The sequence below is a fragment of the Armigeres subalbatus genome, chromosome 3 (genome assembly GCF_024139115.2).
Source record: "Armigeres subalbatus isolate Guangzhou_Male chromosome 3, GZ_Asu_2, whole genome shotgun sequence".
In the NCBI taxonomy this organism is placed as follows: Eukaryota; Metazoa; Arthropoda; class Insecta; order Diptera; family Culicidae; genus Armigeres; species Armigeres subalbatus.
In genome coordinates, this window is record NC_085141.1 from 145,113,596 (window position 1) to 145,185,684 (window position 72,089).

A 72,089-nucleotide genomic window follows, 5' to 3' on the forward strand; every position below is an offset into this window, starting at 1 on the left:
ATTGCAACAACCATTTTTGTCTGACTTGTGCTGCTCGGGTTGTTACCGCGGCTGGAGACATCATGAAAGCCTTGGTTGATTCGGTAGACCATTTGATTCAAGCTCCAGAACAATTTGGAGACCTTACAACATCTCATATGCCTGGATTTGAGACGCAAGTGAAAGAAAAGTACTCGGAGGGCGTAATTTGATTGATACCGCGGCTGGGGACATGATGAAAGCCTTGGTTGATTTGGCAGAACATTTGATTCAAACTCAAGGGCAATTTGGAGATCTTAGAACAACTCATATGCGTGGATTAGAGACGCGAGCGAAGATTTGAAAAATGTATTAGAGGATACCACTTTCCCTTCGATGGGACTCGAACCTACAACCCTCAGTTTTCTAGACTGGTACTTTAACCAACTAAGCTTCGAAGGACCTCCGTTGGCCTTTTCGCAACTTAGTGACTTCTGAATGAGCCCGAGATTCCCAAATTGAACGCATAGTCAAATTACTCACAATCCATTTGTCAAGCTAACCCTTCCATATGTGAACGTCTACTACATTAGAGGAGCGTGAGTATTTAGAATGTCTGGCGGCCACACACATTCTTCTTCAGCCTTCTATTGAGTTTAAATGTAAATATTTCTCATAGAAATCTTCGGTCAAACACGTCGGAGTAGGATAATTTCACCGTTGGGGATTGTCTCAACTCTGAGTAAACTGCGATCAAGACGGGACCTGAATGGGAAGATAGACTTCCGTTCAACTATCTGAAACATTTTTCGGACAAAACTAACAATTACTCTTCAAGCCAGTACGATGCGGTCAATAAATTTTATTATTTCTTCTACTTCTACATTTACAATATATGAGAAACATCTCTTAAGCATATTAAACCAATGGTCCATTTCAATGCATTTTTCTTATTGCTATAAAAACGTGATGAAATAAAAAAAATGTTTAGTACTTTCAGGATAACTTAAATTAAAAGACATAATCAGAAGAATCAGTTTTACGTAAATTCAAAAATATCATCCCAAAAAAATCTAGCAAATCAATCCATATTACGACTGAAGAAACATTTTGAATCATATATTTTACGTTCTGAAATGTAGATTCAATGGCAAAAATGGATTTCATACTAGTGAGCATGGGAATATGTATACATTTTTAGCACACGCTAACATCTGGGACACAAACCAAAGATAAGAAAAAAATGTTCTGTCTGTTGAAGGCACGTGCGATGTTTCCTACAATTTATAGATTGATAGATTTGCATGCATTTTGAATTCTATTTGAGTGTTAGGTTTTTGATTAATCTAACGCTTTTATCTTAAAATTATAATTTCATTTCGTTATCATTTCGCATGAAAATGCCTTCTACGGAGAGAACACTTGAGAAGTTAGTACAATTACATATAAATAAGCAAGGAACATAAGTGAGAAAATTTCCGCACAGAGCAGTTATAACAAAATGTCAGTTACATTACTCATAGTTTGTTCGAATCTATGATTTGTAAGGAATTTTGCTCTGTACGATAATTGTTATCCACGATCCTCTACATGAAAAAATACTTTTTACATTATTTATATGACATATAAAGTGTGTTCTATAAAATTAGTAACAGTGTAATGCTATTACCGTTCCGTTTTAAACTGTTTATGCTATCGTTAATATTAGCACAAATATTTATATACCTTTTTGCTAAAAAGTCACTTGATATTCCATACGGTTATGTTACTACAACAACTCTCTACAGATCATCATCTTCATCCCAATCTCCAAGCAGAGAACTAACGACTTCTTTCGATTTGGCTTTGTCTTCCCCGTCCTCTTTAGATGCATCTTCGTCGGCGGTATCTGATTTAGGTTCAGTTGATTCTGCTTTTTCTTTGCCATCCTGTGTTTCCTCTTGGCCTTCTTGGCTTTTATCCGCATCACTTTCGTCTTTGACCGAAGTTTCCGCTTCACTTTCGGCCGCTGCCAGTATCACTACTTGCGTTTCGCTTGCACTCATGCTGCTGTCTATGCTGTCAGCAGTATTATCGGCAGCCGCGGACGTCTCCATGGGCGTCTGTTCCTCGTCCTTTTGTTGCTTCTTTTCTTCACTTTCCGCTGGTTTCTTCTCGCCAACAACTTTTTCCAGTTTCTTCTCCAGGTCAGCATCGGAATCCGTTTCGGTTAGCTTGGTCTCACTGTTCCAATCGTCCAACAGTTGGTTAATTTCTTTCTCGCTGGGCTTCTCGGTTTCCGTTGATTCGACAGAAGGTTCCTCTTTGCTAGCTGCCTCCTTTGTGACGCTTTCTGCAGATGAGCTCTTAGTAATTTTTGTTGGCAGCGATGTAACGCTTTCCGATTTTTTCGTTTCTTTCGGTTCCGCAGCAGTCGGTTGTTCTTCCGTATCTTCTGACCAATCGCCTTCTAACTCGGATATTAGCTTTTGTTTCTCTCGTTCTTTAGCCGCCTTCTGCTCCTCTTCGTCTTCCTCCTGTTTCGAATCATCGGCATCGGCTGACTCGCTTAAATCTGCTTCGGGTTGGCTAATTTCGGCATCAGTCTCCATCTGTTCGACATCCTTTTCCGAGGGTTGTGTCGATGCTTGTGAAGTTTCGTCTTCATGCTCGACTGTCTTCGATGGCTCAACAGCTTCTGGAGCTTCTTCGTGATGTTCCACTTGTTCACTGGAAACGCTTCCGACTACTGTAGTGGCCACTGGTGCTGTAGTAGTGATTGTATTGTGTGTGCCATGCTCCTGTTCCGCTTGGGTGTACATGACAACAATATTCTGGTCCTGGCCAACCGAAGGATTGATTAACTGTGTTCCATCTTCCAGCTGGATTCCCGCTCCGCTGATGAAATTTTCATCATTCAGCACCATCACCACGTTGCCACCTAAAATTAAAAAAAAAATCCATCAAATATTGCTCATAATGGTTTATTTAATATAGAAGGATTTGTAGAGTAATAAAAATAGGGAATTCGGATACGATCTTACATATTCGAAGCATCAACTATCATATTAAATGAAACGATATAAGCATAAAAATATATCCGAAGAAGTGCAACAAAGAACTATGTGGATGAAGCCGGTGCGATGTAGCCAATGCTGCGAAAATATGGACAACATATGCTGCATACTTATAGGCGTTCCTAAATTGGAATATGATCGAAGGGAACAAATAGATGCATGTCATAAGATGTAAATCATTTTATAGCAAACTATGAAGACTTCCAAATGTGTTATACTACACATTTCATATTAGTACATAATACGATTTTGAAGAAGTTTTACAAATATATAAAAATATCGAAATATAATATTCTCAACATTATGGAAAACAAAGTAAGGGGAAGATTATGTTTTCTTCTGACTCCCCCCTTTTACGAAATTTCGTGACAAAATTCAGCTATTTAAAGGGTGATTTTTAATCTTTATATCAAGTTCATTATGAACTTTCGTAGAAAATGTGTGTGTTATATACCAATCGACTCAGCTCGAAGAGCTGAGCAAATGTCTGTCTGTCCGTGCGTATGTATGTGTGTATGTGTGTGTGTGTATGTGTGTGTGTATGTGTGTGCACAAAAGCTAAAAAAAACATTAGACAACTTTTCATATAGTAATTCTTAACCGATTTTCTCGCAACAAGTTTCATTCGACAGGGGAGCCTAGTAGATCACTTTTGAATTTTAAAGCGATCGACCGTTGCATTTGAAAGTTATAAAGAAAATGGTACATCGAACCATATCAACGCCATATAAGGTTGGTGTCTTGGCTAAATGCGAGAAAGGCATTATCACCTGAGACGAGACCTGCAAAGACGGCTTCTTTTTCCTTGTTTTGACACTTGTTCTTCTTTTCATCATAGTTGATCATCGATTCTTAACTGTTTCCTTGAGTGTTTCACCTAAATCCCGGGTAGAATCTTCTGAGCGCAATAAAGGTGTTTGCAATTTACGGATTTATAATCTTATTTTTAAAGAGATTTTCCTATCGGGAATAAAACACGTATTCATAACTGTGCAATATTAAGCTGTCCGGCTATTCTAGAATACTTTTCAAAGTGAAAAAGTACTCGTAAAACAAAATCATTCGGAATACTTTTTGAGGGATACCAATACTTTCACACAAAAAGGTGCTGGTTGCATCTGACAATTCGTGACAGCGCTTGCTGGTTGCAGATGAAGTTACATTTTTTCCTCTTTGCAAGTCCCGTCCCAGCATCTGACAATTCGTGACAGCGCTTGCTGGTTGCAGATGAAGTTACATTTTTTCCTCTTTGCAAGTCCCGTCCCAGGTCTCAGCTAAAGGCTATATGATCGCCCCAAAAACTAACTTTTTATAGAAGGCCCGGAGACCCATAGAGTTATATACCGATCGAATCAGCTCAACGAATTGAGGTGATGTCTGTGTTTCTTTTTTTTTTCTTCCTAAGCAATGGAGGGGGAATCTGCTCAACAGACATCCTGGTGGTCCAGGAAGTGCGGGGTTAGCGATCACCTCCAACAGCAAACGAGGGAGGCAGAACTACACCCCCGACCCGCTAAACCGTTTCCATTGCCGCCAAGCCCATAGTCCCTTCGGTACAACCAGAAAGTAATGCTTCAAAGGGGGGCCAGTGCATAACGCACCCTCGAGGTTAGCTGCGTGTCCTTGCAGCACCAAACATCGTAAATCGCTTTTTTAGAAGAACACCATGGTATCGTGCCAGCGCGTTGCCGGCTTTCCAGATGGCCTTACCACGCCCTATGTCCTCGGAAGGTGGGAAGACTTCGCGCCTGCTTCCCTCTGCACGACTGGTATCAAGAATGATGATACCGCGTGCACCCAAATTGACCTTTCTGCGATAGGGCCTATTCGCCAGCACACAGAGGGACTTGCCGACGCGGTGCCTACGCCTGCCCCAGCCTTGACGAGGACCCCTTTCCGTCCTCCGGTTCCGGTTGACCGACGCCGCGAAAGCGACGATACCATGTTGTTCTTCGCGCGGCCACTTGTTCGATAAAAGGATCGAGTTCGACCACAGAGCATGACCAGAGCATGAAGCCGACTCCGATCCCTTGGACCACCTCTTATTTGCGCCTGAATTAGCCATCCTTGAGTCCACGCGCCACCTTCTGTGTAGCTCCGAGACGATTTGGGCGATAGCCGATAAAACGGCGTTCCAGCCAACTTCATCTTTGCACATCCTCCGAACTAAGTTGTTCGGGGTAGTGTCCAGACCACATGTGGCAAGCATGTGGTCACGCATTGCGCGAAAACGTGAGCACACTGTTCACAGCTTTGCCGGATCAAATCAAACAATTGTGAGGGTTCGTGCTGCATTGTGCCTTATGTCCCTCCAATCCGCAGCGTCGGCAGAGATTGCTTCTGTCAGGGCCTTTGCAGTCCCATTGATTGTGCCCCGGTTCCAGGCACTTGAAGCAAACTTCGGGTTGCTCGTATATGCGCATAGGGCATACCGACCATCCCACCTTGACGCTCCCTAACTTGACTACCTTGGAGGCGTCCGCTGCAGATAGCCGAACCCATGCTACTTGCGTCCCTGCCGGACCTTTCCGTAGCCGAACGGCTGCGGTGGGCGTCTCCACTTCACACTGTCGACGCAGTGCCGTGACGAGCTCTTCGACTTCGGTGATCTCGTCCAGGTCTTTAACCCTTAGATTCACCTCCGTCGTGAGTGCCCTCACCTTGACCGTCTCGCCTAGGACTTCCTCCGCCAACTTCTTGTAGGCGGCGCCCTTTTGCGAGACGCCCCGCTTCAGCTCGAGGATCATCTCGCCCATCCGGGTACGTCTTATTCGATGTACGTCGGCGCCGAGTTCACCGAGCTTGACGTCACTCCTCATCGCCTTCAAGACGTCCGAGTACTTAGCCTCGTCCGTTTTGATGACTAGGGCATCACCCCTGGAGCGATTGGCGCCTACCCTAGACTTCTTGCTACCCTCATTCGCCTGGGCCTTCTTTTCGGCCCTTGACGTCTTCGGTTTCGTTTTGTTCTTGACCAGGGTCCAGGAGGCGTCATCCCCCTCTATTTCCCTGGTCTGGGGCGGCTGAGAGCTCTCAGCCTGCCGTAACCCCTTACCACCGTTTTTCTTGGGTGGACGGACCTTTCCAGGTCCTTCCTCCCCCGGTTTCCGAGGTACCTGGCCGGGGTTCAGCATCCCAGCCCCACTACCCTTGTTCGTGGTGGTGCCTTTCTCGCGCATTAAAAAAAACGAACAGTGGGTAATGTCTGTGACATAACCACTAAGTGGACGTAGGACTTGACTTGACCATGCCTTTAAGATACATAATATGCCCAAATTTATCACATCAACTATTTTGGATAAATAATCGGCGTTGCATACCATTCCTTGGCAAAATCTTCTCATCAAACCGAAACAGAAATCAAATCTACCTCGAACAAGAATCATCAAAAAAATTCAGGAAGTATCTGTCCGGTCACGGAATATTTGCCTCGACAGTGGATACAATAGAGGTAATAAACTATAGAGGACGCTTGTCGCTGTCGTCACTGGCGAAACATCTTTTGCTGACGAGGATAGGGCACTAAATGTCAACAAAGGAAAAATCAGAACGTTTTGACAACATGTTTGGGGACGATAACAACGATAACCGAAATCGTCCTCTATAGTTTATTACCTTCTGTGACAGAATGATCCATTTGAAGTGCTCTGGCTCAAACCCAAAGCTGAATAAAAACCTTGTAAACGTGCTTCTGACCAGTCCGAACCTATTTTGGATGCGTGACGAATGTGTGAAATTGATGAAGTGTGCTCGGTTCAAAACCACCGTCTTGTCGTTTGGAGACGCGATCAATTCGATCACTCAAAGTCAGGAGTTGGCCCACGCGGAACTTAGAAAGGAGATAGGGAAGCAAGGTGAGCTAATTGCTCGTTTATCACGAGGAATCGTCCACTCAACTCCTATTCATCCTGGGTCTGGAGGGCGCCTGCGCCAACCACCGCTGAAACGACCTCGTACAGATGGACTGCTACCATCCAAACCACTCGCTGTCGGTACCAAGGTAGTGACTAATAATGACATTGTGACTGAGATCATTACAGTACCTGAGCCCGCAGCGATGTTCTGGCTGTACCTCTCCCGTATTCACCCGAGCGTCAAACCGGAGTCTATTGAGAAACTGGTGAAGGACTGCATCCAGTGTGAAGATTCGGTCAAAGTGGTCCCGCTGGTGAAAAAAGGAATTGACATTAAAAGTATGAGCTTCATATCTTTTAAAGTTGGGATTGATCCCAAGTTCCGTGAAGTCGCACTTAATGCGAATACTTGGCCTATGGGTCTTCTATTTCGAGAATTCGAGGATATCAGCTCAAAAAACATGTGGAAGCCGCTGCTAAATACTCCAACCGTCACGGTTTCTCCTGTTGGCGGAATCTTCCCGTTGTCGACACCTACCTCTGCTCCGGAACCAATGAGCTAAATTCGGCAGCCACGATACACGTGACCTTTCCACCAGGACGCACCGACAAAAGCATTTTGGGAGTCCTCAGTTCCTCTTACTCAGTCGCGCCTACTGCAGCCAGCGTTCACCATAGTCGTCCTGGCCCTGAGTTTAGAGGCGGATTAGGGGACTCCCAACTTGTTATTCAAGGCAAGTACATCTCTTATCGACATTCATCGCCTGATGCCGATTCAAATTTCAGCATCATCGATCAACTCTCAACCTCTGCTGGTTGGTCGCCTACAATTACTTCAAACTTCCGATTCGTGCCAAGCCAAATTTCTGTTATCTCTGCTAACATCCATTCGGAATTGAGTCCGAGTTTCATCGAACGAACAGGATCGCCGCAATTACAAGAATCAATAACCATTTCTCCACCGCAACGTCAAGTCTCTGCTATGCATTCATCTAGTTCTCATCCGGGACGCACTTTTGACACCAGCTGTGAGGAAGCCTCTATTCCACTCAACGCAGTCGAGCCATTCCTGCCAGCGACCAGCAGCCGTCCCGGCCCTGCGTGTGAGTTGGGAGACGAGGTCTTCCGGACACCAACTTTCGGCAAGTATGATCAGCCTTCATCTCAGTCTCCGTATGAAAGTTTCCCGATTTCCAGCGAATCCACCCGAATGTCGTGCCTACAAGCATCACACAGTACTTCCAGACCTCATCATCAAGCCGCTGCAACCCAGTCGTCAAATCGTTCACCGGGACGCACAATCGATACTAGCAGCCAGCAGCCGTCCCGGTCCTGCGTCTGAGTTGGGAGACGGGGTCTTCCGAAATCCTATAACCGGCAAGTACAATCAGTTACCAGTATCTTCTGTACCTGAAAGCATTCCGATTTCCAGTATTGCTACACCATCTCCACGCCAGTTCAACTCCATGTTACCGGATGTTTCAAGTGATAGGCGTGCGGTTCAAGAAACTTCGAATGTATTGATATACTACCAGAACGTGGGCGGGATCAATAGTTCTCTTGCCGATTATCATTTGGCCATTAGCGATGGCTGCTACGACGTCTATGCCTTCACTGAAACCTGGCTCAACAATAATACCACCGTAAATCAACTCTTCGACGAATCATACTGCGTTTATCGGCAAGATAGGTCATCTTCTAACAGTAACAAAAGCACTGGAGGGGGTGTTCTGTTAGCCGTTCGCTCCTGCTTCAAATCTTGCTTAGTGAGTCCTCCTGGAAACTCGTCGGTTGAGCAATTGTGGGTCGCTGTAACTACTGCTGATGCCGCTCTCTTCATCTGCGTTCTTTACATCCCTCCCGATCGAATCAATGATGCGGAGTTGATCGACAGTCACCTCGCTTCGCTTAACTGGGTGGTCTCGCAATTAGGACCAAGGGACAAAATGATTATCCTCGGTGACTTCAACTTGAGCACAATCAATTGGCAGCGCCATAAATCGGGATTTCTCTTCCCGATTGCATCGAGATCCCTGATCGGCCAGACGTCTCGTTTGCTGCTTGACGCGTACAGCACAGCTGGACTGAACCAGATGAATGATGTGGAAAATGAAAACAACCGAATACTTGACCTGCTTTTCATCAGCAACGAACTCCACGGGAGCTGTTCGGTTATGCAGGCCCCATCACCGCTCGTCAAGATTGTCAGACATCATCCTCCCGTCCAGATGCAACTCAAGATAAAACCGCTCCATAACTTCCACGAGCCGTCTGAAAGCATTTCATATGACTTTTACAAGGCCAATTTTAACGGGATGAATGCCTTTCTTGCTCAAGTTGACTGGGATACGGCTCTTCGAGATTCTGACGTCAACCTAGCTGCTTCGACCATGTCAAACATACTACTTTACGCCATCGACCAGTTTGTTCCCGTGAGATCCACACCAGAACCGGTCAAACCAGCCTGGTCTAACGCTCATCTGAAAAGAGTCAAACGCGCGGCCCTCAGACAACACTGCAAGTATCGTACGGACTCTACAAAAGCTAGCTATATCAAGGCCAACTCCGAATATCAGCAACTCAACGATCACCTCTATAACGCCTTTCAAAATCGTTTGCAAAGTCGTCTCAGGAATAATCCCAAAAGCTTTTGGCGGTACGTCAACGAACAACGGAAGGAATCTGGATTGCCCTCAACGATGACTGACGGTTCATCTGAAGCCCAAACTACCAACGACATTGCTAATTTGTTCCGTAGTCAATTCAGTAGTGTATTTACTAATGAGTATCTCGACCCGCAAGATGTAGTTATTGCCACTAGGAATGTTCCCAGTCTTCCTGCCGCTAGACAGCCATTGGTCATCACAAACGATTCAATAATAGCTGCCAGTAAGAAGTTGAAATCCTCCACGGGATGCGGCCCAGACGGTATCCCATCGGTTGTTATTAAACGTTGCGCAGAGTCGCTTGTCAGACTACTTACTGCAGTATTCAACCTCTCGCTGACTTCCGGGGTGTTTCCGGTGTGCTGGAAGCAGTCATATGTATTTCCAGTTTTCAAAAAGGGCTGCAAGAGGACCGTATCAAACTACCGCTGCGCTGTGCGCCGTTTCCAAGCTATTTGAGTTGATTGTTCTTGGCGAATTGACTTCAAGCTACGCCCATTACATTTCAAACGACCAACACGGGTTTATGCCCAAACGTTCAACGACCACTAACCTAGCGTGCTTCACTTCCTTTGTAATAAGACAAATAGAGAATGGCCATCAGGTGGATGCAATCTATACAGATCTTTCTGCTGCATTCGACAAAATGAATCACCAGATTGCCGTAGCAAAATTTGACAAATTAGGCATAAATAACGCTCTGCTCAGCTGGCTTCAATCCTATTTATCAGGTCGCAGTATGGCGGTGAAAATTGGAGACCACATTTCCTCACCGTTTGTAGTCCGATCCGGCGTTCCACAGGGTAGTCATCTTGGACCGTTTCTGTTTCTGCTTTATATGAATGACGTCAACTTTATTTTGAAATGTCTAAAGTTATCGTACGCCGACGACTTGAAACTGTATTATTGTATAAAGCAAACTCAAGACGTAATGTTTCTGCAACAACAGTTTGAATCCTTTGGTGCCGCATCAACTGAATGACGCTCAATGTCGCTAAATGCTTTGTCATATCTTTTGGACGCAAAAACTCTCTTCTCCAGCATGAATACGCTTTGACAGATAAACAGCTTCAACTAGAATCGACAGTCAAAGACCTGGGTGTTTTGGTCGATACGAAAATGACATTCAAGGACCACGTAGCATATATTGTTTCGAAGGCATTTTCGTAGCTGGGTTTCCTTTTCCGATTTGCTAAGAAATTGCGGGATGTGTACTGCCTAAAATCATTGTTTTGCGCCACTGTTCAACCAATATTAGAATATTCCTCGGTCGTCTGGTCCCCGTATTATCAGAACGAAATTCAGCGCATCGAAACTATCCAACGCAAATTTGTCCGCTTTGCTCTACGACATTTGAGATGGAGAGATCCAGTCAACCTTCCCAGCTATAGTAACCGTTGCATGCTCATCAATCTCGATTCGCTTGAGGCAAGACGTAATGTGGCTAAAGCTTGCTTCATCGGTGACCTTTTACAAGCAGACATCGACTGCCAAATGCTTCTTAGCATGCTGGACATCAACACACGACGCCGTAACCTCCGAACGCACTCGTTCTTCAATCTTCCTGCATCCAGAACTAACTATGGGCTACACGAGCCCATACGAAGCATGTCTCGCCTATTCAATAGATGTTATTCTGTGTTTAATTTTAATGTGTCACGAGAAACTAATAAGTGCAATTTCAGACGTGTTTTATGTTAATCTTGACAATACTAATGTATTTAGTTTTAAGTAAACGGTCATTGGGGTGACCATTTCACCTGTTGACAATAAATAACAATACAATTACCTCTATTGTGGATACCTTCCCACTGAAGGACTGCCTGAAATAATCCACAAGTTGGCTCAGCAGGGGATGTAGACTGTATCTCAGCCCTTCCACTGGAAGGCCTCCTAATCCGTGCGATAGCGACTGAAGGAGAACATTATTTTTAACTCTTAGGGTCAATTTCTTCATCTGCGCTTAACTCTTAAGCGTTGCTTACCCATACGATTAAACCTAGTTTAGTGTCTAAGCGAGGGTGAAGAAATCGACCCTTAGAGCCTTGAAAAAGGCTGTTTGCTCCGGCTAAGTTCGAGAAGGGCTTCTTCTTTTTTACGCTTGTTGCTCGCTGCTGGCGTCTATTTCCTAACGGGACTTTTCCGGAACACCCGTCTTTTAAGTGCTTCCGCAGAAATTTGTTCAAACATTGAAATCTTATTTTAAAAGGTGTTTCTGAAAAAACCACAATTATTTCAGGAGCACTTTTTGCGAAACTTTTTTGAAATTCACGTTGCGATTTCCTCGAAGTTTATTTAGCTATGATCACAAGAATTTATATGAAAAATCCTGAAAATTAAAAAAAAAAGATTTTCCGGAAGTTTTTCAGCAGGAAGTCACCAACCAATTTCTGTTAGAATTTCCCAAGCGATTTCCGTAGGAATTAATTAGGGGTGTCCACATACAGTTTCCGAACATTTCCAGCATGTTGTTTTTGAGGAATTCACAAAAAATTATGAAAAAATGAAATTCCGCATAAATTTCCGGGGAACCTTTTGCAAGAATGGAGAAATTTCCACAGATGTTCTCGGAACAACAACCGCAGACAATTTTGGAGCGACTTCTTCAGAAATTCCAAGAAGGACCATCTAGATGAGTTGTTATATCAACTGCTATTTCCTTAATCCTATTTTCAATTTTGACGTAGGACTACGTCTGTGTTTTCTATATTGGGGTACACTATCCGATTGCGAAAATCGGGGACCGTCACGAAAATATGATAGACTTTAAACTTTAATATCTAAGCCGTTTCTTGATGGATTTTCAATTTTTTTTTTGACCATTCGATCAAGGATGAGTCAACGCTTCTTTGTATTTATTTGAAAATACTGATTTTTAACTATTTATTATCGATAATTGATAAAAAGTTTAGAAATAGGTCAACCAACCAATCACGTACATGCATCACTAGCACAGACATAAAAAATCAATCACTTGCGGGTTTGGATCTAATCCTCAGTTTGAACAAGATTTTACGCATAGCAGACGCATCAAAGCGATCGTAGCGGAGCGGACACAGCATCACGGAGGCGCTAATAACATTTTCAAAGAAAATCCATCGCATTGGTGGTGGTGCTCGATGTGTTGCTGCAGATCATTAAACCTCAACGAACCAGAATTTCATTAAATTAATGATTTCGTGTGTATTACTTCTACGTGAAGTTTTCGTGAAATTCGGAGACAGTACTCGTCGATAGAAAATCCTTCCGCACGCGATGGCATATGAGCAAGTCAAACCACCTTCCTTTTGCCAGTGAAGATATATCAGCTTCCACACTGATATTCTTCCCTCCCCCTTCATACGGGAGCTTGGCAGAAGGAAGGTCGTGTGATATGTGCCATCACAAATATTGCCCTCCGCTCGCTTTCAAATCGACTTCTATAAAAACATTCTTCATGCCTGCCGTATCCTAACGGAACTATCAATTCCATACTTTCGCCTCTAATTCTATCATGAACATGTACGTCCAAGTTCGGAAGATGATATTAGCATTTCCATATCAATGTGTGTGAGGTTGGTATGGCCCTGTCCGCAGGCGGGAAAGTACCATTTGCTTCCGACGGTTTGGAAGGTCCTCGCCAGACAGAGGAAGGGGCTAGTTCGGCCGATGTTGGCCAGGATGTCGGCGCTTTCGTTTCCCCGGATACCTGCATAGCCAGGGACCCACATCAGGGTCACGTCGTCATTTGAATTTCTTGGGTAGCTTGGGTGAATTGGTGGCTGTTGGATGCTGAGGCCAGGGCTGTGAGCATGCATGCCGAATCGATGATGATCAGCATCGGTCCGTTGCTCGGCAGAGACACAGCCTGGAATGCTGCTGCAGCTTCCGGCAAGAAGACGGAGCAAATGTCCGGTAGCCGGTAGGAGGCGGATGGGTTGTCGCTGGAGTCAATTGCAATCCCCCCTCCCCTGCCTGTGGCCTTAGAGCCTTCCTTGTATCTTGTCGACGTTAATCGGTATCGGTCCACAATGCGCTGGCTGAAATGGCTCGGGGCTTGCTGCTTGTTAGGTGCTTTACGTAATTGTGTCGAGTCTCGGGGGTTTGGACGACCAGTCCCATGGGCCAAGGCGGTGGAGATCGGCGATTTTTGGTAGCTGCTCTTGGGTTGTCTGTCGGAAATCAGGATAGGCCCTGTCGAGGAGGTAGCAGGGGCCATTGGAGGCCTTAGTTTTCTCCAAGTACCCTATGGCTTTGAAGCAGAGGGCTGCGGTCACTTTGTAGCGGAAGGAAACAATGCCGGATTCGGCACAAGTGATGTCAGCATGTGTAGATGCGCTCTAGGTCGTATTGAGTTTAACCATCCACAGATAGAGTCGATCTTATAGTCACAATATTTCCTAACGTCGATAATGTCGGAAAAGCGCCGTCCATCAATCAGAACATGATTGATATGTGATTCTGTCTGCAGTGGTGATCTCCAGCTATAACGATACGGAAGGCTGTGTTAGAAATAGGTGCTACGAATGGCCATATTTTTGGAGGCAGTCGGTTGGCGCTGTACTTTCCAAAAGTCGGTCTGAAACTCCTTTTCTTGACCAACCTGAGCGATTAAATCTCATAACATAAATTTTGATATTGTGGCTTGGGCAGCTATCGTACATAGGTTCGAGCTGCACGTAGAATGCGTCCTTATCAGCATCAGTGCTTCCTGAGTGTGAGCTATGGTGGTGCCCTTCGTATTACTCTCTCGAAAACGATGTTAAATTTCAGGCACGGAAGACCACCACTTTGCCGTAACCCACCGCGCGTTTCTGAGGGACTCGAGAATGCCCCTGAAACTCGAATTACGCCTATCATCCGATATCATCACCCTAACTAACCGTGTCAGTCTATCCGAAAGTCGGTGTTCGTGCATTAACTGCCATAGCTGGTCTCGATCGATTGTAACATATGCGGCTTTGAAGTTGATAAATAGAAGATGTGTGGGCGCTACGATGGTCTTGTTCGATACTAGTTTTGAAATTAACAAAATTTCGGCTCACTACCTTCTCCGATCGGGCCCTCCTTAGCCGTGCGGTAAAACGCGCGGCTACAAAGCAATACCATGCTAAGGGTGGCTGGGTTCGATTCCCGGTGCCGGTCTAGGCAATTTTCGGATTGGAAATTATCTCGACTTCGCTGGGCATTAAAGTATCATCGTGCTAGCCTCATGATATACGAATGCAAAAATGGTAACCTGACTTAGAAACCTCACAGTTTAATAACTGTGGAGGTGCTCAATGAACACTAAACTGCGAGGCGGCTCTGTCCCAGTGTGGGGATGTAATGCCAATAAGAAGAAGAAGAAGAACCTTCTCCGATCGACTTTGTAGACCAATTAGTTAGATAGGGGAAGTAATATATTTTTTTCAACTTTTTCCATCTAGGTATAACTTTTTTGTATAACTTTCATGCACGTTGAGCACCCACAATATCGGCAATATCTGGTGTACGGGAAACACCTGGTCTGTGGTAGAACGTTAGCCCATGAATCTCGCCTGGCTATGCCTCACGAGCTATCTTGCAATTGGTGCTAGTCGACGTCATAATATTTGAGAGAATACCAAGTTCAGCCCTTTTGTAGATAAGATACTCCTGCGGCATAACATCCTCCTTCCACATCTTGGTAATTATTCAGTGCAGCGCTCTAGTCAGTGCCTCTTCAAATTAAACTACTCTGCTGGAAGTTTGGCAACCCCAGGGACTTTTTTGTTTTTCAGCTGGTCAATTAAATTGCCTGGAAATCCGTGAATGAAACACGAATGTACTGCGCGTGTCCTCCCAAGTTCGGTATCATGCCGCCATTGTTCTCGGCTAAATTGCCATTCGGACGCCCTTCAAGCTGCTGCGCGTAGTCTTGGGTTTATCGTCTTGTAGCCGCCTAATGTGTAGCCGCGGCATTCGACTTTGATGCGTGTTGTACACCGTCGAGATTTTTGAGCTCAGGCATACTGCAACGAGGTAATGGTCGGATTCAATATTCGCACTACGGTAAGTGCGGATATTCGTGATGTTGGAGAAGAATTTACCGTCTATTATAACGTAGTCGATTCGGTTTCCCGTTTCTTGGTTAGGTATCTCTACGAGGCCTTGGAGATTTTTTTCTTTATTAAGGTGTTTTTTTTTAATTTTAAATTATGTTCAACACCGAGGCCTTGGAGATATTTTTGCGTGAAAAGAAAATACTTTTAAAGAAAGACATATAATAGTGCTTCGAGCTCCGAGGCTGTTCCGGAATGATACAGTTAAATGAATATACTGATTCCAAACTAGTCTCATAGAAATTTACCCGAGAATTTCTGTTGTCCGAAGAGTCCTTACCAGATTACACTGTATCAACAATTTGACGCCACAATACATGGTTCGAGGCCGCATCTTTCCATCCTTGAATGCGCCTCACGCTCGCAAAGTCCTTCTGTACCTGGCCCAAGGATGTTATTGATCATTTAGTAATCTCCGTTTTATCGTTTAGTAGTTTGTCAATAACACATTCCAGAAACTTTTTTTTTTAAATGTGTTGTATGGTGAACTTCTAGTGCGAAGGTTTCTCTATAACTCTGTCTAACAACTTGTTCTTTGAATTTCACTAATAACGGAGCTATAGCGCTAGTAGCAGTAACTTATACTAAATGATTGAAATTTTGTAATCATTTAGTATGAGTTACTGCCATTTAGTATGAGTTACTGGGGGCCCTCCTTAGCCGTGCGGTAAGACGCGCGGTAAGACGCGCGGCTACAAAGCAAGACCATGCTGAGGGTGGCTGGGTTCGATTCCCGGTGCCAGTCTAGGCAATTTTCGGATTGGAAATTGTCTCGACTTCCCTGGGCATAAAAGTATCATCGTGTTAGCCTCATGATATACGAATGCAAAAATGGTATCCTGGCTTAGAAACCTCGGAGCTAATAACTGTGGAAGTGCTTGATGAACACTAAGCTGTGAGGCGGCTCTGTCCCAGTTTGGGGGTGTAATGCCAATAAGAAGAAGAAGAAGAAGAGTTACTGCAACTGGTGCCTGAACTCCATTAATAGTGGAAATCAAACATCGACCTGTTAGGCAGAGTTGTAGAAAAACCTTCGCACTAGAAGTTCACCATACAACACATTTTAAAATTTAGCCTCTGGAATGAGTTATCGACAAACTACTAAATGATCGAATGTAGATTACTAAATGATCGATAACACCCTTGACCTGGCCAACCCACCTTGCTCGTTACCCTCCACGCCGTCTTGTACCTGCCGGATCGGAAGCGAACACCATCTTTGCAGGGTTGCTGTCCAGCATTCTTGCAACATGCCCTGCCCATCGCACTCGGCTTTGACTATCTTCTGGATGCTGGGTTCGCCATAGAGCTGCCCCAGCTCCTGGTTCAACCACAGATAACAGACATGGAGCCTCATACAAAAGTTTGTTCTCGTGTTGAAATGTGTGTAAATCTTTTCAGCGCCGCTAACGCTGAGTGGCCGACATACAAACTCAATCTCACCAAGCGATGGCATTGGCTTATACCGTGACCTGCCCTAATTCCGCGCATCGCCTAATACCGTGGTTTTCATAAAAAATCAGAACCTGGCTAACATGGACATCACATTATTTGGTGAAATGTTCAAACATAATATGCTTGAACATTTCACAGAATAATACGATGTCCATGATAGCCAGGTTCTGATTTTTGATGAAAACCACGGTATTAGGCGATGCGCGGAATTAGGGCAGGTCACGGTACTACGTAAACAAGATTATGCAAATCGGAAGGAACACTAGTGCTAAAAAGTAAAATACGGCAATTTTTTACCAAAATTATCAACACACTAGCACCGCGCAACGGGGGCTTAATGACATACTTCAAAAAGCCAAGTTTGACAACGGCGCGATCTAAGATGAACGTCTGTTCCCTGTGGTTCATCCTTCGCCGCCACACACCGTCTTCTTCCAAGCCGCCAAAGATAGTCCTAAGCACCCGTCTCTTGAATACTCCGAGTGCTTGCAAGTCCTCCAAGTTCATGTCCTTAGAGGACTACCGGTCTCATTAGCGTTTCGTACTTGACACATTTGGTGCGGTAATGATTTTTTTTTGACAGCAGCTTCTTCTGGAGCCCGTCGTATTTCACGACTAGCATTATTATAAGTCGTTAACAAGGATCTAAGCCTGAAAAAATCATCGACCACCTCGAAAATATCCCGTCTATCGTAATACTGCTAGGTTCCGCCCATAAGCATGTACTTTGTCTTCGATGCAATCACCACCAGTCCAACCTTTGTTGCTGTTCTTCGAAGATGGCTCCTTCAGATATGGCTTTTCAGTCTTGACAAAATCAAAACATTTAATCTTGTACGTTCCTTGAAAATTTTGCAGCTTGGCTGCGATGGAGAGATAATGGTTAATAAACGTGGTTTGGCACTGGAAAACCTCTCGCTCGAAACGAGAACATCTGTAACGTAGCGCAGTGAACAAAGTGATCTAGGTACCAGATTATTTGGACATTGTGGTGGGTCGGTGGTGCAGTGGTGCACCCATTTTAGTACGGATGTTCCAACCCCACCCTACTTGAGATACTAATGCTGTGAGCAGCTCGAAGTAGCTCGAAGTTTTTTCCATCCATCTCATGCCCATTTGTTGACAAAAAAGAATGAGCAGAACGGAAACAACTTTGAGCTGCCCATTGAACAGCACTACTTTCTCAGGTGTCTGGCAGCAGATTTTCGGCTGGTTGCTGAGCTCTGCTTAATAAAACTTGACCAAACACTTTGATCTGCTTATCTAATTTGGTTCATTCAGGATTTGAAAAATTTAGAAAACAGAAGCTATTTAACGAGTAGTATTGTCATTCGGCAATTGTTAAACAATGTCCTTTTATTCAAAAGTATAACATAAACATGATTATAAAAAAAATGTCATCCAGGCAGTGACTCTCATCTAAATACTCTACCACCCCAGATCGATACCAATGCTACAAAAAGTACAAAACGTTTGAAGAATTATTCATCAAATTACCGTTTCCGCTGTTCTGCAGTTGCGAGAAAATCTCCTCCTTCTGGCTCTGCGTCAGCTGTAGCTCGGTACCATCCTCCGTAATCAGCTTGGTCAACTGGTCCGGTCCGGTGGCCGTCACCGTGGTGGTCGTTCCCGTTTCCCCGTGCACCGTGGCCAGCTGGTGTTCGATGAATTGCCCCTGGTAGTGCCCGCCCTCGATTACAACGTTGCTATCGACCAGCCCCAAGCTGGTAGCGATGCCGGATGCCACATTGCTGAGTGCTTCCGCTTCCGACGATGGTTCCAGGGTGATCTGCTGTAGCTGGATCTGCGCTTTGCCTCCGATCTGAGAAACGGTTTGTGCCTGGGTGTGATCGATAACGAACGGAATTCCCGCATTGTTCGTAATGCTTATGTTGGAGAGAACCTTTATCTGCTTTTCTTGGCTCGTGTTGGTCTGGCCGGACAAGTCGTCGTCCTCTTGGACGTGATATTCGTCATCGGAGAAATCGATGACACCGTCCTCTCGGGCCCTCTGCTTGTGCATGCTCTTCATATGCTCGTATAGATCCATTTCCTTGGCAAAGATCTTGTTGCAATAAATGCACTGTTGCAAATCGTTCCGTTGGTGATTTTCTTCCTCGTGCTTCTGCAGTGCTACCGCATTCATAGCAACATGGCCGCATTCGGAACAAGTGGGGAATTTCATAGTGGATTTTATGTTGTGTTCTATTAACCAATGGTAGAACAGATTGGGGTTGCGTTGCTCGGCCTTCCATCCGCAGTGCTCGCAAATGCGTGCATCTATTTTCTCTTTGTGCTTAACGATTAAATGATTACGGAAGGCTTTATAGCTGGGAATACTGATGGGACGTCCATCGATGCCGCAGCGTAGACACAGCCATGGGCCGGTCATGTTCTCCGCGCCTTTTGCGATTAGCATGTGCATGGTTTTGGAATCGATCTTTTTCGGACCGGGAGTGGAAGCGGCAACAGGGGCAGGTGCGCGGGCAACTTCCGTTGCTTTACGCATCATCGACATGTCCGCCTTCAACGGGGTGGCCGTACGAACTTCCATCTTCAACGGACCGGCATAAGACTGGGCTTGCTGACTAGTGCTTGGTGGCCCTGGAGTGGTTTTCTGCATAATTTTCAACTTAATGTTTTTGTTTTTCTTTACTAAATGTGGATACTTCTTAAGTACCTCACTGATAATCTTTGCATGATCTACATTTCCGGATTCATCTTTGACTGTGATTTGTTTGACGGATCCGGCACTACCGGGTGATGACTTTTGCTCTTGCTTAATGACGATTTGTTTCGGTGTCTGAGGACTCGACTTTGTCGCAATTTGCTGTGCTTGAGATTGTTGCTCCCCTTCTTCGTCTTCTTCTTCGAAATTAGTGTCGTCAGCGAATCCGGGTGAATCATCGTCTTCGGCGGCTATTTGACTTCTCAACCGGGCAGCCTCCGTGAATTCTTTAACCTCTTCCAAATTGGGTTTTTTCGCAATAGGAGTGGAGAAGCTGGCAGGGGCTGGGCGTTTGGCTACATTCACATTAGTGTAGCCTTTTCGTAATTTTTCGAAAGGAGATGTCTCTTCCTCCTTTTTTATTTGGTCAGCCGTCACCAACGGTTTACTTTCGTAGGAAATATCATCAAAAGCTCCTTCCAACGTTTCCGAGACGGAACTTTCATCGAACCGGGAAGGACCTGGTTGGACGTTCTTTGCTGCACCATATTTTTGAACCAGTGTACGTGGCTCCGGGGCGCTCATGCTCTTGTTTGCAGTGTAACCTGCCGCAATACTAGTGAGAGCACTCTGAACTTTTGTAGGTCGCTGAACAACTCTCGTTTGAGTCACTTGCTTTATTGCTCCATAACTTCTTGATGCCGTAGTCGGCAGCTGGTACGACACAGTATTTTGCGGAGCAGTACGAGGTCTACCGGTTGGAGCCTGCTTGTTCAACACGATAGGTTGTTGTCTTGCGTTTTGTACCATTCTTGTGGTCTGTTTGTGTGCTTCCAACAGCTTCAAGAGCACTGTCATGTTCATATCTCGGGCAGTCTTCAACAGTTTCTCATACATGTTGTATTGGAATTCCAGCGTACCCGTGTACATAAAATTAACGATCGGCACAATCACATCCGCCTGCAGATCCAGCGGCATAATCAGCACATCGTCGTACATTTCGCACGTGTTTTCCAGCATGTTGAAGTAATCGGTGCACGCATTGAGCACCAGCCGATGGACTTTGAGCTGGGAATTGTCGTTGAACTGCAAGGTCAGATCGCAGTGATCGGTTTTGTTGAAGAAGTTTTGCAACTTTTGCAGGAAGAACACACCCCAGTTGTCCACCTTAACGGACTTGGTTTCCGTTATGCGCGTCATTTTTGTTTCACAGATTCGACACTCTTTTGTTTAAATTTGCTTCAAAGTTTTCACTTTTTTGCTTCACTTGAAAATCTGAAAAAAACGAGAAAACAATCATTATTAGCAAAATTAAATAAATGTTGGTCAAGTAGTAAAATAATCGAACAATGATGCTTTATTAAAAACAATAGCTACTAGTATACATTTTTTATCAGATCAAGGAAGGTTGTTTATTACGACATAAGGCCGATATATGAACATGACCTGATGTACAGTGTAAACTAACAGATTGTCGTACTCAATAAAATTACAATTACAGTCATAAAACATCCAAAACACACAAGTTGCTTAGTCTTCAGATATAATAATTATACCACAGTCGTTAGTACATATTTCTAAGCATATTGGTTTGGATCTGATTAAGTTTTTATCAACCAGCAAAGAGAATAGTTTCAAAGAGATGGTAGATTCTATAAAATATTAGAAATTTATGTGTGTTTTGATTTTTCGATTCAATTTCCATCACAACTTTAGTATATGTGCCGGTCGCTCATTATCGCAGGGCACACAACAAACTGAGAATGTTCTGACTGTTAGAAGAGTAGGTATTGACTGTTTCCTTGGTAACAAAACGCGCCGACCATTTTTTAGGCACTATCAAAATCGTCGCCAACATCTTTATTCTAAAATTATGTTAGTTTTATTAGTAAATAATGTCAATCTGCATTAATAACAGGGCTCAATTTTGGGAAATAATGTGTTTATTGAATATATAAAATTTTGTTCACAGTTGATTTGGCAGATCTTATGGCCATTTCTGCTGGCGACGATTTTGGCGTCAATTTGTTTTGCGACGATTTCAAATCGTCGCGGCCGATAAGGTGGGAAATTGATAATATCTTTTTAAAAATTGCTGAAGTAAAGTGAAACGGAACCCAGCATTTTCATTTGATTAGAGTTGATTTGGGATGAATAAATGGGAATTAATTCTGATGTTACAATTTTTTTGGAGTTGCATTTTTTCCGTGCAGGTAGTTAGATGTAATATTTTTTATAACTAACTGCAAATGCAGTACTGATAAGAAATCTAAATACAATTTATTGGTTTGAAGCGTTTAAATAAAGGAAAAGAAAATAATGCAACGCTGTATACTGTCGTTATACGCATAATTGTCCCATGTATATAGGGAATCCCAGCAAACATGGGACAAATATGCGTATGACGGCAGTATAGGTAATTAAAATTATTGATTTCCGTCTCCGAAACTTTTTAAAATTTTGAACTACGAAACGCAACACGATTGCATGAAAGATATTTTGATGCTCTCATCTGAATAGATGAAGACCGATGTGATGACGCTTCAACACAACGAAAGCTCCCCACTACTACATTTACGCTCATTGACAGTAGCCAGCAGTAAAGCACTAAATATTTATAGTGGAAAAATAACACCACGAAGAATCTCTTTAAATTTACGATGGATGAGGACACTTTTAGGGAGAAAATAAAAATTTGATTACCTTTCACCCTATCACTTTATCTCGTTAGGCTAATCAATGTAAACGAGTCACTTTCACAGTTTTCACATTCTGCCTGATACTGAAGAAGAAACACTTTCCAAAGAACCAAGAAAACACTTCGAAATCCACCGCACCACTAAAATTTTCAGCCAAAAACACTTCTCCCAAATCAAATCCCCCACAGCGCACTTTTCGCAACGAAAACAACCCGACCCGACGTAGATTTCGCACTCGCAATCACCCGCACCGAAAGTCCTGCAATCCCAACCGTCGAAATAGGATCAGGACGCGAATTAAATCAAAGATTTTCTAGCCCAAATAAGCGCTCGAATTCGAAACTTGTCCTCCGTAGTTCGGTCCTCAAATCCAACATGTCCGCCGAAAAGAAGCATCACTTGGGCAACTTTCGTGCTGTACTTGCGACGAACTCGGCTAAGCTTTTGAGCAGGCTCGGTAAATGCGAGCAAGATGGCGACGTGTGAGAACGGCCGTCGGTGCGATGGGCTCGTGTTGTGTGTTGCGTTGCGTCGGTTCCGTTATTTGTGTGTGAATGAACGGAAAGCTTTTGCGAAGGAAAAGTTGACTGCAAGTTCCCGATCGATTACCGATTTTCTAATTAAAGATTTTAAAGAGAGAATCCAAGAGAGTATTTACGGCGAATTCTTTGTTCTATAAATGATCGATAAAGCAGACTTCCGACAAAACATAGGGGAAATGTGGGTGCAACCGACACCACTTCTCCAGCAATCTGATTTCAAGTGCTGTAAAATTTTGGTACAGATATTTATGTTCCGTTTTTATCAAATCGGTCCGTGAGTAACTGTGAGAAACTGTTTCAGTTGATAAAATCGGAACAGTGACAAAACCAGAATAATTTTCTTAGACGATTTTTTTAGCTAAAAATGTAGTAAAAATGATTTATTGCTGATAAAATGTGAGTTTTCAGGTTATAACATTTTTTAATGCTAAGGGACTGTCCATATACAACGTGAGCATACTAGTGGAAGGCAAGGGTTAGTGAAAAGACATAGGAAATGTATATTGATCTTTAATGGTGACTGGTTTAGGTTCCTGACAAGTAAGGAGTGCATCAAGGGAACGTTCATAAATTATGTTACGAAAAATTAACCATTTTCGACCCCTCCTCCATTCATTGTCCCACTTTTTGCATGAAATATCTTATCCAGCTTTTTACGCAGGTGATGCTATAAACTTCGAATCACCCCTTTTGACATTTCTTGTGTCCACCATAATTTTTAAAATTCCATCAAAGTATGCTTTATCATGTTGAAAAAAAAAACAAGTCCATGGAAACGTCATGTTTTCATTGATTGATTTTGATTTGCTTGGTGTTTAACACATATTTATTATATTTTCAGGCAACTTAATGGCCGCTGACTGCTGACCGTGTTGTAAAATACAAAAAAAAAACAAGATGCAAAAGCTTCAGATTGAGTTATGTGAACAGGAATTACCATTTAGAGGACCTGATCAATTTTGAAGTGCCAGGGTAATCAACAAAGATGAAATGCGGCAACAGTACTCCCAATCGTTACTAATCAAGCTGAGACCTTCATCTCGCTGGAGCGATAATTATGCCACCTACTAACCTCGTTGTCTCCTGCGGTAATTATCCTACCGGCACCGGCTCATGGCTGATATCCAGAAATCGTTTGTTTTCTTTATTTTACTTTTTTACTATCAGTCACAATCTTAAGATCGTTGTGATTAGGGAAGACCCTCCCCCCTTTGTCACACTTTTTGTATTAAGCCTCTAAATTTTTTGTATGAGCCGTCACGCTGCTCGGAACCCCCCGTCCCCCCTAGGAGCGTGACGTACTTTGTGGATGGCCCCTTATATATATTTTTCTTTCAAGTGGCGTCCTTTCTGGTAGGCCCATGCTGCTGCCGTATCAACATACGTAAAGCCATTTTCAAATTCATTTTCAATAAACTTCTAGTAAAACTACTGGGCCACGGATACAGTTCAAATAAATTCAACGTGCCATTTGTATTTAGCGCGAATTTATTCACTAAATGTGGGCAGCAGGGACTATGTCCAAGGGCTTGACGATCCCTCCCCAGGCCATCTGCGAGTTGTGGGGCTTGCCTAGGATGTGGTGGGGTTTGACAGTGGGCCCTGTTAAACCTCTATAAAAAGCTGCATGTATCCGCAAGTAGGCCCCACCAAAGCGACCGTGTGCCGCTCAAAGCGCACAAGCCCAAGTCCAGGTGTTAGGTGGGACGCTAAACAGCCCTGACACGACGGCCCTCCGACGAGACAGGAGGTTTGCGCAGGCCCAATAAGCCGCCTAGAAAACCAATCATTACGAACAATATAAGAGATAATGCGACTCGATATAATCGGCAAAGACCTAGGCGACGAATACAGGATCACGATTGGAAGCTTGGAACATGGAACTGGAAGTCGCTAGGTTTCTAGCAGCTAGGCGCAGCGTCTCTTGAAGATGGCTGGAGAGATATTCGATCCGCCATAGGTAGCACCGCAACCGCTGCACTTGGCACGGTGCCCCGGATCAGAGAAACGACTGGTATGACGGCGAATGTGAGCAGTTAGTGGAAGAGAAGAATGCAGCATGGGCGAGATTGCTGCAACACCGCACGAGGGCGAACGAGGCACGATATAAACAGGCGCGGAACAGACAAAACTCGATTTTCCGGAGGAAAAAGCGCCAGCAGGAAGATCGAAACCGTGAAGAAACGGAGCAACTGTACCGCGCTAATAACACACGAAAGTTCTATGAGAAGTTAAACCGTTCACGTAAGGGCCACGTGCCACAGCCTGATATGTGTAAGGACATAAACGGGAACCTTCTTACGAACGAGCGTGAGGTGATCCAAAGGTGGCGGCAGCACTACGAAGAACACCTGAATGGCGATGTGGCAGACGAAGATGGCGGTATGGTGATGGACCTGGGAGAACGCGCGCAGGACATAATTTTCCCGGCTCCGGATCTCCAGGAAATCCAGGAGGAGATTGGCCGGCTGAAGAACAACAAAGCCCCTGGGGTTGATCAACTACCAGGAGAGCTATTTAAACACGGTGGTGAGGCACTGGCTAGAGCGCTGCACTGGGTCATTACCAAGATTTGGGAGGAGGAAGTTTTGCCGCAGGAGTGGATGGAAGGTGTCGTGTGTCCCATCTACAAAAAGGGCGATAAGCTGGATTGTAGCAACTACCGCGCAATCACATTGCTGAACGCCGCCTACAAGGTACTCTCCCAAATTTTATGCCGTCGACTAGCACCAACTGCAAGGGAGTTCGTGGGGCAGTACCAGGCGGGTTTTATGGGCGAACGCTCCACCACGGACCAGGTGTTCGCCATTCGCCAAGTACTGCAGAAATGCCGCGAATACAACGTGCCCACACATCATCTATTCATCGACTTCAAAGCCGCATATGATACAATCGATCGGGACCAGCTATGGCAGCTAATGCACGAACACGGTTTTCCGGATAAACTGATACGGTTGATCAAGGCGACGATGGATCGGGTGATGTGCGTAGTTCGAGTTTCAGGGGCATTCTCGAGTCCCTTCGAAACGCGCAGAGGGTTACGGCAAGGTGATGGTCTTTCGTGTCTGCTATTCAAATCGCTTTGGAAAGGGTAATACGAAGAGCAGGGATTAACACGAGTGGTACAATTTTCAATAAGTCCGTCCAGTTATTTGGTTTCGCCGACGACATTGATATTATGACACGTAACTTTGAGAAGATGGAGGAAGCGTACATCAGACTGAAGAGGGAAGCTAAGCGGATCGGAGTAGCCATCAACACGTCGAAGACGAAGTATGTACACATGATAGGAAGAGGTTCAAGAGAAGACAATGTGAGCCATCCACCACGAGTTTGTATGGGTGGTGACGAAATCGAGGTGGTAGAAGAATTTGTGTACTTGGGCTCACTGGTGACTGCCGAAAATGACACCAGCAGAGAAATTCGGAGACGCATAGTGGCTGGAAATCGTACGTACTTTGGACTCCGCAAGACGCTCCGATCGAATAGAGTTCGCCGCCGTACCAAACTGACAATCTACAAAACGCTCATTAGACCGGTAGTCCTCTACGGACACGAGACCTGGACGATGCTCGTGGAGGACCAACGCGCACTTGGAGTTTTCGAAAGGAAAGTGCTGCGTACCATCTATGGTGGGGTGCAGATGGCGGACGGTACGTGGAGGAGGCGAATGAACCACGAATTGCATCAGCTGTTGGGAGAACCATCCATCGTTCACACCGTGAAAATCGGACGACTGCGATGGGCCGGGCACGTAGCCAGAATGTCGGACAGTAACCCGGTGAAAATGGTTCTCGACAACGATCCGACGGGCACAAGAAGGCGAGGTGCGCAGCGGGCAAGGTGGATCGATCAGGTGGAAGATGACTTGCGGACCCTCCGTAGACTGCGTGGTTGGCGACGTGTAGCCATGGACCGAGCCGAATGGAGGAGACTCTTATATACCGCACAGGCCACTTCGGCCTTAGTCTGAATAAATAATAAAATAAATATTATTCACTAAATATTCTTCCTCCACAAGCCAACCATTTATAAAATAAGTGGTCGAAGACACACTAGTAGCTTTTTTCTGATCGAGGTTCTTCGAACCATTTCGTAATAAAATGTTTGACATATAGGAATATGAGAAAATGCTTTTTTCAAACAATATACGCAACATGCCGGCCAGCATTCAAGCTTCTACAATAGTAGCTATAGTAAAGCTATAAGCATAAGCCTGTGGTAGACCCTAAATACTGTTCCGAACATGCGCTAATGAGGGTACCGTTCCTTTAATTTCAAAGACGTTTGCCAGTTTAAATTTGTTCAGAGATCATGTTGATGGAGCGATTTAGAATAGTAAAAATTATGGAGGGACCGTTTCCAGATAGCGCGGCGCGACATTTGACATTCGAAATACCAGTACTCGTCCAACTACAGAGTTCGTCTTCTGGTGCTGCTCTTTGATCCTTAAAATAAAAAGAAAATTGGTAGGAATTCATTTTATACAGAAAAGCTAATCAGTCCTGGAGTTCCTTCCATAGTTTAAAAACAATGCTGAAAAGTCTGACATTTGTTGATGAACCATGGCTACTTAGACGTCGCCAAATGTTTGTACCAAGGTTTGTACACGGTATACGTCAAAATTGATTCACCCCTTGTTAGTTTATAGCAAACGTAAAAAGCTGGATAAATTGATATGAGTAGTCACACTTTTAGAAACTATCTCCCTTCCACTAAAAGCGTGACGTAATTTATGGACGTTCCCTAGGGTAAGTTTACCTCCTTAACCCTTTCGGGACGGATGGGTCATATATGTCCAGAGTTTGAGATTGGCTGTGATAAATCACCGAAGAGGCGAACTAGGTCCCCAATTTCTTCAGCAAAAAGGTCGGCTACCCAGGAAAACTATTGGAGGTCAAGTTTGACTATACCCTGAAGACCTAGATATCTAAAACCTTTTGAAGATTTTGCTTCTGACAGCTTGCAGATGAATTCGGATCCTATACCACATTGTTTAATAAATCTGAACACTCAATCAAGTTTAGTCAACTTGATCGTTGAGACAAGGATCAGTTTTCTGGAATAGGAGATGCTCAAGGTTCTCCAAAACGTTCTTGAATTCAGCCCACGGTATCTACCAAATCAACCAAGGCTTATGCAAAGTCATCATCATCGGCATATACCCAATCCAGTCCAATAGGCACATGCGCATCATTTAAATCCACTTTTCTTAATGATGTTCAAGGTATTCTAAAACGTTCCCAAGTTCAACCCAAAGTATCTACCAGACAACCAAGGCCTCTTGGAGTGTCCTCAACATCATATGTTATTTATTTATTACCAGACTAAGGCCAGAGTGGCCTGTGCAATACAATAAAGTCTTCTCCATTCAGCTCGGTCCATGGCTGCACTTCGCCAACCACGCAGTCTGCGGAGGGTCCGCAATTCGTCCTCCACCTGATCGATCCACCTTGCCCGCTGTGCAACTCGCCTTCTTGTTCCCGTCGGATCGTTGTCGAGAACCATTTTCACCGAATTACTGTCCGACATTCTGGCTACGTGCCCGGCCCACCGCAGTCTTTCGATTTTCGCGGTGTGAACGATGGATGGTTCTCCCAACAGCTGATGCAACTCGTGGTTCATTCGCTTCCTCTACGTACCGTCCGCCATCTGCATCCTACCATAGATGGTACGCAGCACTTTCCTGGTGCGCGTTGGTCCTCCACGAGCATCGTCCAGGTCTTGTGTCCGTAGAGAACTACCGCTCTAATAAGCGTTTTGTAGATAGTCAGTTTGGTACGGTGGCGAACTCTATTCGATCGGAGCGTTTTGCGGAGTCCAAAGTACGTACGATTTCCTGCCATGATGCGTCTCCGAATTTCTCTGCTAGTATCGTTATCGGAGGTCACCAGTGAGCCCAAGTACACGAATTCTTCAACCACCTCGATTTCGTCACCACCGATAGAAACTCGTGGATGGCTTACATTGACCTCTCTTGAGCCTCTTCCTATCATGTACTTCGTCTCCGACGTCTTGATGATAAGTCCAATCCTTTTAACTTCGCTTTTCAGTCTGATGTAGGCTTCTTCTATCCTCTCAAAGTTACGTGCCATGATATCAATGTCATCGGCGAAACCAAATTACTGGACAGACTTCGCGTAAATCGTACCACTCGTGTCAATACCTGCCCTTCGTATTACTCCCTCCAAAGCGATGTTGAATAGCAGACACGAACGACCATTATCTTGCCGTAAACCTCTACGCGTTTCGAAGGGACTCGAGAATGCCCCTTGAAACTTCGGAACATTTACTTTGTGATTGTACAGCACTTTTTCATAGAAGAAGAAACATTTTTGAGAAGGGTTTTATTGAACCCTCGGATGTTTGGATAACTTCTCCCAACAAGACAATAAACTTCATTCGTTTAATTATACCTTACTGGGATAATAATCATAGTCAGTAAGTTCAAATCACTCTTCAATAGTGTTTTAGACTATCTGACTTCTACTATACATTAAAAAGGGGCCCGCCACAATAGATCAAATATCTGGTCGCAGTGGATATTGTACCCGACAGGAAAAAAAAAATGCCCCTGAAACTCGAACTTCGCACATCACCCGATCCATCGTCGCCTTGATCAACCGTATCAGTTTATCCGGAAATCCGTTTACGTGCATTAGCTGCCATAGCTGGTCCCAATCGATTGTATCATATGCGGCTTTGAAGTCGATAAATAGATGATGTGTGGGCACGTTGTATTCACGGCATTTCTGCAATACCTGACGTACGGCGAACACCTGGTTTGTGGTAGAACGTTCACCCATAAATCCCGTCTGGTACTGCCCCACAAACTCTTTTGCAATTGGTGTTAGTCGGCGGCATAAAATTCCATTCACTCCTGCGGCAGAACCACATACTCCCAAACCTTGGTAAACACCCAGTGCAGCGCTCTAGCCAGTGCCTCACCACCGTGTTTAAACATCTCTCCTGGTAGTTGGTCAACTCCATGATTTTCATTGGCTTTTATCGGTGAGATCGAACTACCTAAGCTCAAAGTGGAAGGAAGCATTTTTACAAAGCACAGAATTGAAAGTTATCGCAAGCGAGCGACAAGTATGAAATCGTATAGAAGTTGAAAAGTAAGCAGGCCATTGAAGAACAACACGGAATTGAAGTTCTTGACCTAGGTCCGGGAGGCGTCATCCCCCTCTATTTCCTTGGTCTGGTGCGGCTGAGAGCTCTCAGTCTGCCGTAACCCCTTACTATCGTCTTTCCTGGGTGGGCGGACCTTTCTAGGTCCTTCCTCCCCCAGGTTTTTGAGGTACCTGGCGGGGGTTCAGCTTCCCAGCCCCACTTCCCATGTTCGGAGTAGTAACCCTCCGCGTTTTGCAGCGGCCCCCAGGGAGCTCATCCCCTGGAGACTGTCTCCCCTGTTTTTGTGTCTGCTCCGTTGGAGCAGTCATCTCCGACGTGCCCCCAAATACTTGAGCCTCGGTCTGGGTAGGTTGCGACGTGCTAAAACCGAAGCTGACAGGCTAGACGCCGAGTGGTCCAAACAGCGAGCAGAGCTCTGAACTACGAGGTACCGCTAGTGACTAACGATGTGATTATCGCCGTTGCAAGAAAGCTTAAGCTAAATAAGGCACCAGGTCCGGATTGTATTCCTAACATGGCCCTAACGTTGCCTGGACGAAGGAAACTTCCCAGATCTTTGGAAACGGCAGAAGTTGGTGCTATAGGCGAATTCGAGAAAGATCCAGTGGTAGAGTGCGCTGCGAGAGTTTGGGAGAAAAGTCGTCAGAAGCGATTATTTACATTCAAAATCCAATTTTCTCCATCCAATTTACTTCACTTTTTGGTATATACAATGAGCAGCTCGAAGTTGTTCCCGTCCTGCTCGTTCTTTTTTGTCAACAAATGGGCATGAGCAGGACAGGGAGAAACTTCGAGCTACTTCGAGCTCTCATTGGACAGCACTATTGTCACATGTTTTGCACTGGCAATACAGTCTTACAGTCTTTAAGCAGCTGTTCAAGACGAATCCCACCCAAATAAGCCGCGAATTAAAAATCCGGGAATTCATAACCAAGATAGTGCGGTGGCCAACGACACTTACTAGATGTAAAGAATGCATTTAATAACGCTAGCTGGGCAGCTATATAGCTGATTCCCTAAAAGATATTTTAGTTACAAGATAAACATTGTCGTTGTCGTCGCTGTCCGGAACATCTTTTGCTGGCGAGGATAGGGGATCTAAATGTCAATGAAGGAAGAATACATACGATTTGAGATTTGACAGTTAGGTACCACACATGTTTCTGACAGCAGAACAAAGGGAACCGAAGCGACAATCTTTATCTGGTAACTAAAATATCTTTTGATTCCCTGCATCGCTTGAGGATCCCGGATTATCTGTGGAGGAAAAGCTATTTTCAGAAGGATATTGGCAGTCGACACCGACGCTGGTCAGCAATCGATTGAAGTGTCAGCAGGTGTTCCACATGGATCGATCCTCGGACTGTGTTTGTGGGATCATGTATGACGGAGTATTACGCTTAAATTTCCCGGCCGGTGTGAAAATAGAAGGTTTTGCGGATGATGTAATGCTAGAGGTCTCAGCTTGAAAAAACGTTACGTGGACATCGGCCCTAATAGCTTAACTCAAGAAGGTTGGCGTTAGCACATCACAAGACTGCGGTTGATGTGGTGCAAAACCGCCACGGGTTGCAGCAAGCGAAGATAAACGTAGGGACCTGCACAATTTACTCCGTGAGGTCATTAAAGCATCTTGGCGTTATGATCTACGATAAGCTCAATTTTACGAGCCACGTCGATTATGTATGCCAAAGAGCTTCATTGGCGATAAAATCTTTATCGCGAATGTTGTCCAACGGATTGGCAGTGAAGAGTCTTATAGGGACGATTCAAATTTGACGACTACTACTTTTTGAGATTTCTAGACTCCCTCCCCCTCTGTCAGCTTTTTTGCATACCTAGTATATGCAGTGTCACAAAATCTTAGACCACCTCCCCCCCCCCCTAAAACCTGTGACATCATTGTTGAACGACCCCATAGCGGGTGTAGAATTGGCAATGTTAAGAAATTGATAAGGGGCCGTACACCTATTACGTAAGTACGTATTGGGGGAGGGGGGGTCGGTCAATATCTTATGCTCCATATAAATAAAAAAAAATTGTGTGGAAAAAATCTAATATGGGGGGACGGCCCTAATAAAAAATTCCAAAAGAATTACAATAGAAATTATTGTGACAGTACGTTGAAATTAATAGTACTTACATTAAACTCTATTGTGGCTCACAATAAAATAACATTGAACACTATTGTTTTCCACCATTAAGCCTATTGTAAATGGCAGTTTTACAATAGAAAATAGGGGTTGTTATGTATCTTTACAATAAAAAAATCGATTTTTTCTCGAACAAATTTTTGCAATTACAATTGAATTTACTGTAATTCTATTGCCGACATTTCACTGGCAATAGAATTTATTGTACGTCTATTGGAATAACAATATGGCACTTTAATTGGTATGATATAAAAACAATAGAATTTAATGCTCATCAATAAATTGTATTGTATTTTTATAATATTTTATTGCAACTCTATTGTATTTTTTATCCGGGGGGGGGGGTCAAAAAATTCGGAAAAATTGCTTACGTAATAAGTGTACGAGCCCTAAGGGTACAGGATTACAGGTACAGGAGACGGTGTGCGTCATTGCTGGGATGATGTCGATAGACATGCTTCTGGTGGAAGATGTGGAGTGCTTCAACGACAGGGACTAGGTGCAAGTGCGACGTGTCAAGAGAGCAGCTTCGTTGCTCAAATGTCAAAGAGCATGGGACACCGCAGTCAAAGGTCGTTGGACCCACAGATTGATTCCGGAGGTGTCGAATTGGATTAGTAGGAAGCATGGTCAGGTCAACTTCCACCTATCACAGATGTTGTCTGAACATGGTTGCTTTAAAAAGTTCCTGCATAGGTTCAGGTTCGCAGATTCTGCGGAGTGTCCGGAATGTGTAGCTGAGGTAGAATCGGCAGAGGTGAGGTAGAATCGGCATGTTTGCATGCCCGCGATTTTCGGATTGGTTTCAATTTCCTGGGCATAAAAGTAACATCGTTAGGGTGGCTCAAAAAACACTTTCAATTTTTTGATGGGCCGCCCTCTTATTTGGTTCTATTTGATGCCCTGATGCTCAGGACAAAATTTCAGCCAAATCGATCAACGCTTTGGCGGTGCTAAACTCGTTGGAAGTTTATATGGAAAAATGTATGCAGAAACATCCAAAAACAGTGATTTGCAGTTGGACATCACAATTTACGATCAAGAACCATGATACTCATACACTGCCGCTAACCGCAAGTCAGACTTATCTGTATATGGACACCATATCCAGATAAGTCTGACTTGCGGTTAGCGGCAGTACAGTTCTTGTAGAGTTCGGTTTTCTGCATAACATTCTGTATTAAATTCTTCAGGATCTGAATGAGTATCATAGTTCTTCATCGTAAGTTGTGCCAACCGCAATTTACTGTTTTTGGATGTTTCTGCATACATTTTTGCATATAAACTACTAAAGAGTTTAGCACCGCCAAAACTTTGACCGATTTGGCTGAAATTTTGTCCAGAGCATCAGGGCACCAAATAGAACCAAATAAAAGGACGATCAAAAAAATTGAAAAAAGTTTTTCCCATACTAATTTGAGCCACCCTAATCATCGTGTTAGCCTCATGATACCTACGAATGCAAAAAATGTCACCTTGACTCAGAAACCTCGCAGTTAATAACTGTGGAAGTGCTAAATGAATTAAACTGCGAGCGAGCAATGTCCCAGGGGGGGATGTAATGCCAATAAGAAGAAGATGCACAATAATCAACAACAACATTCCTTTATATATACCCAGGAGCAACTATTTAGACTTATATCCCGTGAAAAACATTATCGCAAAAAGGTCTTGTTGAACCACGGACAAAGTTGAACGTTACCTTTGTTTTCATTGCGTGACAATAATGCAGTTTCCCATATCGATCGTTGATTGAAAAGCAATACTTTTTGGAACTAATTTTAAAAACTTACCAGAACATTTAGAAAACGATGTTTTAGTATAGTGTACAGTATAATTTCCCTCCGTGCTATGTTTATATTTCATTCCATTCAACACAACTTGATGACGTCATTACTTTTTCCTCTCCTGTTTCATTCCACAAAAGCTTCAAAGCGTCATCACAGTTTCACATTTTCATAAGCAATTCTCACTTCGTGTTTTTCAGCACCATTCACTAACTGCAATCACAATCTTCACTTGATAGACATTCACCAACACTGGGTTTAGAACTTAAGAAAACTTTTGTCGGAAATTCTGATCTATTTCAGCACTTTTCAAAGTTGAAAAATTTCTCACTGCGAAACACAGCTCCCTCTGCTAGGCAGGCGAGTAGAAATTGTACTTCTGCTGTCGAAAGCTCCGTACCCAGCAGTGGAATGAAGTGTGCGTGACTGAAGAGCAGAAGCTTTGCGGGAGAGCTCGGTAAAATCGGTATAGAAGATCGTAACGGGAACCGAGTGTGCGTGAGTTAACTTTTTTACCGGGGAGGTTCTTTTAAAAGAATGATCCGAGTCGGTCGATGGTAAAAACAGAACAGACTTTATTCAAGGTTCAAAACTCAAAATGTAATTTCAGCGATGACGGTCCCGCGGCGGTTGAGCCCACTCAGCATAGATCGATCGGTGCCCTCGACAATGTTGTGATTGTTTTTATCGGCGTTCGTTGTCCCGGCGTTCGTGACCCACTTGAGAAGTGCTGATGCTGCTTGTAGAGTTTAATGTCGTTCGTCGCTATGTGTTAACTTGTCCCCTTCAGTGTGAGGCTCCGTACGAACAATTTCACTCAGCGGCAAAATTTGAAATGTCCTTGTTTCCTCCGGCGTCGTCTTCTGTTGGTTCATTTGAATTTCCACCTCTGGTTTTCTGTTACGAAAGATATACAAAAGAGAACAGCACATATGATGACGGGAGAGAATGATAATCCCCAAAGATTGTCCAATGTGGCCATTGAATACTTGTAGTGTTCAAACGGATTTGCTCCATCTCCTTCCTAGCTTCTAGATGCAGGTTGTGCAGGTGATGTAGGCTCAAATTAACAACAATACGTTGTTTTTCGATGGGAATGCCATACATCGGTACATGGATCGGTTTACCTGTTATATTCTGGTTGTAGTTCGAAAATGTTTGATTGTTGATCGTTACCTCACAGTTGTTGAACGAAATCAGATAAGTTCCAGACAGGTTCCTTTCAGACAAACCACAGTTGGTGTGTAGGGTAAAATTTCCTAACACATTGGTGATAAGATGTTGGTTGTCGATTGCTACGATTTCTTCCGTCGGGTTGGCTAGATAATCGCATTTGGCTGGTTTCCCATCTAACAAGTTGGACACACAGGCTGTAGAATCTAGTGTAGCGTCCTTAGCGTCAAAGATCTTTGGCTGTAGGCTGTTTACGATGTAGTATTGAGTTCCATGGTGTAGATAATTGTGGTTGGAAATATGGATTTGTTGACGATTAAACCAAGTTGGTAGAACGAAGATTTTTCTAAAAACTCTCGGGTCTAGTTTGGGCAATTTAAGTAAAAGGGCGATGTCGAGTTCGTTGGTGACTATTGATGTGGTGACGTAGGTAAGTGCTTCGGCGGTGTTCCAAACAGTCAAGTTTTCTTTGCTTAAATCTTTAACAAGTAATTCGACTTCTGTCTGACTCAATACCTTTTCATTAAGTATCCCTACTTTGGCTAAAGCAATTGTTTGAATAATGTGATCTAGTTTATCATTCAGGAATTTAAGATTCAAAAATATGTTTACAGAATATAGTTCAGATGATTTTGAGTTAAGCAAGTCAATGGATTCTTTTGTTTTATACACTATTTCCTTCATTTGCAATGAAATTTCCCTATTTATTCTAATCTGTTCATTATTGTTGCTAACAAGGCCATTAATCGAACTATTGATAATTTTAAGATCTGTAGCATCAGGGCTTCCTGCGATATACTTCCATACTGTTCCTAACTGATTCCATCTTTTCTTCTTCTGATTGGTAACAAATTTTTAAGTTGGTATCTAACTCGTTAAATTCATCTAATATGAGACTAGTAAACTGATTTTCTTCTATTTGTTTGAATTTTAATTTTAAATCTTGTATGTGAATTTTGAATGACTCCAAATTAAAGTGGTGGATGTAGTAATGAGAACTTATTTGAATACGTCCAGGGCCTTTATCATATAGGAAAAGAGGTAATTTGTCCGTTTTATGTATGGCGATCGTCTGTTGAGTACCGCCTCCAAAGAGTTGTAACAGTAAAATCTAAAACGAAATTAAGTGTATCGAATTTTTAGGTCATTTTTGTGGACTCGTCTGTTATCAGAAGTTGTTATAGTGCTATTGTGAACATTTTGATTTTTATTTTTTATAACGTGGGACGGTTTTATCCGTCTTCTTGTTTTTTCAAAGGCTTCCTGGTTTTCGTTTATGTGTTTTGGAGTCAGCTTTTTGTTATGGTATTCTAGGTCTCGATTTTGTTTTTTCTGCAGATTTGGGAGCTTGAAATAATGATTTCAAAGGGTGTGAATTTAGTACAAGAATGGATAGTGGAATTGTACTTAATCATAGACATTTCGACAAGCTGTTTTGTTTTTTTTTCGTGGATTTTCTGCCTTCGTGATTCGGTAAATTTCTTGTAAAGTGGAGTGAAATCTTTCGACTACTCCATTCATCTCACTTCGTCCAGTTGCTGCTATATAAGAAGCGATTTTGTTTTCATTAAAGAAATTTGTTAATTCGCCAGAAATAAACGATTTTTCATTGTCCATTACGACAATTTCCGGTAATTTAAATTTTGTGAGAACTTCTTTTACAGCAGGCATTATGTCAACGGTTGCTCTTGATTCTACTAGCTGGACTTGAGCGAACTTGGAAAATTTATCGACGCACGTTAGGAACATTAATTTTCTAAAAACATTATGTCAATGTGTACAATTTGGAAAGGTGTATTCGGGATAGGGGTTCTTTGAAGTGGATAATGAATAGGATTACGGTCATATTTATTTTCTTGACACAATTGACAGTTCTTCGTGAATTCTCGAAGCTTACTATTCAATTGTGGAAAATAATATTTCCTGAGGATTTGGGCTTTGTTTTCCTCTAAACCGCGGTGTGCTCTATAGTGCTCTTTTTCAATAATTCTCCATTGAACATCTTCTTCCGGTACGTCGATGAGGAATTTTTGAGAAAAACGGATTTTTAACATGTTTTCTTGAGTAAAGTGTTTTTTATACACTTCTTGTATTTGACCCATGATTTTTTCCTCAGTTAATAATCCGTTTAACTTGGTCGGATCAACGTATTCTTTCAGAACCTGAAATATAGAGTTTTCATTAATATCGTTTATATGAATTAAAATTCGTGTATAGTTAGGGAAAGGATGAGTAGTTTCTATTTTGTCTGGACCTCTTTTTATTATTACCTGGTGTTTAAAGGCATTAATGGGTGCTTCCGTAGATATGATGAACATATCATCACTATCGTCAGCTGAATGTTGGGTACAAGTCATAGAGCATGCGATGCGACTAAGATCATCCGCAACGACATTCGATTTACCTGGTTTATAGGCAATCTCGTAATCGTGTTCCTCAAGATAAGATTTCATATTTTTTAATTTGGTGTTTGTATTTTTAGGTGATAATGCAAATGTCAAAGGCTGATGATCTGTAAAAATTTTAAATTTGGCTCCGTATAAATAGTTTCGGAATACTTTAAGAGCCCAAAATATGGCCAACATTTCTTTCTCAGGAACAGAATGCTTTTCTTCTGCTCTTGTTAAAGACCGTGACGCGAAATGGATCGGTCTGTCTTTCCCAATTTCACCTTGTGAAAGTACAGCGCCTATCGCAAAGTCTGATGCATCTGTGGTCAATATATAGGGCTTTGAATGGTCTGGATATGCCAACACATCAGAAGATGATAGTATTGATTTCATTTTTCGAAGCATTTTGTCTCAGCTTCGTCGAGTTTGATTTTTTTGTTGAACTCATGTTCTTCTCTCCCCTTAGAAGGTTCGTGAGGGTTTAGCAATTTTGCAAAATCCTTTACGAATCTTCTGTAGTAACTCATCATGCCAAGGAAAGATCTCAATTCCTTTATCGAATTAGGAATTGGGTATCTTCGACTTACTTCGATTTTTTGGGGATTGGCCTTGATTCCTGTGGATCCAATCACATATCCCAAAATTCGATTTCTTGATGCAAAAATTCAGACTTATCTAGCTGAATTTTTAGATTTGCATCGTTCAATGCTTTGACAATAGTTTCAAGGTTTGTCAAGGCTTCTTCAAAATTTCTGCCAAATACAATTACATCATCCATGTATACGTAGCAGATTTTTCCAATGTGTTTACGGAGCACATCATCAATGGCTCGTTGAAAATAGCCGGCGCATTTTTTAATCCAAATGGCATTCTTGTGAATTCATATTTGCCATTGTTGATTGAAAACGCTGTTTTTTCGATGTCGCTCTCTTTCATTCTGATCTGGTGGAAACCAGATGCCAAATCAAGAGTTGTAAAAATTTTGGCCTTTCAATTGGTCCAATACATAATTAATTTCCGGCATGGGATAACGGTCTGATATGGTTTTCATTTAACTTACGATAATCGCTTACCATCCGAACTTTTTTTATCCCCGCTGCATCCGTTTTCTTTGGAACAATCCAAACGGGTGACGTCCAAGAAGAGCGTGAGGGACGAATGATCCCATCATTTAAAAGTTTATTTATTTGTATATTGACTTCGTCAACATACGCTGCTGGATATGGATAAACCTTTTGGTGAACCGCGATATCGTCGATGGTGTTGATAGAGCATTCAACTACCGTGCTGCATGTAAGTTTATTATCAGGCTTATGAAAAGCGTAGTCATGCTTTTGGAGTACATTTAGCAATGCTTTGTTTTGGTTCTCTGAAAGATGAGCTGTTCTGAATGAAGTTGGGTCTAATGCATTATTGCTTTGTATATCCGCGTTGCAGTCAGTACGTTCGAGTTCAATTTTGTCGCCGTAAAAGGTGTCGGGTGTCGTCACAGTTAAGCTATTCGATGCTTGTCGTTGGGGAATGTAGGACAGGAGGGGTATGGTCAGTTTTTGTTCACCTAATTGTAATGTTAAATTTTTGTTTGCCAAGTCAACAATTGCACCTAATGTATTTAGTATGCCGGTTCCGATGATTCCTTCGAAAAAGTTATGAAAATTGTGAAGTATGAATTGTGCCGTATGGTCAATTTTGGTGAAAAAAATTAATATTAATTGCTGAAGAAGTATTGAAGTTGCCATTTGCACTAGAAATATTTCTTGCATGTAGTTTATATGGTTTCGCATTTTTGAAAGTGTAAGCTAATTTGGGACTAATAATATTAATATTAGCGCCTGTATCAATTAAAAAGGAAAATTTCCGATAGTGGTTTTCAGCATTATATATGGCATACTTACCACTCTGGGGTCCATTCTAAAAATTGGTAGATGCAAGGTTACTATCATTTTGAACAGCACTATTTTCGTCACTTAACGGAACGTTGGCGTCGAGTATGTTTTGGGTTTCTGTTTCTTGCTGTGTTTCTTCGTTGTAATATGAGTCGTATCCAGTGTCATAATTATAGTATGGGTCGTAATCGTAGTAGTCATACTGTTCTTCAAACGTTTGGTATGTATCCTCAAGTGGATATGCTTGTCTTTTGAAATTTGTATGTTGTTGGGAAGGAGGGTGAGGATGTTTCATGTTCATTGGAGGGCGATTTCCATAATTTAAATTTCGCGATCGTAGGCTTTGATCGACTTCCATTGGTTCCGGTGGGGGAATGTTCTTTGTGGCGGAGCAAAAGGGTATGTTCTTTGCTGTGAAGCAAAGGGAAATGGTCTTTGCGGTGGGGCGAAAGTAAATGTTCTTTGCGGCGGTGGCATGAATCTGAAACGATTTGGTTGAGGCTGGTTTGGTTTGAAGAAATACTTTGGCGGGAGCGGAGGTGGTAAACCTGATCGGGCGTTGGAAATATTTATCTTTGGTGGCTCATTAGGTTTAGGTGTTGGTTGGTTGCCCAACTCGTTTCTGAAAGGTGCAGACCTAAAGTTCATATTATAATAGTCCATGCAAAATTGGTATGCTTGTCCGAGCGATGTCGGATTTGTACTTTTAATAAAATATTCAAAGGATTTTCCAATCCTCTAATAAAAGCGTCGAGAGCTTTGTCCCGAAAGTATGTTATGTGTACTGCTGCATTAAGTTTCAATTTATCATCAGTATGAATTTGAGCAATTATGTGGGTCAAAACATCATTTACTCTGCTATAATAAGTACTGATGTTTTCGTTGGGAAGTTTTTAATTGTAGTCATTTCAAAATCTAGAGTTTTTACGTCACGTTTGTCTCTATAATAGAGAACAAGTGTCGTTTTAATTTCATCCCAATCACACGTAATATTATTTGCGTTTAGGATGTCGGCTGCTTCGCCTGTAATTTTCGCCGTATCACTCTCTGAAGGAGATTGATTTGATCAGCTGTAGCGTTCCTGGCATTATAAGTGCGAAAAATGGAATCTACATCGGCCAACCAGTCCACTAATTCAGTAGGATTACCGCTGAATGAGTTGACTGACCGTACAAATTCGGGGACTCTACCAATAGCGATAAAGTCGTCTGCAGTCATGTTATTATTTACTACGTTGTTGGTGGCCATTATGTTTCTGAAGTAAATGTCCACCCTAGGTTTTTTTGAAGGAATTCTGTATGATCTTTAATCAATTATATTTCGAAAAGCAAATTAGCTGTATTCACTGATGGTTAATCAATTAGTGAGGCTAGCAATTAGGAAGAGTGAAATAAAATCTACTCGTCACAGTAACACTTTTATGCTTCTACTTGGATTTTCTTGCTCATATGAAAGCAAAAGGTAAAAAAAATCAAAAACCGTCGCACTGTTTTCGACCGTCGCACTGTTTTGTTTCCACTCGGTAGAACGAAATTTTGTCACAATTGATCGGATAAAGATATTCACTTATGGGTAATGACGATGGAGAAAAATGTTTTTTTTTCTTGGTTTCAATTGGTTTGTCACTTACACTTTTAGATAATAATGATAAAAATTACTTACATTAATGCCAGTACCATGATGAAATTCCTGGACTTTTTGGGTTGTAACTTAGGGCGGCCTCGCTCGGTGGGGGAAAACCAGGCAGCTACTTCGGGGTGATTCCTTTTTGCCGCTGCAGTGCTGCTACTCGGGGTCCTAGTAGCGATCGAGCTTCTCAGCTTCGGTGTCCTGGCTGTCGCTTTCGTTGTCGTGATGGGGCTCGTTGAACCGGATTGTAACAGGTGAACTGGCTCCTTGAACCACTTTCGGATTTTGTGATATCCACTTAGGATTTTTTCCACTTGTTAACAATTAACGATTTTCACCACTTGTAACTTATACAATTCCCACTTTTGGCAAGGTCCCTATTCGGGCGCCAGTTAACTTTTTTACCGGGGAGGTTCTTTTAAAAGAATGATCCGAGTCGGTCGATGGTAAAAACAGAACAGACTTTATTCAAGGTTCAAAACTCAAAATGTAATTTCAGCGATGACGGTCCCGCGGCGGTTGAGCCCACTCAGCATAGATCGATCGGTGCCCTCGACAATGTTGTGATTGTTTTTATCGGCGTTCGTTGTCCCGGCGTTCGTGACCCACTTGAGAAGTGCTGATGCTGCTTGTAGAGTTTAATGTCGTTCGTCGCTATGTGTTAACTCGTGCATGTGGATGTGTGCTCGGCGTTGCGGTTTTCTTTCATGAAACCGCGGCACCCGTGAAACTGTATACTGCAAATAATCACATATCAGTCCCATTTTTATTTGGTATTGGGACAAATTTGGGACTCGTACATGGATGCTTAGGCATGCGTTATGCAGAGGCGCCAGCATTGTTCAGAAATGCGACCCACCGTTTCGGATTTGTGATTCGACCAAACAAAACAATAATAATATTATTAATTATTAGCTTGCCGATATCCTATATATAGTTAACTACAAAAACAGTATTATTTTGTTCTTGCAGTTAATTACATGATATCGGCAGGCTAGTATTTACGTTTCGGCCACAATCGCATCTTTAAGTTTAATTTCAAGAAGCTGCATCGCAAATTCTCGAGTGATGATGATGGTTTGTTTTTGAGGGATATTAACTCAGGCGGTCATTCATCCCTAATGTTCTCGAGTGAGCACACACGATTACGGAAGAGTATTTGCTACATAATGTTTCTATAGTTTCTGTATTTGGTTTGCTTTAGCAAGCCACCAAAAATTGATTTTGGAAAAAATCTTCATAATTCTTAATAGAGCAGAAAACTAATAAACAAAAAAATTGAATTCATAATCGCATGTATTATTTTCTATTGTAAAATAAAACTAGACATTAAGTGATTGTTAATTTAAAACAATACAGTCATAATCTTAACATAAGAAAGTCAATATTCTTAATACACGATTCATTTATCAATTTCGAAAGGCCGTAATTTAATCGAAAATCATTGAGCCTTTCTATGATACTCCGGGCTGGTGTTGACGTACTGCTGCATGTTGAACAACGTTGAACTGTTCTTGACCAAGTACTTTAGAAAGTCCTGAATGTGCCCGATCAGCGTCTGGATGGCCTTCTCGTCCAGGGCCGTGAATGCCAGCATTGAACCCAGTTTCACGAAGAGCCGAAGCAAATGGAATGCTCCGTAGATCTTTGCCATCGGACGTCCCGGATGGTTCTGAATCATCTCGGCATATTGTGGACGTTCGAATTTGTACAACAGCTGCGAACCGAGCATAACGTTGAAGTACTCAATGATACCGTTGGCGATGTCCTGTACGGCGTTTTCCTTTGTTGCCGTTGAAGCTTTGCTAGATTTCTTGTACTGGACGTAGTTGTCCACAATCTCATGGACCGTTGTTTTGCAGGGAAGCTCCACTAGTTTATTCTGTCTCGAAATTGCATCCCAATCGTCAACCAGCCACGGCTTCAACTCGTCGGGAATTTTGATTTTTACCTCTACCTTAGAGACGAACTGTTCCTCCGATTCTACGTTTGAGGCAGTGGTGTCGCTTCGACCTCGTTTCTTCCGGCTAGAAGCAAGACCTTCTCCGCCATCTTCCGATTTACGTTTCTCTGTGGTTGGCGCTTCCTTCTCCTCCGATTTGTCCTTGGCTGGTGGGGCAGGTGTGTTTCCCGCTTTTGTCGAAGCTCTACTACGACTGGTAGATGCAGTGCTGGATGAAGTGCTCGATCCGGATACGGTCGGAGTGACAGATCCAGATGCCGGTGCAGTGGCAGGAGATTCTTTGTCTTTTGCAATCTCTTTGGAAGGTGTCGAAGCTCGCGAGTCGCTATCTTTGCTCGAAGGCCCGCCGGTGCTGGTGTCTGCCTTTTTAGCCTTGACGTTGGTCTTTTTGTTCTTCGCTGCTAAGGACGAGTGTAAATTGTTTACTTCCTGCTGGCGCTGAACGTTCGCTTCGTTGTATTTCAGGACACGATTTTCTGGAACCCATTCGTCCCAGCTAAAAATAAGGAAACAAGTGTTAGAAAACATTACAATGAGGGTGCGAAAACGATTTTTCCAAATTGCTTATCATTTGCAATGATATGGAAATGCTAATATCATCTTCCAAACTCGGACGTACATGTTCATGATAGCAGCATGCTGATGTCATATTAGAAATTCGGAGACAGTACTCGTCGATAGCAAATCCTTCCGCACGCGATGGCATATGAGCAAGTCAAACCACCTTCCTTTTGCCAGTGGAGATATATCAGCTTCCACACTGATATTCTTCCCTCCCCCTTCATACGGGAGCTTGGCAGAAGGAAGGTCGTGTGATATGTGCCATCACAAATATTGCCCTCCGCTCGCTTTCAAATCGACTTCTATAAAAACATTCTTCATGCCTGCCGTATCCTAACGGAACTATCAATTCTATACTTTCGCCTCTAATGCTATCATGAACATGTACGTCCGAGTTTGGAAGATGATATTAGCATTTCCATATCATTGTAAATCGTTTAACTTCACGTAGAAGTAACACACACGAAATCATTAATTTAGTGCTTATCATTTGTTAGCCAATTTTCTCAAAACCAGAATTTATTACCTAACATATTAGGATTTTAAAATGTTTCATGGGCTCCCTAACTTTCTAACAAGTGAAATTACTTACTTCTTATTCCAGCCAGCGTAATGAATGAAATATTTAACTTGTTTTTCCTTCGTGACCATACTTTTCAATAGTTTGGCTTCGTAGATCAGCGGCCCATGGAAGCAGAGAACCTTCTCACCTGTAATGAAACCGATCATCGTTAGTTGAATTACACGTTAGAACAATTTAGAAAATCAAATACCTTCTGTAAATTTCAACTTGGGAGGCATTTTACAGCTCAACTGCACTTCAATAAGCGACTGTATTTAATTTATTCCACTTAATTTGCAGCAGAATTCACGATTCTGTAAACAATTTTGTTCTGTTATTTTGTTTTGATTTGATTGAAGAGCTTTCACGAGAGCGACGCGACGGACGGACAGAAAACTTTGCCACAGTATATTTCACTATCTTGATTATTCTATCGACGCACCCCTCGTTTCAATGTTTTGATTTCCCCGCTTTTGGTGAAGTTCAGGAATTGGAATATCGCCGGCCGGTTTGTTTATCGGAAGTGGAAGATCTCGTTCGGTCTGTGCGGAAGTTTTGCACAATGTCCTCGAGTGCAGCAGCTAAACTGATTCAGTATGTGGTGGTAAACGGGGAGATTGCCAAAACATGGCCAAAGGGAGCAGTGATAGCACAGTGCTGTCATGCGGTCGCGGCTGTTTCGCACCTCTATGCCACTGACCCGGATACGGTGGAGTATTTCAAGGATTTGGACAACATGCATAAAGTGGTGCTTGAGGTAAGTGGCGGGTGGGTACCTTATACGAAATAGTACCTGTGGAAATAATTCATACCCACTAAAAATGGAATTTCCTATTCAATTAGGGGAAAGGGGCACGATATTAATATATAATTAGTTAATATAGTATAAATACAGTAGAAAACCGAATTATAGCTGCTATTGAAATTGGATTTTTCTCACAAACCATACGTTAAACCTAATTTCGGAAGTAGTGCGCTCTATAGCACATCACCAAATGAAAACAGCGCAACACTTCCGAAGTTACGTTTAACGTACGAATTGTGAGAAAAATCCAACTTTGTTAGCGGCTATAATTCGGATTTGCACTGAATTGATAATAGTATAAATACGATGGATAAACCCTGATTAATCCAACTAGCGGTAATCGTACCTTTTCCGTACATTGAATAAATAGTAGGGTAAAATGCTCAATAGTGGAACCCTAGTAGCAGAATTTTGCTCTTCATGTCATAAGGAGTATTAATTTTCAACATATTAATTTTGCTTGATATCTAAGGGTCTGTCTCATTTGGAGAATTAAACTTAAAAGTGACAGTTCGAAAATTAAAAAATCACCCCGTTATAAGAATGGCTGGTGCTACCCAGCAATTCCAACAAGACATCGATGGAAAATGATTCGATATCTGTCAAAAGTAATCTTGCTCTGCGAGCAGGGTTATTTGATAATTATTGAAATGTCACTTTTAAGTTTAATTTCAGTTTAATTATCCAATTGAGACAGACCCTAACAACAAATACTCGACGTTATTTGTTAAAATTAACATTTTAAAGTCTGACTGAACTCGCTCCAAAATATTCCTGTAATGGACACTAGTGTTTATTTTTTATAGAATTATAAAAAATCATCTAATTTTACTTTCCATAGCATTTCTAATGCATGTAACCAAATCATATGACTAAGGTAGGTTCTCCAGAAGGAATTTCATATCAAAATGTTTATATTATGCTAATAATGTAAAAATAGCTGGAGGGTCCACTATTGGTTGGGGGTCCACTATTGGGCACTTTACCCTATTTCATTACTTTTGAGCCCACAATCTTACCCATTTCTAATAGAAAGCCACAAGACAGAAAAAAAATCCCCATTTAATGCTGCGAATAAATCGGTTGGAGATAAGTGCCTGAAAAATAAGCTAGGGTATCCAATCATGGTTTGAACCAAATGGCGGGTTTCAGATGAGCCGTCAAAATAAAGTTGATTTATTTCATTAAAGAGACATGTTAGAACTGCGATTTCTAGTTTGTATGGAAGCTTAGTTCATTATCTTTCTAAAAACATTCCTGGGTGCACATATTTATGCTTGGTTTCATTAAAAAAAATTAATAATTACATAACTTTGATTCGTACCATGGTTTGAACTAAATTCGTACCATGGTTTGAACTACTACAGCAGACAGCAGCTCCTAAATATAATACTAATCACATGCATGAAACTCTGAGGAAATCTATAAGCAAATTTGTTTTACTATTACGGAGAAAAAGAAAAATTTGGAAGGCTACGCGGAAATAACGCGCAGAGGGCAATCTCCGCATAGAACAGATCATACATAGTGTGCGTTGAGTTCAATTAAATAATTAGAACAAAATCAATTGTCATTAAGTTCCAACAATTTGAATGCGGTTTACATAAACATGGAATAATTATTCCAACACCAAAGACTAATTAGTCTTTGTCAGTGCCCTACCAATAATGTGTGAACAGGTTCAAAATGTAGTAAATTGATCCTTTGGCCCGTTGTATTATGAAAACCTTTATATTGAAGCTAATATTACCCCAAAAGTGTTAATAATTATGTTGGTGTTGACTGCATAAAAATCTTATATACATTGTTCAGTACTTCAGGCAGTTAATCAATTAAATATGTTTTATTATTTATACTTCATAACAATATTGTAAGAATGCTTTCCTATAGTTTCATGTCCTAAAACTGTTATACATATAATGATTGGTCACAGGCGGCTTAACCTTCCGGACTCGCATGGTCCTGAACCACTCACGCAGTCCCTCCGTTCTTGTGAACGACAAGCGTGCTTTTTTCGAAGGTGTTGGACTACGGTGTCCCGGAAGGTTAATGAACCTTCTGCCTTACCATGAGACCATCGTATCAGGTCTGTTAGAGAGTACTACCCAGCACCAGGATTCGGGCTAATGCGCTATGAGCGTAGCCCAGTCGCTTTGGTAGGGTCTGCATGCAGATACTTGTTGATTTTTATATAAACCCGCTGCCAAACCCAACAGCTTAGGCAAGCTCCACAACTCGTAGTGGCCAGGGGAGGGGTCGTCAAGTCCTCGATACCCCCCTAAAATCCATAATCTTTACCTATAAATTTCATTGAATCTTCTGTTCGGTTATTTTTGTTTCGGAATTGTGCGATTCCTCACTGGCCATCGAATAAAAAGAGGCCTCAACATCCCCACTAATCCTGTTCCTCTTCAAATTTATTTATTTAGAAATGCCAAAATCTATATACATAAAAATGAATTTCTGTCTGTCTGAACCTTATAGACTCGGAAACTACTGAACCGATCGGCGTGAAAATTTGTATGCTTTGTAGGTTTTTGGGGCCTGGGAAGGTTCTTAACATGGTTCGAGACCCCTCCCCACTTTGGAAAGGGAGACTCCCATACAAATGAAACTGAAATTTTTGCATAACTCGAGATCTTATCAGAGAATAAATGAATTTTAGGCGAAACTAAGTTCGTCGGGTCTGCTAGTTATAAATATAAACAAAACATTGGAAATTTAGCATGGCTGTCGTCAATCACTAGGCCAGGAAAATATTCATTTAAGGCGCTTTGAATTTTCCAGCATTCCAAATTTTTCTTGCAATGCGTAATATTCATCTTCTCGCATTCAATTAGTAACTCGAAACGTGTGAAAATCTAAATTATCGATATGAAAATTGCGATTTTCTCATATTGGAAATGTAAACAAAATGCTCCAGCTATGCGCATGCAGCGCTCCTAGCGGATAGCAGCAGAACATGACTGCATTTACATGTTCAAACCATGGTACGGATTTAGTTCAAACCATGATCAGTTTTTACCTTGTATAAATGTTACTATATTAACTATTTAAAACTGTTTCGGATTATTGAAAAAAGTTAAATTTCTAACAGATGGCAGCACGATAGACCTGTTCCGTCAATGCCTCAGAGCGTACGTCATTTCATGACGTTTCGTGTATTATCAGTTTTCTGATTATTGTTTGTAAGCAAATGGTGAAATTTCTTTTGTTCAAAATGAACATAAACCGGAAAACATAATCGAAAACAGTGAAAGAACTGCGTGACGAGCTCGGAGAACTTAGCGCTAAGAAAACCGGAAATAAAGAAACAGTATCATAACGATTACATCCAATTTCAGCTTAAACAACTGGCAAAGCAATAGCCTGAACTCAACTCTAATATCTGCATAGCCAGTACTTGCTGAAGATGATACGTCGTTCAAGAATCCTCAGAAATTTAGCTCTATTGAGAATATAGATAAATTGGCGTTGGGTTGGTTGAGCTTCGAGTGCATTAGAGAATACTTTTCGGTTCGCAATTCGTTGAAACGCTTTAAGGAGGGACGAGCTCCACCTTGCAAACCATCTTCACCAAATTGGCTTTTCCAAAGTATGCAGGTTTTTTTTTTTAAATAATGATTTTACCATAAATGTATCTTCAACTTTCAGACAAGTCTCAACAACATTCAAGTAAGGTGTTTGAAAGCAATGAAAAAGGGAGTGCAATATCGCGTGCTTGTGGAATTATCAACCACAGAGCATTTCAAAATCTACTTGCCAATGTCCGGCGGGTCAAGGCAACTCCGTGGCATGTAGGCACGTAGCTGCTCTGTTGATCTGCTTAGAGTGTTTATTTGAGATATGCAATATGTGCAATGCTGTGCAGTAGTGTGATTTCCTGTATAATCAATACCAACTAATATTATACACCACCAGTACTCAGATGTGGCGCAAACCTCCAAAGCTGAGCGACGAAGATCAATCCGGAAAAACCATCAATGAGTTGTTTGGTTGTACCGGCGTATTAAATACAGACAGAACTCCTTGTACTCAGTTTACAAAATTTGCAGTTGATGCTGCACTCAACATCGGTTTACATACGAGTTTCAATAGGGAAAGCGAATGTAATATGATTGCTTTATACAACGATCACGATTACACCACATTTCCGTTCAAGGAGTACGTGGATCGAATTAACATGGTCACGAACGAAGAAATTGGAAATATCGAGAACGAAACACTTGACCAGTCGAACAATCCAGCGTGGTTTGAATACCGGAAATCTAGGCTGACAGCGTCGAATATACACAGCATTATCACCGCCATGCAAACAAGCGAGAGGAATAAAAAACCGCCAAGTTGTGTACCAGCAAAGAAGAGTTTTGAAAAGCTTATTGGACCAAATATACCCTCTTTGGCTTGGGGACGTGAAAAGGAAGATATTGCTTATGAAATGTTCGTAACATCCCATAGACAATATGACTTTCGAAAGTGTGGTCTCTTTATTGACCGTGAACGGAATTATCTCTCAGGATCACCGGATGGAATTTCTACTTGTGGAAAATTCGTTCTAGAAATCAAATCGCCCTACAGCATTCGAAATGAATCACCGTCGTGTGCTTCTTACTGGGATAAAGAAGGAAATCTAAAAAAAAAGCATCCGTACTTTTCCCAAGTGCAATACTAGATGCATGTAAGACGATCCCCACCGATGTGTATCCAAATGAGTGTCTAGTATAGGAACGAAATGCGTTCATATTTTATTTATGCACTTGTTCTCGCACCGGTTGTTTCTATCAAGGTTGTTGAAGTGCAATCATGCTTCGCACCGGTGGTGAATATCCGGTTGCTATTGAGGCAAACACGGAAATAAATAAAATCAGGAAAAAAATATTATTTATTTTCAAATCTTTCAGAACGCGCTCCAACTTTTGTAATATAAATATGTGCGTAATGCATTTTGTGATTATCAGATTAGCTAGACACACATCTGCTAGGTGGCGCTAGCTTATATGCAACAACTTTGTAGAAGATGGCAATATTCTTAAGATTTCAAGTATCGAAATATCTAACCTTTTAGGTTATTTCCAATTCACTAGCGCCGCCAAGCGGTTGTATTTCAAATTAAACTTGTTTTTGTCATGATGGTTTTGACCTCCCAAACAACTTTGTAGAAGACGCCAATATTCTGAAAATTCCAAATTTCGAGATATCTAACCTATCAGGTTATTTCATATGCACTAGCGCCGCCAATCAGTTGAAATCCAAACTAAACTGACCTCCATCATAATGGTTTTGATCTGGGTGCTGCGGATAGAGCCGCTTTTCTGCGCTCAAGCGAGCAGAGGGATATTTTGAAATCACTCCCATAAACAAAATTATTTTGCAGTTACTTGGCTGTCAAACATTTCCCGCTCTTCGAATTTCTCTTTCCACGCTGCACGAGGGCGCACAAATGCGCTAGACTCTACATGACTTTACGATTGTTTACATACATTGATGCTCCAATCAGATGCTGAATCTCGTGAAATTTCGTAACGAGTCCTTTTTAATTGCATTCCCACTAATTTTCCACTCGAAATATAATGTGAGAATATTTGTTACAAAGAATACAAAACTCAAGCAAAGTTTATTTTTATTTTTTCCCAAAATAATAACAATACTTCTCAATATTAGATCAGAAACGAACATAACCACAATCTTCAATGTTTGGCTCCGGCACAATAGAAAATTTTGGCTACAGTTTGACAACCAAATCGATTCTATCCGCACCACTCGGGTTTTGATGATGAATAACCGAACAATTTTTCAGAAGGCGGCACATTTTTTATTTATGCGTTACTCTTTATTTCCGTGTGATGTTTTGGCAACGGTTGGAGCGGGTCGCCAAATTTGCCAACTCGCTATTCACCGAAGGTTGCGTTTACATTTCCCAAACCCGTTTACCAACGACCGGTGCGAGTTCGCGTCATGATAGAGGTTGCTATTTTGGCTTTATTTACGCACTGGTGGGGATCGTCTAACAGGAGCAAACGAATGCTTTTTGGTGGTCTATACCGAGAAGGGTATAAAAGTTAATTGTATTGGTTATGATCAATGTTTCATATCATCCACTATTGAACTTATTGACCATTATTACAAATACGTTTTTTGTGAACAATACTGTGTCAAGTTTGGTATCAACTTTTAGTTCTGCATATCAAGTTGTAAACTTACGACGATAACAGAAAAAAACAATGCTAACAATTAAATCAACAAGTTTTTTATTTACATCAACATCTTCTTATGGCACACCCTTACAAATCGGCCTTTTGAAATTCGTCAATTTGAAAGTTACAGTAACAATTTTATCTGCCAAAGGATATAAGAAGTGGCTTATTCTCTGAGTTAAAATTCGATTATCTTTTACTAATCCAATTATCCTTTCTACCTCAACTCTTCGACTGGCGATAGCTCTAGTATTGGCCACTTCTTTTTCTGACAACTGCTCTCCACGTTTTGATGGGGGTTTGTTTAAAATTATTCCTTTTTCAGCCATTACATCACTTGTCATCCTCTGTCAGCTAATACATAGCCACCTTTTGATAATAAGTCTAGTAAACCTGATTTTTCAACAATTATGTCATCTGTAGCTGACCCTCCAAATAGAGGGCCAAGAAAAATAATCAAACCGTTCTCATCAATACCCACAAGTACTTTAAACGTATTTCGATGCTTATAGGTTGACCACGTGATTTGTTGTTTCAATATTTCAGAAGGTTTGTCGACGACAAACTCGGAACAATCAACATCAAAGTTAGCTGGAGCTGACTTTTCAAGGAAATTCCATAACAAGGCCAGTTCTGATTGTTTTTCTTTAGCGTTAAGCAAAAAATATATTCAAATTGATTTTTGTCGAATCCAGTCAAATAATGCAGCTCGTCTGACGTTGTGAACTCTATGTTCAATGCTGGACCCATATGCTGAAATTGATGGTTTCTTCGTTTTACTTTGGGCTTACAAGCAGTGGCATCTGGTTCCTCTGTAACAATATATCCTTTAGACGAATGCGGAGGGATCGGTGATTTATGAGAAAGTTCTAAATTTTGAAGAATTTTTGTATATTCGTCAACTGTGTCTTCTATGACAATTTCACCGACAGTGTACACCTCGTCTTCATCCAACGTTGTTAACGAACGTAGTTGCCCCTGCGTGTCCAATACGACTTCATTGTTATCTTCAAATAATGGCGTGTTTACTGCATCGTGGGTGTTCTCAATGGGGCCCTCCTTAACCGCGCGGTAAGACGCGCGGCTACAAAGCAAGACCATGCTGAGGGGGGCTGGGTTCGATTCCCGGTACCGGTCTAGGCAATTTTCGGATTGGAAATTGTCTCGACTTCACTGGGCATAGAAGTATCATTGTGTTATTTGTGTTAATGATATACGAATGCAAAAATGGTAACTTGGCTTAGAAACCTCGCAGTTAATAACTGTGGAAGTGCTTAATGAACACTAAGCTGCGAGGCGGCTCTGTCCCAGTGTGGGGATGTAATGCCAATAAGAAGAAGAAGAAGAAGAAGAAGAAGGGTGTTCTCAATAAATTCATTTTTTATTGTGTCGATCTTCAATGAATCCTAAAATATATTGTGTCCAAAGAAATGAATAATTTATTTTTGAATATTCCCAGTTTTGATACTTACAGGTGACTTGCACAGCCTCTTGTTCGCAGTTTCCATGTATCGAGAGTTTTCTGACCGTTTTCTTTTTACTACATATTGAGCTGGCGGGCCATAATGATCCATATTTAGGATCGGGAGATCGGTTTGTCGACTTTGAAACGTTCTGCACACACTTCCGTTCCTTTCCACTTCAAACCGGATTAGAATATCAGGTATCGCATCACTCCTTAGCAGGGACAGAAAAAGTCATTTCAACTACACTCAAACAGCTGACATCCAACACAAAATCAAGTTGCTAGTCCTTCCCGAATTTGTGCACGAACAGCAGCAAGCGTCGACTCTCGGTGTCAGCGTTGTTTTGTGCGGTGTCAAAATGAATCTTCAGCTTGGCACATTGATATTCAATTTGAAATCTCAAAATTTGAATATCATTTCGTACTGCGGTGCATGGATTCAACATTTTGAAGTCAGATTCCTAAAATATATGCATCTGTTTAGTAATTAAAGTAAAATAATCATCATTTATCGGTACAAATTAACCGCAATACAAAATATTCATTTCAGCCCCGTTAGATATTCATTTTTTACGTTCGATTATCAATCGGCTATTGAAGATCGGGCGGTAAAATGAAAGTTTGACAGCATGCTGCGAGATGTTCGTGCCTGCATCGCCGAGCATCTGATCAAAACAAACACGAATCAATGACGAAGCTGCCTACTGAGCATCGATGCAAGTGATAGTAAAACGAAGATTTCCGTCCTTGCTCCTTAGTCTCGTGAAGCAGCTACCTATAAATAATAAAAACAAATATGTATTTCTCTACCTGAATCTCTGTAACTTAATTTATCATACCTGAAGGACAAACGGTGGTTTCGTACTGGTGCTCGCTGAAATGACGGCTACAAATGCGACTTCTGCCTGACTCAAAACCAGCTTCACTAATATTCAAAATAGCCAACCAAGACGACAACCGATCCGGATCCTTTGGAAAACTATGTAATTTAAGTTCCTCTGTAGTTTTATTTTTCTTAATACCACACAATTTGCAAGAGAAAACCATGTTTACTTTTTTGCAGGTCGATGGAAATACTGCTTATGTTTGTTTTGGGTTTGTTTTCAAATGTCAAAACAGAAATCCAGTTCAACTTTCGAGAACGTTTCAATTAGTAATTACGTATTCTGTTTGCGTAAATACTTGCAAGAAATTATTTTTGTCTTTGCGGCGTGGATACGAAAAAATCGCACATATAAATGAAATATGCTAATTCTGGCTTCATTATAATGCAGATTGTGTCATATCCTTAGTCATATCAATTAAATAAACTATATAGTTATTAGATTGATAGAGTTATTCCTCATATGGTACTTATGAAAAGTTATACGACATTTTTCATTGGATTACAACGACATCTATTATTTTTGCCTTGCTTTCATAAAATTTCATGAGATGGCGCTTATGTATACCCCTGTTGGAAAACATGAGCCAAGTCTACCTAAAATAATCCATTGTATGATGACGTCAATCGATTACAGATGAAAATAGAGCTCTTTTGATATATTGATCTCACTCCTGTGTCATAAAATGCGTCCTTTACGAGCTTTTTGAAATTATGCTTCTAGTAGGGGGGATTTGGCGCAAATTCAGGACGTTTTTAAATCGCTTTATTTTATTACTTAAACTATATGTACGAATGTTTAAATAAACTCTATCACTTCCAGTATACCTAAATATTCCATTCATACTATTTTAGGTTCATTTCCTGCCAATGAGATGGTAATTTCTACTGATTTCAAAATGGTTCAAACCATGATACGCTTTTCACTAGTTCAAACCAGTAAAGAGTAAACGCGACGTGCGATGCGACGCGACGCGACAGTGCAGTTTGATAGCCTGTTGATAATGATCGCGTCGCGTCGCATCGCACGTCGCGTTTACTCTGGCGGGCACCTTAGCCCGATCCGGCCAATTGTCAATAGGCAACAATGGGACAAGATTCCCAATGCAACTTATTGCGAGCAAATCGCACAGTATTGCCACATTTCCATCTGTACCAGGGCTTCAAAAATATTTCTCATATGTACCGAAATATTCAAAATCTGTTCCAGACAGAATGGGAAATTTATGAGTAAATGAAGTTGATGATGATGCTACTACCATCTATTGTAGCAAGGCACCTGTCTATAACACATATCTGACAAACGATTTGATCATGTTTATGGGAAAGTGGGGCAAGATGGTCATTCTAAGCGTCAATCTTTATCCAGTACTAGTCGAACCGGCAGACGTTGTCCTGCATAGTAGGCGGAAATGCGCGTTCCGAGCTGCCCATGCGAAATTCCCATACGATTCATAATTTTACTTTTTCACGATTTACTCAACTTACTAATGATTTTCGAGTGAGGAAATATCATATTGAGATGAGTGACGTTTAGTGCTCGCACACTAATGTGCACTTCGGCATGTGTAAATACATGTTTGTTTTCCTTCTGCTCATAACCTCAAAATTGATTGGGTCATCACAATGATTGCAAAGGAGTCAAAAAATATATGGAAAATATACTCATTTTAACCCAAGCATTGTTGAGTTTCACCATCTAGGAGTGTTTGTTTTCCTTTTATCGCCACTCACACATTCGGTCGTGAGAATCTCAATAAACCCGCTCATCAGCTCTGCCTTGGACCCAGGGATGCCAGATGATATTTTTATATGTCTTCACAGTCGTTTAAAAATATCTTCAAATGTCTTCAATATTAAAATGCGATTATCAATAGGTTCAATAGGTTTGTAAATTCAATAATCTCCTTGTTTTACTAATGGTGAATAATGTTAATTTTTTTACATACAAATAGTTAGAGTTCAAGAAAATATTCTTTAAAATTCTTTATTTTTTTTATAACGAGTTTCCCCTGGATTTTGTACTGAGTCGGATTTTTATACTGAATTTTTACGTGAAATTCTTCCAAATTTATTTTTAAAGAATACCAAATTAAGATTCAAAATTTACTGTGAAATACTTGAAGAAACATCCAGAGAATTTTCTAAAGGAACTTCCGGTAAAATTTCTAGATCAACTTCTGGATGAATTCCTGATGGAGCTTCTTATAACTTATAACTAATTTCTTCTGGCTGAAGCTTCTAATTACTTCTTAATTTTCCGAGGAATTCCTGTTAGAACATCCAGAATATTTACTGAAGAAACTTTCGGGAAAAGTTCAGAAGAAACTTCCGGAGGAATTCTTGGAGGAACTTAAGAAGGAATTCCTGTAGAAACTTCAGGATGAATTCCGGAGGTTTTTTCTGGAGGAATACCTGAAGGATTTTCCTGATGAATTTCTGAAGGATATTCCTGAGGAATTATTGAAGCAATTTCCGGTGGAATTCCTGAAGAAACTTCTGGAGAAATTCTTGGAGGTAGTTCTGGATGAATTCTTGGAGGAGCTTCTTGAGGTATTGCTGAAGAAATTTTCGAAAGAAATCCTGGAATCCGAAATACCAGATGAATTTCATAGTATATACTTCCGGAGGCATTCTTGAAAAGTCATTCGGCAACTTTCTTAAAGGATCTTCCAGAGGGGGATCCCGGAGTAATCCCTGGTGGAGCTTCCACCGCAATCCCTGATAAAAATTCCTGGAAAAATTACTGGAGGAATTCGTGAAGGAACTACCGAAGGAGTTCTGGAGGATCTTCCAAATGAATTCCTGGAGGATTTTTCGGAAAACTCCCTGAAATTCCGGAAAATTTCCTGGAGGGATTACAGAAAGAATACCAGGACGTTTTTTTGAAGTACACCTGTGTAATTCATAGGGGAATTCGCAGAGAAAACACCGGAAGAATGTCTAAAGATTTTTCTAGAAGAATAAACAAAGGAATTCAAGGAAGCATTTAACGAAAGTGTGTAGCAAGTTTCCCTTGAAATTTACCTTGACAATTTCAATTTCTTATGGACATTCGTAAGAATTTTCTATGAAATTTAATTGAGACAATTTTCTTGTGGAAATTAAAGTGCATTTATTGTGGGAGTTGTGGAAATCAAGATGAATTTTCCGTTTAAATTTTGGAGGATTTCCTTTATAACTTTTTTACGGAAATTATTAAATATAAATTTTGTACTGAATTTCCAATTTCAATTCTCTTGAATAAAGACAAGAAATTCCTCATAATTTTTATCGGAAATTCTCCTTATTTTACACGAACAATTCTTTGAAATTTTCACAGAAAATTCTTTCAAAAATTCACGGAAAATTCAAAGAGTTTTCCGTCGGATATTTAGAAGAAAGTCACATGGAAATACCGAAAAGATCAAATGAATTCAGAAGGAATTAAGAAAAAGTTCAGGTTCCAGCTCAACGGTTGAAAAGATTAAATCAAGTCATAGAACAGTTCAATCTATTTTTGCCGTAAATTAGATCGGTCATTGCGTTCCGATGTAATGATTGAAATACCTTTTTACATATACGGCATCGGGATTTTTTTAACCAGCACTCAACTCAAAGTTAAGTGCGGATGAGGCCAAAAATGCGTTGCATTTATCAGCCTAGGAATGTATTTTTTATGTTTGAGATTCTAAGCCCGAGACAAAGACTATTATACCTTTTGCATTTTTTTTGTTTAATATACATGTAGAAGTCGCAAAATTATAAGTAATATATAAAATTATATTTTCTCTCGCTGGCTTATTGATTGTCTTCAAGTATCTTTGAATAAGTAGATAAGTCTTCAAATATTTTGAAAAGTCTTCAAAATGTCTTCACGAAATAAATGTCTTCACAGAGATTCAAATGTCTTCAAATCGAAGACATGTCTTCAAATCTGGCATCCCTGCTTGGACCTATAATTCTGGATTCCCGAAAGTCAAAAAAATATATGAGTCTATTGATTTGTTATTGTTTCTCTTGCATTCGCCATAATTATAATAATTTATATGATTCTGCCCTGCTTTCAAATAAGCATTTTTATTTTCTAGCTGAAGATGTAAAAAATCAGAAACACAAAACTTGAAATGCTAAACCTGCTGTGTACCATGTGTTACATCAGATTGTAGTCTAATATCTTATAATCCCTCTTTTAAACATATCCATTTAATTATAGTTTGTTAATATATTTTATAACGATTCATGTATACATAGGCTGACCATACGTACCGTATTTAACGGGACAGTCCCGTTTTTTAGACCTTATTGTGCTGTCCCGTCGTAATCTAAAAAATCTTCAATTTGTCCCGTATTTTTATTGATTCTTCCAAAGAGCTCCAAAATATTATTCAAACAAATTTAGGCAATTATTTTGGGAATCTAAAACCAAATGTGCATTTTCGATTATTGAATTTTTGAATCTTCCGAAATAGGAAATTCATTTTTTTTTTCAAATCTGCTTTACCACATATTTTTCAATAATTTGATTCGAAATATAAGTCTTTCTAAATAATTCTGAATATTTCGAAATCATTCATTATAAAAAACGACGGCATGAAAAAAATAATTTAAAAATCAATTGAACAAAATCGAGTTTAAGGCAGTTTCGAACCGAGGGAAAATTTAGACGTACTTTAAACCTAGTTTACACATCAGGAGCTTGTCTGCAAATTGCGCTCCCATGTGTGTGGACGGGATTCATTATGATATTCCGTTATGAAAAATTAGAAATTCTGTTCCTTTGTGTTTTTGTCCACGTCCCTTTGAAGAGTGAAATATTTATAGTTGAGGTTGAATATTTTTCTACAACTAACTTAATACAAAAGAATGTTATGGTGGTGAATGACTCACTCTAAAATATTTCTGATTGCTTAAACGAAAAATGAAAATTAAGCCCATAAATTTTGAAATTTTTAAAACTTTTAAATTATATCACAAGGTTTATTGAGATGTCCCGTTTTGCAAACGCGTTTGTCCCGTTTTTTCACCGAAATGATCTGGTCAGCCTAACATGTCAATTAGTCAATGTCCAGTTGACAAAGTAAAACCATTTTGTTATAAAGCTAAGCACGAAATAGCATTGTACAGTAATACCACAGAGAACAGACGTTCATCTTTGATCGTGAAGTTGTGTAAAGCTTTGTACTGGTCATTTTGAAGTATGTCGTTATGCCCCCGTTACGCGGTGCTAGTGTGCTGATAATGTTGGTAAAAATTAGCCGTATTTTACTTTTCAGCGCTAGTGTTCATTCCGATTCACCACTAGATGGCAGCATCACTTTGTTTACGTAATGTAAGCCAACGCCTTTGGTGAGATTGTGTTTGTATGTCGGGCAGCCCGCGTTGGTGGCGCTGCGGAGCTTTACACACGTTTTCAACAAAATTTTGTATGAGCCTCCATGTGCCTCCATGTCTTTTCTCTGTGGTAATACCAGCGCACCATGGACGCGGGGCTGATTCACTGTGACCATCATCACAATCAGTACCAAAACACTCAATACATATTTATGTACATATCAGATACACAGGCGGATTTATAGACTCCAAACGTCCCTTTTACCAGAGCTTAGCGGACAATATTGCCTTCGGTCGGACGGATTTCCTTAGCAGTAATTAAGATACTACACAGAAAGAAAAACCATTAATGAAATTAAAAAAACCATTGGTTAAAATAAAAAGTTGCGTTGGTTCTTTTTCGTAGAGAGTTGCGTATGTTTAAAATAAAAGTGCAACAATTTTCACGCCAACGATGGTTCAAAAGTGACATGCCACTCTGAAATTAAAAGTTCGAACTTTCAAAACAAAACTGTACAACTTTCAGATCCATAAATGATCACACTGTTGAAAACAAAGTGGAATATTTTCATTTAGAAAGTGGATTTCATTTTGCTTCAAAAGGAACCTCCCACCCCTCATCAACCAGTATTTTTTCATTACATTAATTCAACCATTGCAAATGTTTACCTAATTTATCCTTTTTATTTCATAATTTCAATCTAAATATAATTTCTTCTTTCTTAATTTAGCAGCTCTTAAAACTCGCTCAAAGTGATCATCTTCACTCGTCAGGATGCGTTTCGTGACATGTAGAAACTGTGTATATCGTTGCCATTTATCTGTAGGAAAAGAAATATCACATAAGAACCATGTCTTGCGCCGATTTCCAACAGAAAAAGAAGCGCCAAATTTCTTTCTAATTCGGAGTTTGGCGCTGCTTGTACTAGTAACTTTTCGTGTTACCGACACTTTAAATGCTTTTGTTTAAAAATTATGACTTACCTGCCGGTGAGATAGCCCAGCCGCACCCAGCAATGACAATACAATCACGTTGGCTAGGCATTTTTATGCAACGGAGTTTCTCCGTTCCACTGCGATTTAGTGCGCTTATCGTATCCGGTTTAGCGTCATTTTAGACATGATTTCAATTCTGTCTACCATGGCCTGTTGGATTTGATTTCCCAGAAATCTTCGAATCTCCTAATCCGGTGAAATCGAGTTGCTCCACTTTGCAAGTCAGTAATCTGAAAATGAAAAACAAGGGAAACTATTTATTTTCGTGAAAATTAATGCAAAATCTATGGCATCGCAACATCGTAATTGGCCAATAGCGAAAATAATCTGTAAAGTCAATTACCAGCAAGAGTTCCAGTGGAAGCACCATCTTTGCACATTTGTTTGACGTTCCAGGTTTGGCAAAGCTGGAACATATCGATGGCGTATTTCGAGTTATACAAAGCTAAACAAAATGGTAGATAATTGTAGGAAATGAGATTATTCGTTCTAAATAATATTTAAGAGCACAAACTTACGATCAATAGCAGGATCAATGTGATTAGTTGCGAAAAAAAACCGCGGTCCGCGGAGTAAAAGAAATTTTCCGTGCTTTTTGCTGCAACTAACTTTCAATTAATTCACCGTGCGCAAGAGAAGATGAAAATAATTCAAATCCACTCTTTCTGTCATACGGCAAAAATATTTTGTTGTTTCGTTGTTGATGTGACACTTTCACAGTTTTTTTGATAAAAGTGAATACTTTTGAATTCACTCGGAGACCCGACGAAGAATACTTTTCAATTAAATATTTTATTTTTGTTGCGAATATTTTTACTCTCAATTTAAAGAAAAATAACCACTTTTCATAAGTAAAGTACAAGGCATTTATGTACATCAATGTTCGTTTTTTCTGTGTAGTTTTAAATTGTCCTCCGCCACCTTAAGAATAAGTTTTGAGAAAGAGTCTGTGTTCTTCAAATCCGTACAAGTACTTCGAATTCAAACCGGGTCATTTAACATTCAGTGTATTTTTGAAATGCATTTAAGGGTTAGACGACTCTTAATCCTGGAGATGACCTAGTTCTTAATACAGTTAGCAATACCGCCCCAGGTAGACGTATATTCAAAGATTTATATCATATCCAGAGCTTAAAATATTCATCTTCATGAAGCAACTTCAGTCCGAATTTTGACAAACATCGCATGACTATTCAAAACATAGAATGACATAGTCAGACGACTACTCCACGAAATCATTCATTCGACTGTCACTGAATGTGTTTACTATGTGCAGAAAAAAAACATAATTAGCATTGTTTATGTTGATGTTTACCGCTGAAAGTGCCTCGCGGATGAAAATCGGATTCAGTCCTGTGTGATAAACCACTTTACTCATTTAAAACGTGTTCAGATTTCAGATAATTTATCAATTTGTAAAATGTGCATAAATATTCAATGACTAATATTCAACTGAATATTGACTGTCCAGAGCCGACTATGAATGCGTCGGAAGTGAACTGACAAATGAAGAAAAATAGAATTCACTAAAAAATTTCGAATATTTTACACTCTGATTCATATCGCTCATTCATATGATTCATATCACTCATAATCACTGTGAATCTCCTCAAATTATTAATGTAGATAGGCTATAGCTTTATAAAAGCCTTGGTAAATATCAATTTGTGCTGAATAATAAGTAATTTTGGCTTCCAACATTAAATTATGTAACTACAAAATTATAAGAAAATTCAAATTTCAACTAAACCATCCCGCATAATTGTGAACCATAATTGGATGATCCCTCAGATCATTTATGACTGTATATAATGATATCCCAACTGTTCTGATTGCTATCTAAACATATGATAAACTAACCATCTCATAAATGGTCTTCACAGTATGTTATATTGTGTTTGGCGAATCAAGTATATGGGTAATGGGCGGTTAAGTATAATTACCATATAAAAACGTTCATTTTTCAGTACATATTTTTCGATGCACAATACATGGTTTGGTTCATTTACAATCTCTTTTTTACAGATAAAACAATATGGGATGTAATCTGTACATGGTAGAATGATAAAAATAAAAAAAATACGCGCACCATATCTCTTATTTTTTATTAGTAGTGAAAGTATTAAATAAATTCCCCTTGTTTAAATAAAATACACCATATTTTCATAATTTATATATGTTTTATTAAAGTAAATCCGATGTATTTATGAAGTACGAGAAAACAATAGCACTTTATACTTTATTTTATACAGTAATCAAATAGCACTTCATACTGTTTTTTTCTGCAGGGAGCCTGGAAAACAGCCATCCTCATCTTACAACGTTGACTGCAAAAACGAAGAAAAGAAATATGCTTATGAAAAACATTGCAGAGTGTAATGTTTTCAAAAGAACTTACCCATAAACAGTTTTACACAAATATCAATTTGAATTTCCATTGTCTCGAACGAGGTCTAAAACTGATGGATGAATGGAGGGATGAATCTGGGAAATAATCAAGAAAATTATCGAGGAAATTATATTGTATTCATCATTGATCAAAATTTAAATTACTATAATGTCATTACCAAGATCATTACTTACCTTCCTTGGAAATTTTGGAGCAAAAAGCAATTGAATAAACCGATGAAAAACTGATCGTAAAATAATACATGACGCTGTTTCGATCGAAACTACAAACATGGCTGCTCCACGGAAAAACAACTCTGCCGTATTTCGAAATTTACGCACACTAAACCCAGAAAACAAACACCTATCGTATGTTTATCATTGAACGATATGATTGGTTAATGTATTCGTGGAATCACAATGTTGCTGAATCTGTTATCAGTCATATGGGTCATTCCATATGAAGTGACCGAGAAAAAATGCAAACGTGCAATCGACTTTCTTAGAATTGAATGAAATTTTGACCAATTGTTTATGTATGGGTTATACTCCAAAAACCAAAATTTCGTGGTGATTGGACCTCCCCACGATTAATAAGACCTTCCCCCTTTTCGGACAAATGTATGAAACTCATCATATTGTTTTGTACATATCTCTGGAACTGTGAGGTCTATAATGAATCTAAGGTAACCATTCGAAAGAAGATTTTTCAAGGAATTCATAAAAAAATAATTTGTTGGTGTGCAGTGTTGCCAAATGAACAATTTTTAAGTTTTTGTGTGAAAAATGCATTTTTTACCCAATGAGTATATTTTTATTCAGGAAATAACCTCACCAACGTGTTCTTTGACCATTTTTACATTGGAAAAGCTTAAAACCCCGAGGTACTATGTTCCGATTTTGAGATACAGGATTTTAAAAATGAAAAGTCCTTTTTTCACTGTAAACATTTTACTGATTTCCGAACATACACACATATACGCATTGACACATACATAACACACATACACAGCACGATTGGTTGCTTCCCCACTTACAGCATCGCGTTTGAAATTTATATGGAGATTAGTATGGAAAAATGTATTTTTTGCATTTTTGCTCCTAGCGGCTTTATTTTATCGTTAATTCAATCATCTGACTCAATACTGAGAGATGCTGAAGAATAAGCATTGCTGGAAATATTACAACGCTTTGAAGATTGATTGTTGAAATCATATGCAAGAAATCAATGTTTCTGCTAGCACTATCTGGTCAACTGTCCTTACTATGTCTGAAACTCGATTATGCATATGTACAACATGTGATGAATTTAGTTCGGAAAAGGTTTTGGAGGTTAACCGCCCTTCGGTGGGCTGTCCTTGTTAGACGGAAAACCATTTCTCTTTCCAGAATTTTCCATTAAAAATTAATCTGAATAACTACAATTTGTTCCTCAGCACTAAACGATTAAAATTTTTGAAATAACACTCAGTTGAATTATTAGTACACGTAGTTTGGCAGTTCTGGTAGAATAAACAATTTTGGTCGTCGTTCCAGCAAGGCTCCTTCTTCTGCAGATTCTGGAGATTTTCGGCATCCTTAGGGTCAACTATTAAAAATTAAAGCAATATGTCACATGGTTTACGAAAATCTGAATTCTCTAGGAGTAAAAAATGTAAAAAATATAGCGAAAGTATATTGGCCGTTAAACAGCAAATATTATCCATTTATTTTCAAAATTCAGCAAATAAAATCATTATCTCAAAGAAGAACATTTTTATGATGTTTGTTATTTGTCCACTATTTTCATACTTTGATAATATACACACACAGTTGACAATTTTTGATTACATGGTGAGTGAGAGCGAGCTCATGGCTATCGTCAAATCACATTTGCGTGCTGTGAAGTGTGGGTTTGATAAAGTAGTAGTAAGATAAAAAAATTCGTGGATAATTCTGCTCTAGTGGACTAGTATTGACATTAAGGTCTTCTTCTCCCTTTTATATAGCTACAAAATACTTTTAAAAATTGCATCCAACGTTTTTCGCCATTTTCAACCCTCTTACCTCCTGTCATAAATCACTAACCCTCTCCTTCTGTACGTACAAATACCATTTACATAATGATTTGCCTTTTCATACATTATTTTTCCACAATAACATAGTGAAAGACTACTTCCTTATGAGCTAATTTATTCTTACCTTTCTCGTACACTAAGTGTACCGAAAGGCTTTATGTTCACTCCAAAAACAATCTTTTTATAGAAGGCGGGAGACCCACAGTGTTGTATACCAATCGACTCAGCTCAACGAATTGAGGTGATGTCTGTGTGTGTGCGTAAAAAAGTCTCATCCACTATTTAGGGGCTTGCCCTTAATCGATTTGTTCGCACCATGTTGAATTTTACGGGAAATCCTGGCCCATTGTTTCCTATTAAAATTTTACTGGTTGGAATTATGGGCTCAAAAGTTATGGTCAAAATACTATTTCCATAATGCACGAGAAAGGCACCATTACCGTTAGGTAAATTAATCAGGGTTTTTTAGATAACCATATCGTTTCTAATTGCCTCTCGTATGTCTCTCCTTTGTTGTTTTTAAGAAAATGTTTGTTTAACGGTGATGAAATTCTTGTTTCATTTCTATGTCCCGTAACAGTAATGAAACAAGAACTTCATCAAGAACTCCTTCCCTACTGAGATACTGTATTCCCTAATCCAGATTGAAACACGAGTCTTTCGGTTCACTTAATCTAACGTTATTTTGTAAGAATATAATAGTATAAAGATTTCGGCTCCGTAACGCTCAACGGCATATGAGCCGAGAGCTTTCGAAACTAATAAATGTTTTATAAAATTTAAAAAAAATCTTTCCATAGCAGGTGAAATAATATAGTATCTATGTGAGTAATAGTTTAATAGTACGCTCTACAACAATACAGAAAAGCTATTCCTTCCAAAGTGACTAAGTTGCCAAGTACATTATTTTCTATTCAAAGGCTCAAGCTACATGTTTTACAATTTATTTGAAGGAAACAATTGTAGTGTCCGAGTTCTTCCGCCGAATCTTCGAATTCTTGGCAATTCCATAAAAGGCAAAGGTTCGGTATGCATAACAAAATCGTATGTGATTGATAAGTTCCATATGAATCATATAATATTCGAAACTCCATAACTCGAGAACGGCTCATAGTACCTTGGGGTTTCGAGTGTTTCTTATACAAAATTTTCTGGAGAACACGATGCTGGTGTTATTTTCCAAATAAAAATATACTCATTATACTTAAAACGCAAAAACAATAGAGTTGGCAACACTTCTACTCAAAATCGATATTTTTCTCAAAAAGTTTGAAGAATTCTCTTCAAAATGCATAAAAAGAAGTTATTTGTAGCTTAAAAACTGTCCGAGATATGAGTTGTTCAAAAATATGGTTTTTACAAATCGTCAAAAACGGGGGGTGCTCCCATTTGCCGAGGGGTTGTCCAATCATCAAATAAATTTGGATTTTTACATATAATCGGTAGATAAATAAATCCACGAAATTTGATTAAAATCGGTGGAAGTCGATTACAAGTGGTTCGGTCACTTGGTATGGAATGACCCATATATAATTTTTTATCATTTTATTTCAAAAGACAATCAAACACGGAGCATAAAAAATTGTAAAATATCAATAAATCATAAAATTATTATATATGGCATTGTAGATTAAAAATGTTGTACAATTTTAATTCTAGATAGATATACAATCATACTTTAAATTGATTGTGATATGAATAGTAACCATAATGGATAATTCATATTAATGGTAGTAACCGTAATGCAAAACGTTTTCAATTATGCGGGATCTCAAAACCAATATTTCAAGTACAAGTGAGGTTGTCGAAGTGCGTTTTTCAGTTGTATAGCCCTTTTACATTATTGTTAACCAGAGTCTATTATATATAGAGTTACGCAAAGAGTGAAGCCAAATCTACCTATTGAACTGTCAAACCGTCTACCCAGAGTGTAAAATAATCGAAATTTTTTAGTGAATTCTATTTTTCTTCATTTGTCAGTTCACTTCCGACACATTCATAGTCGGCTCTGGACAGTCAATATTCAGTTGAATATAAATCATTGAATATTTATGGACATTTTACAAATTGATAAATTATCTGAAATCTGAACACGTTTTAAATGAGTAAAGTGGTTTATCACACAGGACTGAATCCGATTTTCATCCGCGAGGCACTTTCAGCGGTTAACATCATAAACATAAACAATGCTAATTATGTTTTTTTTTCTGCACATAGTAAACACATTCAGTGACAGTCGAATGAATGATTTCGTGGAGTAGTCGTCTGACTATGTCATTCTATGTTTTGAATAGTCATGCGATGTTTGTCAAAATTCGAACTGAAGTTGCTTCATGAAGATGAATATTTTAAGCTCTGCGTCTACCTATCGAGCAAAGTAAACAAATGATTGTTGGTAAGGCGGAAGTATTGTTATCGCCTGATGATTATTATGGCGAATTAAAACTCATGAATTGAAACGTATTAGATTTGTTCTAGAAACAGCTTCAAAAAATTTCAATACACCCCCCAATAAAGTTGCAACAAGAAACTCACGTGTTTGCACTCTGTAGGTGACTTTGGTTATCGAATTAAAAAGCTTTAGAAGTGATCACTCCCGTGAAGTCACTTGAAGGGTTGAACAAAAATGAAAGTTTTCAACATAATAACAAGAGCATCATTCAGAATAAGAGTAATGGGCCAAACACAATGGATACGTTTGCGTGCGTTTTGACAGTTCTCCCATGGAAAAACTGTCAAAACGCACGCAAACGTATCCATTGTGTTTGGCCCATAAGAAGATCCTCTTTGCGCAACTCTCGCTTAACTTTTCAAAAGGTCCTAAGTAACATTTTTTTCATGAATTAATTTGAGTACTGCAATCAAAAGTTTTCATGTTGTTCTGTTGATTCCGCTATTCAAATTAATTCATGAAAAAAATGTTACTTAGGTCCTTTTGAAAAGTTAAGCGAGAACTCTATATAATAGACTCTGGTTTTTTCTTGCTTCCAAATTGCTGATGAGGATGTTTTTCAGCTTTTTTCAAGTACAATAAGGCTGTGAACTAGGGACGTTCCGATACTTCAAAATATCGATATTTGATTCGATACGATAATCGATATTACCGATATATTGGAAAGAAAATATCGATATATCGGAAAATCATATGATATTTCTAAAATGGAAATTTTTAGAATATATTTGGTTATTCAACTACTACCGTATTACCGTATTACCGTATTACCGTTTCTATTACTTAATCCCATATGCTTATAGAGTGTACTTGTTCAGTAATCATCGGCGGTGGCGTAGTTTTAACCGTTAGCGGCGTCATTTTTGGAATGATACTGACCTCCCTATTTTCCGTTCACTCGAAAAAATTAACTGAAGATTCGAAAATTTTGCTGAAATTCCACTTACAATTTTTCTGTATTTTTCCTCGGGTTATTCTGATTATTAACAACAGAAAATTCTCTTTTCCGAATCTCCACGGAAGTTTTTTTAAGGTTGAATTAATTTTTCGAAGGAAGAATATCCATTAAAATATGCGTAACTAAAAAAGGAAATTCTCTTAAACTTTCACGAGAAATTATCGTTTTGTTTCACATGAAACTCCCTTGAATTTCGGCAGGAAATTGTCTTCGATTTTTGCAGGCATTCTTTAAAATTGACGCAAAAAGTTGCATCAGAAAAAAACAATCAAAACTTTTATCAGAAACTCCGTAGAAATATTTTAAGGAAATTCTCTTTAACTCCTACGGGGCATTATTTTGAAGGAAATTTTTGTATGTTTTCCAATTCTTCTAAATTTCCATTTCCACAAATACCTTCCTAATGTCTATAGTTAATGCGCATAAGCCCCAAAATTTTATTCCCACCTTTGGGTTTCCGCGCCGAGCACTCAGCGCCAGACTCGGCGACAAGGAGATAGTCGTCAAGTTGGTACTCCTGATTTTTTGACAACTGATGTCGATTGGTTGTGTGAGTGCACCGGTGTCAAAAAATAGAGCTTTTAGCTGAAAATTTAATTGTCAAATGCACATTTTGACAGTAATATAGATGTATGAGTGAATAAAATGTGTAAATGCTCTATCGCGGAAGCAGTCGCTGAAGACAAGTGTCAATGATTTCAGTGACGAAACGAAAAGTTTCAATGCAAAAAGCAATAATTTATCTAATTTATCATAGGAACACGTCAAATATATATTTGAATTATTCGCATAAGGATTCAAGAACCAGCGGCGTGACAGATGATGCACAACACGCCGTCAATGCAAAGTGTCGAGTTGCCAAAACTATTTGTGACGGCAGCGCACACCTCACACCATCCGCCACCGAGAAAAATCCTCTGAACCATTAAAAATACTGCATTTCAGATCCGTTTCTAAGAATTTTCTTTCACAAAATACAATGCAATTGTTATTTTTGGGTTGCTTTGTTCTGATTCAATATATCGATATCGAAAACAAAAATATCGATATGACCGATATATTGAAAGCAAAATATCGATACAAAAATATCGGATATCGAAACAAAAATTTCGATATTCCGATATATCGGAAGTATCGGAACGTCCCTACTGTGAACCATTCCACCGATTCGTTTAACTTTTAGTTAAAATTTAACACTTCAGTGGTTATTTTCCCATTGTGGTTAAAATTTTACTCCGAAGCCGACCTATTTGAGTTTTGACAGATTGATAGTTATTCGGAACGAAATGGATTTAGCGCCAATTTTCTCGCGAACAAAGTTGAACTATTGAACTGTCAAATCTAACCATGCTCCGGAGCAGGGTTATTTTTAACCACGGCGAAATAACCATCGAACTGTCAAATTTTAACTAAAAGTTAAACGAATCGGTGGAATGGTTCACAACCTAAGGTAAGTAAATGAAATATGAACGTTAGAAATTGTGGAATCTGGTAGTCAATTGCTACCAGAATATAAATATTGCAATAATTGATAGGAAAATATTTTTGTGGTCGAACCAAAACAATAATATCCATGTTAATTTCGATGGTTGAAGCAACTTAAAATGCATATTTGATTTAAAAATAGTTTTCGTTTGCTTCAAATGTTACATTATGCTTGTTTCAAACGTGTTTATGTTTGGTGCTAGAACAAACTGAACTTTTGTTAGAATTTACCTCAAATATGTTTGTTTGTACCATACTTTTTTAAGTGATAGTTATTGTTTTTTTTTAATTTTCTGCTTAATACATCTATAAGTATATAAGAAAGGGAAACATATCACTATTGGGAACAATGTTAAGTAGTAGACATCATTAATTACGTGACTTGTTTTTAAGTTGAAGTCTTCCTTGGCAGTGCGATAAAGGCAATAAAGCAAGATCATGCTGCTGGTGGCTGGATTCGATCCCCGGTTTGGTTTAAGATTTTTTCTCAACTTCATTGGGCATGATAGTATCATCGTGTTAGCCTCATGATATACGGATGCAAAAATGATAATTCAACTTGGTAAGCTGCCATTTAATAAATGTGGAAATAGTATGGCGTGAGGCGGGAAATGTCCTAATAGGGGATGTAATGCTAATAAAAAGATGTGATTCAGTTACGTAACTACTGATGTCTATGGAGTTTTTTACAACTTCTCTCCTGCCCTCACCATACACACACTTTTTGCACTGCCCCAAAATCTAGGGCTTACGCACGCTGAATTTGTTCCAATATTGATTTATATATTCATTCCCAATAAAAAAATACATAGGGTAAAGTGCCCAATAGTGGACCCCCAACCAATAGTGGACCCCCAACCAATAGTGGACCCTTCAGCTATTTTTGCATTATTACAGCACAATCTAAACATTTTGCTAAGAAATTCCATCAAAAGAACCTACCTTACAGTCCTATGATTTGATTACATGCATTTGAAATGCTATGGAAAGTAAACTTAGATGAATTTTTAAAATTTTATAAAAAATAAACACGAGAGTGTCCATAATAGGAATATTTTAGGGGGTCCATAATAGGGAAGAAGAACGTCCCGAAACGGAACATAAAATTCAAATGAAGTGTCGACTATAGGGAAGCAATTTCTTATTATGGACCCCCAGGGGGTCTACTATAGGGCGAATTCAGTCAGACTTTAAAATGTTAATTTCAACGAATAACGTCGAGTATTTGCGTGTTTTATGTATGTATCGCGAAAACGAGATGCAGAGCTTGATATTAGATATCACGCAAAATTAATATTTTGGAAATTTCCACTCTTTATGCCAGGAAGAGCAAAATTTCGCTACTAGGGGGTCCACTATTGGGCATTTTACCCTACTAACTTTTTCACTCATACACCCACTGCCTTAAACATATATTTCAATAATTTCATAAATTCGATTTAGTAACATTACCGCACCAAACAAATGTTCTGTCAAACAATATTTCTGTTGTTGTTTCGCTATTTTTTTTTCTCAGCACAATTAGCACAAACTCTCAGGCACAGACCAGTAGTGGACAACTTTTATAGATGCATTAAGTTCATTTGGACTGGACTGAAACGTTTACTATAGAACCCCGCACATAGGATACGTTTGCCAAGGGAAATGCAACACAAACGCACATAGGGACATAGCCGCACATAGGACTTTTAACATAAATATTAAGTAGGATTCGTCGTCCACCGATGATCATTCGAAGACAGCGACAACCTGATAATGCTTGTTATAGATGTTATTATAGCCTCATTTTCCTTGATGTTCCAAATTTAGATCTCTTTCTCAATACATCAATAACACAAGACCTGGTTCCTCCTTGCATTTCAAACTTTGATAATGAATTGGAAATCAAGAGTAGCTTGTGCATCGCTTTGTTTACGTACGTGTGTCTTTCTTGCAAACATCGCATACTTTCGCAGGAGAATACATTTTTAACTGAATCGAATTCTGCAATCACGAGATACAGTCACTCTCAAAATTGAGCGTACAGTATGGATTAGTTGACTACATTCGAAAATTTCAAAGGAAATTAAATGGTTAGCTCGGTTGTTTTTAATGCATTTCAATAATCATCCCTTCCTTCAATGTATGCGTACATAAAATTGTTGAAAATTTTTCTCTAAAGTTCATTTATTTGAAAATAATCTGAAAATACGCCTATTAGATGTGACAAAATTGAGCGTACAGCTAATGTTTTCTATAAAATTTCTTATTATAAACACGATTAATGTATTTTAATAATGTTTTCAAGTTTATATTTATAATAATAAACATCCGCTACTTAAACATTCAATGTTTTGAAATTAAACCATGTTTTGGTCAAAATGGCGAACAAGTCAAAGGTAAGAACATTGCTATTTAACAATTCAATGCCTGTGGGCAAAATAAATGCTTTAATTTGTATGTTTCACCGGCATCGTATATTATATATGATAGATAATCGAAATCGAGCGAGATATACGATTAATTTGTCAAAATTCAGTCGGTAAATGATGAAAACAGATGGAAATATACAGAGAAAACGATAAATGTTAGGAATGACATAATTCAAATTTAGTATATCTTTAACTTAAATTTGTTTTAAAGCTCGATTATTGTCTCAGGTCTATCATTAAGAGTAATATTATTGAATCCAATCATTCACAGTCGAATTCTAAAAGTACAAGGTGCATGTTAAGGTACCGAACATAAAAACAGCTTTTCAATCCCGTAGAGCACTTCTGATTGAATATTGAAAAAACAGCTTAAAATCGTAATTTCATAATTAAATTTGGATTTAACTCCACGGTCTGTTACCATAAGGGATACAATTGGATGATTTCCATGTGGCGAGTAAAAATAAACTTTTTTAAGAGT

General features: G+C 40.1%; 3 protein-coding genes and 1 long non-coding RNA gene across 9 annotated transcripts in view; 1 reads left to right on the forward strand and 3 right to left on the reverse strand.

Moving 5' to 3' along the window:
* Positions 1–800: 800 nt before the first annotated feature.
* LOC134223266 (centrosome-associated zinc finger protein Cp190) lies at positions 801–34,415 on the reverse strand. 3 transcript variants are annotated; one of them, XR_009982500.1, is made up of 4 exons: positions 22,423–22,822; positions 18,549–20,994; positions 1,684–2,878; positions 801–914 (listed from the first exon to the last, which is right to left on the reverse strand). XR_009982500.1 is itself a non-coding variant. In XM_062702419.1 (3 exons), the coding sequence occupies exons 2-3, from the start codon at positions 20,917–20,919 to the stop codon at positions 1,740–1,742; spliced, it is 3,510 nt and encodes a 1,169-aa protein (XP_062558403.1). In that variant the 5' UTR covers positions 20,920–20,994; positions 34,044–34,415; the 3' UTR covers positions 801–1,739. The 3 variants fall into 3 exon arrangements, 2 of the variants coding, with proteins under 2 accessions (XP_062558403.1, XP_062558402.1); XM_062702419.1 differs by lacking the exon at positions 22,423–22,822 and adding an exon at positions 34,044–34,415 and having other exon boundaries at positions 801–2,878; XM_062702418.1 differs by having other exon boundaries at positions 801–2,878.
* Positions 34,416–42,393: 7,978 nt separating this feature from the next.
* Positions 42,394–44,769, reverse strand: LOC134225103 (mortality factor 4-like protein 1). Of its 2 annotated transcripts, XM_062704887.1 has the most exons (4): positions 44,644–44,769; positions 44,413–44,515; positions 44,232–44,349; positions 42,394–43,574 (listed from the first exon to the last, which is right to left on the reverse strand). In XM_062704887.1, exons 2-4 carry the CDS (start codon positions 44,438–44,440, stop codon positions 42,557–42,559), a joined length of 1,164 nt encoding a protein of 387 aa, XP_062560871.1. In that variant the 5' UTR covers positions 44,441–44,515; positions 44,644–44,769; the 3' UTR covers positions 42,394–42,556. The 2 variants fall into 2 exon arrangements, with proteins under 2 accessions (XP_062560871.1, XP_062560870.1); XM_062704886.1 differs by lacking the exon at positions 44,644–44,769 and having other exon boundaries at positions 44,413–44,550.
* LOC134225105 (putative peptidyl-tRNA hydrolase PTRHD1) overlaps positions 44,764–72,089 on the forward strand; it is a 52,512-nt gene continuing 25,186 nt past the window's right edge. For all 3 annotated transcript variants that reach the window (XR_009983165.1, XR_009983166.1, XM_062704889.1), the window contains exon 1: positions 44,764–44,958. Coding sequence is in view for 1 of the 3 variants with exons in the window: in XM_062704889.1 (XP_062560873.1) it covers positions 44,764–44,958 (195 nt within the window). In the remaining 2 variants the exon portion in view is untranslated. The remainder of the gene's footprint in view (positions 44,959–72,089) is intronic.
* Positions 59,526–60,739, reverse strand: LOC134225106 (uncharacterized). Its single transcript, XR_009983167.1, has 4 exons — positions 60,376–60,739; positions 60,201–60,302; positions 59,846–60,087; positions 59,526–59,682 (listed from the first exon to the last, which is right to left on the reverse strand). It is a non-coding gene; the product is annotated as an uncharacterized LOC134225106 (long non-coding RNA).

Excerpts from the sequence above, each read along its gene's own strand:
- LOC134223266 (XM_062702419.1), bottom strand. The coding sequence starts at position 20,919 with ATGACGCGCATAACGGAAACCAAGTCCGTTAAGGTGGACAACTGGGGT. Across the intron at positions 2,879-18,548 it reads ACTGCAGAACAGCGGAAACG|GTGGCAACGTGGTGATGGTG; the intron begins GTAATTTGATGA and ends TTTTAATTTTAG.
- LOC134225103 (XM_062704887.1), bottom strand. The coding sequence starts at position 44,440 with ATGCCTCCCAAGTTGAAATTTACAGAAG. Across the intron at positions 44,350-44,412 it reads CAAGTTGAAATTTACAGAAG|GTGAGAAGGTTCTCTGCTTC; the intron begins GTATTTGATTTT and ends GTTTCATTACAG. Across the intron at positions 43,575-44,231 it reads TACGCTGGCTGGAATAAGAA|CTGGGACGAATGGGTTCCAG; the intron begins GTAAGTAATTTC and ends CCTTATTTTTAG.